The following is a 72,089-nucleotide window of genomic DNA, read 5'->3' as shown; positions in this document are numbered from 1 at the left end:
ATTCTCTTTCCAAATTGAGTTAGCTCTTCTGGGTCTTTTGCCACTCCATATAAATTTTAGAATCTGTTTGTTGATATTCACAAAATAACTTGTCAAAACTTTAATTAAGATTTTATTGAATCTATACATGAATTTGGGAAGAATTGACCTCTTGACAATATTGAGTCTTCCTATTCATAAATATAGAATTTTAGTCTTAAAAAAAAATCTTATCAGAGTTCTGTAGTTTTTCTCATATAGTTCCACTATTTGTTAGAGTTATAGCAAAATTGTTTATTTTAGGGGGTGCTAATGTAATTGGCATTGTGTTCTATTTTCAAATTCTATCTGTTCATAGATCGCATGTAAACAATGATGGGCTTTTGTATATAAAACTTGTATCCTACAACTCTGTTATAATTGCTTATTAGTTCCAGGAGGGTTTTATTTTATTTTATTTTTTTTTTTTTGTCATTTGTTTAATATTTTCTACATAGATGTTTTCTAGTTTTACTTCCTCATTTCCAATCTTCATGTCATATATATACCTAAATGCCCTGGCTAGAACCTTCAGTACAATGTTGAATACTAGTGAAGACAGCAGATATATTTATCATGATTCTGATCTTAGAAGAGAAGTAAACAGTCTTCACCATAATGTATGATGTTACTTGTGGATATTCCTTAGATGTTCTTTATCAGGTCGAGGAAATTCTCTTCTATAATTCATTTTCTGAGTGTTGTTATCTGAAATGGTGCTGGAATTTGTCAAATGCTCTTTCTGTATTTACTGATATGATTCAGGAGTTTTTGTTTTTCATCCTATTGATATTATTTCTCATATTAATAGATTATATTAATTGGTTTTCTCTTGTTGAACATTTGAATACAGTCTTTTAATATTATTTGATTTTGTTCTTATGGGCAGTTGATTGGAATCAGTTGAGTCTTTTCAAGGTTGGCTTTTACAATTTATCTGGACAGATCCAGAGCATTCCTTATTCAAGGGTTAATTTTGCCTTGCTCTCATGGCAATACGTTTCTGAAAATTCTGCTGCTATATCACATATTTTTTTTCTATCAGTCATGCAACAAATTATTCCCGCTTCTATGTGATCTACAGATGCTGTCCTTTCTATTCATTTATGCTGATTTTCGCCCCAGGCTTAAGTAGTTTCTTCCACACACGTAAAGATCAAAAATCAGAGGAAAAAAATCCAGGAGCTCCTCTGTCGAATTTCAAAGCACTCTTTTTGTATTGCTCCCTCCATCCAGTACTTTGTTTAGTAGACTTTATCTGCCTTTGCTTCTCTAGACTCCAACAATACCTACAAATTAGGCATAGTATCACACTCTCTGGGTTCCGCTTCCCTGTGCCGCAGTCTTCAAACTGCCTCCACAGAAGATAGACAATTACAAGGCAACCATTCTCCATCCTCGCTCTCTGTTTTTTGCATGTCCTTTGATTCCTGGAATTCAAAGTCTGAAAACTATTTTTTCATAAAATTTTCCAGTTTTCTAGTTGTTTAAGACTGGCAGGTAAATATGATTGCCATGGCTCCGTCTTGGATGAGAATGACATTTCTCGTCTTATACGACGATTTATTCATTTATGTAAATCCATGTGACATATGGATAACTTATAATGGGTTCTTATTTTATACAGTGGGTCATATCATTATTTATAACCACACACAGATTGTTGTGTATTTATCCAATTGGAGAATCTTCAAGCTGGAGTCTGTGTTTTTTTGACATGACCCCATCGTTCTTTGCACATTTGTTGTCTTGCACAAAAAGATGTCCTGGCTCATCTTGCACCTTTATTTTTTAATACTATTTTATTTCTTTATGCCTTCCTGGAGTCAGAAGTCACATTTCTCTGAAGAACCCTGGCTGTATTTAGTGAAGAACAGTATTTCAAAACCAAAATCTGGGTGCTAATCTGTGTTCATTGATCCCCATACCGTATTGTGCCAGCACTATATGGCTTTTGATTATTCAAAAGTATTTCTTACATTAATGTTTCATAGTTTCATTAAACTTAACTTTAGCATTTCATGCAAAAGCTATCCCAAGCTTTGTAGGTTTCTTTCTTATCATTAATGAAATGTCTTCTTTATGTTTAGTTTGGGGTATGTAAATAAGTTGCTATAATATATTTAGATTGTATTCAAGTACTTTACTAAAGTCGTAATTTTCTTATTTTCTTAGATATGCTGGGTGTTAATTGAAAATAGGAACTTTTGTGCCTGTTCCATGAGTTAAAACTCATAATTCTATTTCATGTCTTAATAATTTTATAACTAAACTGGAAATTAAAAATTAAATGTATTAGTCATCCACTAAACATTTAAAATGGATAAGTTGAATAATATTATGCTTGAAAATAAATTTAATAAGATCTCTTTATAGACTTCTGCTCCTAAAGACAATATTTCATCATCCTCGTGTGTCCTGAAATTTTCTATAGCAAATTGTCCCAGTCTGGTTCTCTGTTACACATAACACAATTCTTAAGAATATTAGTAATTACGCAAGCCCACTAAAAGAAAATCTGCATTAAGCAGAGTCAGGTAATCTCTTTATTTCAGGGCTCATCAGAGCCATTGCAAATCTAATGTGCCCTATGATCCTATGGGTTTTGTGTTGAAAATAAGGATAACTGTTGACCTTGAAATATTTTGTTCTGCTTTTCTACTCTTAACAGCTCCCTGAACTGAGATCTGTGGAAAATCCTTTAGAAAATAGTATTCTCTGACTTGGCTGTTCTTTCTTGTTCTGATACAAAATTTTGTGCAAACCTGTTTTTCATTCCTCTTTTAAGGATTTGTTTTCATAATCGAAAAAACTTATGTTTTCACTGGTTTTACTTATATAATAATTTAAGATATGCACATATTGGTTATTTGCCTACAACTACTCCCTCACAAGATGCACATATATTAATAATGATCTAGAGTCACAGTTAAACATGCTAAAGTTATGTCGTTTAACATACAGAACAGGTTAGGTGTAGGATGTAACATGTATGAAGAATACTGAAATCTGACTAGTGCAACATACTGAAGCTGATCTTTAAAGCACTTTTATATATTCATAATATTACACTTTTATGCATATAGGTAATATTCAACTTAAGTTGACATTTAATATTTAATGTCCTCGAAAAAAGGACATTATGCCTCGTTTTAACAAAATTAAAGTGCCTTAAGATATAATTTTTGTATATCCAAAAGGTCTGCAATAACTACATAACGGTTTTTACCAATGAAAGAACATTAATGGTTAATGTGGCCACTTCCTGAATTAGTTTGATGAATTTTACGGACTGTGTCTTGTCATCTATGCAGTCTGTGATTTGACTTATGTGTTCTCTAAATCCTTTCTGTTTCTGTAAATTCCTATGAATTATTCTTAAATTAAATCTTAAAAGTAATTTGCCTTTCACCATGTACCAAATCGAACTGCATGACAATGTGAGAATTTGCTTCAAAACAAATAGGCTCTATTCCCCTTTGAACTGTCTGTGATCTTAGAAGTTTGACACTGGCTGTATTGGGATAACGCAAACAGCAAAGTCATCTCCTGCTTCTGTGACTATTTCTGTGACTCTTTTGGTAGAAAAAGAAAGGGAAAATAACTTTCCCTCACTAAATATCACATTTTATATCTAACCACATAGGGCATTCAGTCTTGTTGCTATGGGAGCATCTGGCATTTGCTCTGCTTGGATGATCTTGGGAATTGAAACTTTCAGCAGCCAAATGAGTTCCCAAGAACTTCTAGGGCCTTGGTGGATAGGATTCTAATGAAGATCAGTTTACATTTTTACATGACTTTCATTAAATAAACACACAGAAAGCTAAAACAAACCTGGAGGTCTTTAAAGCACTGATATCTTGGATTTTGTGGCAATAGTTGCATGCTGCTAAGTCAATCATTTCAAAATGATAAAAATTATTTTCAGCGTTGGTTTTCAGTTTATTGCAGTCAGTCAGCCTAGTTAAAATGCACTTCGTTATTTAGAACTATCCTGAATGATTCATTAAGAACAATTTTTTTAACGTTTTATTTATTTTTGAGACAGGGAGAGACAGAGCATGAACGGGGGAGGGGCAGAGAGAGAGGGAGACACAGAATCTGAAGCAGGATCCAGGCTCTGAGATGTCAGCACAGAGCCTGACGCAGGGCTTGAACTCACAGACCACGAGATCGTGACCTGAGCCGAAGTTGGACGCTCAACCGACTAAGCCACCCAGGCACCCCTGAATGATTCATTTTAAATAAATGATAACTGTTCAACTTTTACTTTGGCTCTTTTCTGCCTCACATTATAATGTATCAACAGTGGGGAAATTCTTTTGAAAAAGATTTTCTTCAGTAATGATTTTGAGGTTGGTTTGTTCCTATCTTTGCATTTTCCCAAAATATTAATGTTTAGAAGATCCTGAAAAATCTTCTAGTAGCTCATAAAATTTTTGGTAAAATGAATAGCATATATTGATCTCTTTAGCATTATCTGTTAGATAGGAAAATTTACATTTTCTGTGTGTAGTGATTGAGAAGTTATAAGTAATTTAATTTTTTTTTTAGCATTTATTTATTTTTGAGAGACAGAGACAGAGTGTGAGCAGGGGAGGAGCAGAGAGAGGCACACACAGAATCTGAAGCAGGCTCTAAGTTCTGAGCTGTCAGCACAGAGCCCAACATGGGGCTCGAACTCACAAACCAGGAGATCATGAAGTCAGACGCTTCATGAGTCTGAGCCAAAGTCAGGCTGACTTTGATGGCTGAATCGACTAAGCCATCCAGGTGCCCCTTGAGAAGTTATAAATAATTTACATTTATAATCATAATTTGGTTGCCATTCTTGCTCTTAAGTTTATATTTCTGATTTTCACAAACTTACAGGTAGTAAGTTACACTTCTGTTTTGTTTTTCACTGGCTATTAATTTATTCCTTAAAATCATTTTATATATTGCCACATAAAGAAACATTTTATACTCCTTTTCTTTCCTCATGTGAACAATTTATTTAAAAATACAGAATATGGAACAGTTGCTAGCATGTTCATTTATTTGTTCAATGCCTCTGGTTCAGCAAATTATCAAAACTTGCTTGAATTATAATGTCAAGATTTATTAAACATTTGCTTATTTTACCCTAACCTAAATTAAACTAAAACAGTATTTTAATTTACATGTGCCTAGAAAACGAAGCACTTTGTGTTTTTTGTTTTGTTTTGTTTTGTTTGTTTTTTGTTTCTTTTCACAGAGAGAGAGCACAAGGGAGATGGAGGGGTAGGAAGAGAGAAAATCCCAAGCAGGCTCCATGCGGTCAACACAGAGTCCGGTATGGGGCTTGATCTCTTGTTCTTTTCAACTGCGAGATCATGATCTGAGCTGAAACCAAGAATTGGACATTTTACCGACAGAGTCACCTAGGTGTCCCAACAGAGCACTTTTTTTTTTATTAATTTTTTTTTAACGTTTATTTATTTTTGAGACAGAGAGAGACAGAGCATGAACCGGGGAGGGGCAGAGAGAGAGGGAGACACAGAATCGGAAACGGGCTCCAGGCTCTGAGCGGTCAGCACAGAGCCCGACGCGGGGCTCGAACTCACGGACCGCGAGATCGTGACCTGAGCCGAAGTCAGACGTTTAACCGACTGAGCCGCGCCCCACCAACAAAGCACTTTTAAAAGAGCTTCTTATAAACTAGAGTTAGGTTTTAAATCTAGATTTAAATATTAAATTAGATTTAGATTTCAAATGGTGAAATATTATATGTATATATATATATATATATATATTTTTTTTTTCTTTTTACTACCTCCAGCTTAAGTTCTGAACCAAACTCAACTTGAGTAGGCTACTTTGTCTCACTCTTCTCCTCCCACTCCTTTTTTTTCTTTGAGTCAAGAATTAAAAAAATATAAAAGCTTGAAGTGATATGGCAAATTATACAATTTAAAGCCATAATAACACATCCAACCAAATGAAGGCTTTATACTTCTATATACTCATAAATGTTTATAGATATTATACATAGTACATATATATTCTATAGATAACGTATACTGTACGTATTTCAATTTCTACTCTACCTCAGACAAGTTTTAGCCACCCTAGGTGTTATGCAGTATAATGGACAATTACCATTTTACTTGTTCCTTAATACCATCATCAGTCTGCTGGACCTGTGATTTCATGGTTACCTCCTTTTTTGTTTGTTTGTTTCCATCTTGGGACAAAGGCAGTATGTAATAGAAACTGCAAAGAACTTTACAATTGATTAAAAAAAAAAAAAGAGAGAGAGAAAGAGAATCCCATTTACAATGACACCAAAATCCATACACTACCTAAGAATAAACCTAACCAAAGAGGTAAAAGATCTGAAAACTATAGAATACTTATGAAAGAAATTGAACATGAGACAAAGAAATGAAAAAACATTCCATGCTTATGAATTGGAAGAGCAAATATTGCTAAAATGCCTACACTACCCAAAGCCATCTATACATTTAATTCAATATTTATAAAACTACCACATGCAATTTTCATAGAGCTAGAACAAACAATCCTGAGATTTGTATGGGGTGACAAAAGATCTGAAATAGCCAAAGGAATCTTGAAAAAGCAAGGAAAAACTGGAGACATCACAATTTCAGACTTCAAGCAATATTACAAAGCTGTAATCATCAAGACAGTGGGGTATTGACATAGACATAGACTGATGGGTTAGCACAGAAAACCCAGAAATAGACCCACAATTGGACGGTCAACTAATCTTCAACAACACAGAAAAGAATATCCAATGGGAAAAAGTCTCTTCAACAAATGGTGCTGGGAAAACTGGACAACGACATGAAGAAGAGTGAAACTGGCCCATTTTCTTACACCATACACAACAATAAATTAAAAAAAGATGAATGAGCTAACTAAATGTGAGATAGGAAACCTTCAAAATCCTAGAGAAGAACACAGGCAGAAACCTCTTTGACACAGGCCTTAGCAATTTCTTACTAGACACATATCCAGAGGCAGGGGAAACAAAAGCAAAAATGAACTATGGGGACCTCATTAAGATAAAACAAACAAGCAAACAAACAAACAAACAAAAAACCACAACTTCTTAACAGCGAAGTAAACAATCAGCAAATCTAAAAAGGCAGGCTACAGAATGGGAGAAGATATTTGCAAATGACATATGAGATAAAGGGTTAGTATCTAAAATCTATAACGAACCTATCAAACTTAACACCCCCAAACAAATAATCCAGTTAAGAAATGGACATAAAACATGAACATACATTTTCCAAAGAAGACATTCAGAATGGCTAAAATTAACAGCACAGGAAACAACAGATGTTGGCAAGGATGCAGAGAAAGGAGACCCTTTTTACACTGTTGATAGGAATACTAACTGGTGCAACCACTCTGGAAAACAGAATGGAAGTTCCTCAAAAATTTAAAAATAAAACTACCCTACACCCAGCCATTACACTACTAGGTATTTAACCAAAGGGTACACAAATGTAGATTAGAAGGGTACATGTTCCCTGATGTTTATTGCAGTATTATCAACAGTAGCCAAACTACGGAGAGAGCCCAAATGTCCATTGATTAATGAATGGTTAAAGAAGATATGATATCAATATATACAATGCAGTATACTCAGTCATACAAAAGAACAAAAATTTGCTATTTACAACGACATGGATGGAGCTAGAGAGTAATACGCTACGTGAAATAAGTTAGTCATAGAAAGACAAATAAATGATTTCATTTATATGTGGAATTGACGAAACAAAACAAATGAACAAAGGGGAAAAGAATAGAGAGTGAGGCCAACCAGGAAACAGACTCTTAACTATAGAGAAAAAACTGATGGTTATCAGAGACGAGGTGTGAGGGGGGATAGGTTAAATAGGTGATGGGTATTAAGGAGGGCAATTGTGATGAACACTGGGTGTTATATGTAAGTGATGAATCACCAAATTCTACTCCTGAAATCAGTATTAGTCTATATTTTAACTAACTAGAATTTAAATAAAAGCTTAAAAAAAAAGAAAAAAGGAAAACAAGGAGAATGAAGGTAGTAAAAGTGCAAATGCCCTTTTGGTCCATGTATTACACATACCTGCACACATTGTAGAGCTAATTTCTTAGGAACATTCTGGCCAAAATTTCAGTTTTATGTATTTATATTTATTATTATTGTTAACATACCTAACTCAATGTATACATACATGTATAGTATATATTTATAAATATATATATATATAGATAGATAAAGTATATACCCACTTTTGTATATACATACTGTTTAATGTATTATGTATTTTGTACATGTAAGTTTTGTACATTTATATGTAAGAATATATGCAATATATATAGATATATGCATATATATGTGTGTGTGTATATATGTATATATATATGTGTATATATATATGTAACTTTACTTGAATTTGGAAATATTTAAACCTGTAATTGGTAAGATGTGTTATTATGGCTATACATTGTATAATTTTTCAATATCTCTTCTAGCTTTTATATTTTTAAATTCTTGACCAAGATAAAAATAGATGGGAGGAGGAGAGTGAGACAAAGTATCCTACTCAAACTGAATTTGGCTCAGAACTTAAGCTGGGGATAGTTAAAAAAAATCTAATATTTCACCAGTTGAAATCTAAATCTAACTTAAATTTAAATCTAGATTTAAAATCTAAATATAGTTTATAAGAGGGCTATTTTAAAAGTGCTGTTGTTTTTTAAGCACATGTCCTTTCTGTATCCTTTCTACTTGAGACTTGCTTAGCCATGACTTAAAGAATAGAAGCACTAGGGGCACCTGGGTGGCTCAGTCAGTTAAGCCTCCGACTGTAGCTCAGGTCATGATCTCACAGTTTATGAGTTCGAGCCCTACGTCGGGCTCTGTGCTGACAGCTTGGAGCCTGGAGCCTGCTTTGGATCCTATGTCTCCCTCTTTCTCTGCCCCTTCTCTGCTCACATTCTGTCTCTCTCTCTCAAAAATAAATAAACATTAAAAAATATTAAAAAAATAGAAGCACCAGGAGGTAGGATATATATCCTCTGATTCTCATATTTTCAAATGATTTGCCTACACTTTAATTTTGAGGAGATATCAAAGTATACATATGTGTATTGCAACTCTACATTATTCCAGGAATTTGATGAGTTTGTGTAGCACACATCCACATTGTCTCTCAGCTCTGTGTTGGATAGCTTTGTATACGTTATATTTTTATTAGTTTTTATTTTTGTCTGTTCTCTTGTTCAGACACCACGTTATTGGGACATGTGTCACCTAAGTTGTCTGAGTCCCACTTTACCAAGTTTTCTCTCACTGTACTATCTCGCTATTTCTTTCTGTAGCCTTTTTTATTGCTTCCATTTAGATTTTGTACCATCTTTCGACAACTCATTCAGATTTATCATTCCCATTTTCCTCTCAGCATTTTATTTTCTTTTTCCCATCTTTTACTCTTTTATACTAGGATTTGTAAAGTTTTTATTGTAAGTGGTTTGTACATCTATTCTATACTCAATCATGGTTATTCCCAAAAGGTAAGATTGCTTTATCCTAATTTAATTCTTTGGTTCAATTAATTTGATTGGTTTTTCTCACCATTGTAATTAGAATGGTCATATGCGCAAAATACGGGACCACACACGAAGACATGCACTCTGCTTGGTTTCTCTGCTCTACGCTTATTTTACATTAGGATCATTTTTAAAAATATATTAAGCTGAAGCACTTACTAATAATCACAGTTAACTTTTAGGCAGTGGTTTAGCGTATTTAGGAGCTGTGATGCGATGGCTTTCTGTGCTAGGTCTCTAGAGGACCTTCACACATACATATGTATCCCTTTTGACTGAATAAATTATGAATCATCACTCCTTTTGCATTAAGGCAATTCCGACTAGGTGTCATAATTAGCAAGAGGAATTTCAGACCTTATTTCCTCCCTCTGGTGAGATTATAAGTATAGTGTGTAAACTACCCAGCTACATTCAGCTCTCCTGCTTATAGTCTTGCTGCCTAAGTTACCTTAATGTATGTTTTTTTTCCTGGATAACCTGAAGCACTCAGTAATTTATCCTTTATCATTGATTGTGAATGGCTACCTTACTCTCAATAGCACTATATATAGATATAGATACAGATATAGATATAGATATAGATATAGATATAGATATAGATACAGATACAGATATAGATATAGATATAGATAGACATATGTGTGTGTTATACATATATATATATGTATTATACCTTACACTTTGAACTAAGTATATACTGTACATATACTTTCATGTAAACAGTAGAAAGAACCTTAAGAATAGTTCTTTTTTTTTTAATTTTTTTTTGTTAACGTTTATTTATTTTTGAGACAGAGACAGAGCACGAACGGGGGAGGGTCAGAGAGAGGGAGACACAGAATCTGAAACAGGCTCCAGGCTCTGAGCTGTCAGCACAGAGCCCGACGCGGGGCTCGAACTCGCAGACTGCAAAATCATGACCCGAGCTGAAGTCAGCTGCTTAACCGACTGAGCCACCCAGGCGCCCCAAGAGTAGTTCTATTATAACACATATACATATTATATAATATATATATATAATAATAAATGTATAATAATGTGATATGTATATAATATATGTAACATGTAAATATATACACTTTACTAGTACCTATACTAGTAAATACACAGCACATATGTAAATATATAGAATTTATGGTATTTATATTTTCATATATATATTGCTATCTAAATTATTATTTCATATATAAAAAAAGGTAGATGAAACAACTTGATAAACTACTGCCTAAATCCATGCTTTACAGTCTTTTCTTTTGGGGAGCCTGTGTGGCTCTTGGTTGAGTGTCCGACTCTTGATTTCGTCTGGGGTCATGATCCCAGAGTCATGGAAATGAGCCCCATATCAGGTTCCATGCTGTGTGGAGTCTGTTTAAGATTCTCTCTTAGGGCACCTGGGTGGCTCAATTGGTTGTCAGACTCTTGGTTTTGGCATAGGTCACGATCTCCCAGTTCATGGGATTGAGCCTTGCTTGAGAGCCGGCTTGGGATTCTCTCTCTGCCCCTCCCCTGCTCATGTGCACTCTCTGTCTCTCTCAAAATAAATAAAGTATAAAAGAAAAAGATTGTCTGTCTCTCTCCCTCTGCCCCTCTCCCCAATTCATTTTCTCTTTCGCTCTTTTTCTCTCTCTCCCCCCAAAATAAAAAAATAAATTCTTTTCCTTTCTTTCTTTTTCTCTTTCTTTCTCTTTCTTTCTTTCTTTCTTTGTTTCTTTCTTTCCTTCTTTCTTTCTTTCTTTTCTTTTTCTTTTTTTCCTCTTAGGGTCACTTTTATTAAAAGCTAAGTGCCATTCTTCTCATGTTCATTTGGTATCACAATGTGTGCTTGGGTTTTGACATTTCAGAAGGTGCTTAAACCAGCAAATATAACCTCAAACTTTAGATTGAAAAAGCACAGTGATATGGGACAAGAAAAAAAAAAAATCTCTGTTTCTTTAATTCTTCAAAATGTCTTTCTTTTAAGAAGTTATTCAAAATGAATTTCTACTCTTTCATCTGATATGCTAATCTGAGTGTTCATTACAGAATATTGTTTATGTACTTTGAAAACTACTTGGGAAGCATTACATGACAGCTGTCTTCTTAATACCCTCGCAGAAATTAGTTCTTCTATTTTGGGAAACTATCCCAGTGATCCCAATACAGCTCCATAAATAAATATGTAAATCTATTTCAGAATTATCCACAGACTGTATATTATATATGTCTGTGACTCAAAGTACTTGCTTACTAAAATATATACCTATACACAATGATAGTATGTAAATGGATTTAACTTGATATAATTAAAGCAATTAAAACTAATGATGCAATAAAAATAAAAGACAGGTAGATAGACATACATGCAAAACTTATTCACAGTAATATCTACTCTGCAATTAAATTTTCCTCAATAAAGTTAACACTTTCCATTAAAGAACTCCATGTAATTCACTAATTTAAATATTTACGTTATAAAATAAACATCTGCTTGTAATAAAGTTCATTTTTACATTTTAACACTAGTCTACTGAGAAAATTCATTCCTGAAATGAATGAAATCAAAATATGGACAAAAACTGAGAATGCCAAAATTACCATTTTGAATAATGGTTGAGAAAATTATTATGTATAAGAATCAGTTTTGTAAAATAAAATATTGCAATAAAGACATAAATGTTCTGTTGCAAATATAATTTTAAAGTATTAAGTGATACAATGTAACTCGTAAAACATTATTTAAAATAGTTAATTGACAATTCCTATTTAGGCAGAGAAAGAAATATCTTCTAAATCATTGCTTTTATGGCTTTCTATTGTAATTGGTCAGAATACATCCTGCTAACATTTTGTAGACTGCATATTGTGTATATTGATAAATTCATTTGTTGGGAAATGCCTATATCTGATTATAAATGCATATAAGTTGCAGTAAAACTTTTGTCTTTTTTTAATTTCTTTTTTTTAATGTATATTTATTGTTTAGAGAGATAGACAGAATGTGAGCAAGGGAGGGACAGAGAGAGAGGCAGACACAGAATCTGATTCAGGCCCTAGGCTCCCAGCTGTCAGCACAGAGCCTGACGCGGGGTTCGAACCCATGGACTGGGAGATCACTGAAGTCAAGTGCTCAACCGACTGAGCCACCCAGGCACCCCGTTGTCTTTCGGTGAAATGTTCTTTTAGAAATCCAGTAATTTGCAAACTTCTGAAGATCATTTAATAATCATCATTCTGATATTACTTTAATGTTGTTATATTTTATGTTTTTGCTGTGATTTGTAAATTTAGTTTCTTATAATAGCAACAATAATGTTGCCAAAATGAAATGATTCAAACTGCACGGTGTAGTCTGTGTTGTCGTTTTATTGTATTATACACTTTAGTGACATGAGTGCTTTAAAACTACATTTTGTATATTGAAGTATGATTGATTAATGCATAATAATTATACAGGTGGTATTTTAAATAAATTCATACTGTTAAAAATGCATACTATCAGTTACATACAGTAAACAAAATTCATAAATGAAAAGTGTGTCTATTAGATGGAAAGCATGACTGATAATTGTATGCAAATGTCACTTCTGATAGCTAAATTCAGTTACGAGTTATATGAAATTATCAAGAATGAGGTCGCAGAACTGTTTTAGAAGCACAAGTATTATAATAGCATGAGTATCTGTGAAGCATTCCTTTGACTTCCGGGTAAAAAAGCTAGCAGATTTTCAGTGGCATTTTAGAAAACAACTCTTCTATATCACTATTGGAAAGAAACAGTCCCAATTTCTAGATATGTAAGGTATTAAACCATTCAGAAACGGGAGAGAGAATTTTGATATAAATTTCAGTGCCCAATTAACTTTGCAAATCCAATTATTTCATTGGTTTTTAAAGCCATTAAAGAACAAATAGATGTTTTTGTATTCAAATGTGCTCATGCAACATAAGGAAATAGTAATATCATTGATATATTATATGAAAGGTCAATTATGAGTTAAGTAGAAATGTATCCACACTTCCACAATAATTAGCCAATAGAATTAGAAAAAAAAGAAAATTTTTTTGTAAACATATTGGGATATCATCCACACATTTGACCTTAAATAATGCATTTATTTCCAAAGGAAGCTGAAATATTTCACATAAAATGAGTTCTCATGTGTTTCTTATGGATGTTTTAATCAAAACATATTTGCATAAATATATTCTTTCAATTTCTCAAAGTTTATATTGTAATAAGAGAAGAAAAGATATAAGAGACGATGAAATTATTATATACATACATTTTTGTACCCTGTAATTGGTTGAACTGTCTAATATTAATGTGACTTTCTTTAATATATTAAAACTTTGTCAGATGCCGGGGTGCCTGGGTGACTCAGTCGGTTAAGCGTCTGACTTTGGCGCAGGTCATGATCTCATGATCTCATGGCTCGTGGTTCGAGCCCCATGTCCGGCTCTGTGCTGACAGCTCAGAGCCTGGAGCCTGCTTCTGATTCTGTGTCTCCCTCTCTTTGGCCCTCCCCTGCTCATGCTGTGTCTCACTCTCTCTCTCAAAACTAAGTAAACATTAAAAAAAAAATTTTGTCAGTACCAATGTAGATATTATTTATGATTTTAGAATTTGTTCTAATTAAAAATACACTCTCTCTCTAGAAGAGAAATCAAAATTAGAGGTATGAATAAAATATCAGTAGTAATAGCATCACAAAATAACCACTGTCAATATTCTTCTGGCTTTCCTTTGATGTTTTATTTTCTCTGGATTTATTCTACTCATTTATATGAAAAGTAGGATCTTAGTATGACTTGTTCCCTCAGAAAAAATGATTATAAAATATTTTAATATTAATCTCAATGATTTTATTAAGTGCCAACCTGTTATTTCAAGATCTATTTAGCCTCTTTATTTCAAGGTTTCTTTATTTGAATAAATAATTCAAGGCAAAACATTTTAGTGAGAGTAAAAAATATTTTTGAGCCTTTCAAAACTAGTTATTTTTATATCACTTCTTGCTTGATTATATACACAAAATTATTTTTATATTTGTTATATAAAACAGCCTGGGTGGCTGTTGCTTAAGTGTCTGACTTCAGCTCAGTTCATGATCTTGCGGTTCACAAGTTCGAGTCCTGCATCAGGCTCTGTGTTGACAGCTCAGAGCCTGGAGCCTGCTTTGGATTCTGTGTCTCCCTCTCTCTGCCCCTCCCCCGCTCATGCTCTGCCTCTCTCTTTCTCTCAAAAATAAATAAACATTTAAAATTTTTAAAAAAGATATAAGTATGGAACATGTATTATAAACTCTGATATACTCAATTATTTCCTCATCAGTGGGAAATACATTATACAATGTAGAGTGATACCATAATGTGCAAAGCAAAAAAAAAAAAAAAAAAGGAAATCTCTTAATCTCTTAAATCTACTATGAAGATATAATTAATTCAGTGTCTTTCCTTGATAAGGTGGTGGCTTTTTCAAAAGCTTTTAAGGTATCATTTATATGTCATCTTGCATTTGCTATTTCAAAGGCAAACTCACATTAAATGTATCATAAAATTATAACCTCTTTTATCTTAGGCCTATACAAATTTTAGGGAAACCACTTAGATATTGCAACATTTTCTAAATTTGATACGGAACGTCAGATGATTTCTTATTGTCTCAAGTTCCAGAAAAATTACATACGGTAATTTTGGTAATGTAATTGTGATAAAAATCTGATTTATTCCCAGAAAAATGATATGAATATTAGGGGGGAAAATGGTAAAATGGTGTTTATCTGCACTTATTCTGAATTAGGTGACTTTTTCCTTCCATTGCTACAATTGTAACTATAGAAAGCATTTAAAACATTTTCATCTGCCAAAGGTAATTTGTGTGTATCAAAGCATCAATTGTAATGTGCATATAAATCACCCAAGGATCTTGTTCAGATCTAGTCTCAGATTTGACACTTCTAACAAGCGCCCAGGTAACGTTAATGGTACCTGAACAACTTTGACTGCCAGTATCCTCAGGAAATATTTCTTCACCGCCACTCTTGATGTTTATATCTTTCACGATAGATGTGTCTATAGCCATTCTGTTTATGTCCTACGGAGAATTTGAAAATAAAATCCAAGTCAATTTAAGTATTTGCTTCTATAAATATTGTAATTTTACTGTCTGTAGATAGTACGGCATAATCCAGTTGGCTTCTACCCATTTTAACAGGTTGACAAATGCCGTCTTCACTACAGGGTCTGCTATTTCTTTCACTCTTCTGCAATGCCCTTCAGCTAAATGCAAAATTAAAATTGAGGTGAAGTCTTTGAATTCGAATTTCAGTGTCTCTACGTTTCACTTTTATGTTGGAGTAGATTTATGAGTTATAGTTTCACTTCTGCTGCGTTAGTTAAGTATCCTGCTTTGCTGCATTTAATATTTTCAGTTTTCTTTCAAAACTTGTCTGTCTTCAGTTCATACATCTTAGATTTGTTCAGTAAAGAGTTTGTCAACATGACATTGACCCCAAATAACTATTGCTTCAGAGACACTATTTCATTTGAGGATATTTTACAGCATGTACTATCTGGGAAGGTTGCTTATACATTTCTTTCTTGCAATTTTTGAATTAGTTCATCTCTCACATGGAATGTGTTAACACAGTGCCTTAACTGGTCTGTCAACCTCAAATCTCTATCCTGCCTTATCCTCTTAAAAAGTGCCATTGATTTAATTTTTTAATGAGTTAGTAACACATCCTATCAAAAATTTTGCCTTGTTTATAATCCCGACAACATATACTTGAGGCCAAAGTATATGACAGTAAACATAATGTAATATTTTTATAGATAAATGTCTTTTTTTGCACAAATTGATTTCACACCTACCTACAATAAGCACTATTCCATAATTGTTTACTCTTTAAAATGAAACATGATGTTGCTTTTTTCTTATATTAACATTCCCTTACCTTTAACTTAGAGCAGGTATAATCAAAACATACTTGAAAGAACATGATTTCATGGTAATATGAAGCATGTTGTGGAGAAAAAACCTTGTTATCTGAGAAGCACATGAGCAGGCCTAAGTTAAAATGATAAAGAAAATTTATTCCCAGGGTGGTCACACTTTCTCCATCTGCTGCATTATATTGTAAACCTGCTTAATTTGGTTTTCAAATGTTAGCTAACAGCTTGTCTAAAGGTTTTCATATTTTCTTTTCATGGTTCAAAATTTGTATGTTGCATTTTAAAACACATTCTCTGTTTGAAATAATAAAAATAAAGCCATTCGATGCTCATCTATATTATAGGTTACGTATGTCATATTGTAAACAGGTGTTAAATTTTATGGCTTTATCAGATTAATATTAGAAAAAGTAAACATATTGTTGTATTTTCATGCAGGCTTTCAATAAAACTAGAACATGAAAGCATACAAAATTACCATATCATGCATAATATATTTAAAAAATTGTCCCCATCAGCTAGTATTAATGATATTTCAAATTTCATAAAGATTTGACTAAGATTACTTTGTAAGTTTGAGAACTGTTTTTAGAATTTTTTCCTTTAACGATAAGACATAAAAGAAAATAACTGGGTTTTTTTAAATATGTGTTTACTTTTTTAAAAAAATTCTGACTTAAGGCAAAGAGATTAAAAGATTTCCATATTTGTCATGCATTAGACAATGGTTAGATATTTCTTTGTTAGATTTTATAACATACATAAACTATAATTAAAAAAAAATACGATAGGGTGCCTGAGCAGCTCAGTCCATTAAGTGTCTGACTCTTGGTTTCCACTCAGGTCGTGATCTCACAGTTCATGAGGTTGAGCTCCACATAGAGCTTCATGCTGGTAGTGCAGAGCCTGCTGGGGTTCTCTCTCTGCCTCTCTCTGCCCCTCCCCTACTAATGTGCACCCCGCACCCGCTAATCTCTCTCTTGAAAATAAACCTAAAAAAAAAATTAAAAAGTGATAGTGATTTGCCAGCTAAGCAGATGTTCTGCTTCTGGGACCTCTGGAGGTTACATAAGTAGAATCCACAACTGTTACATGTTCCCAATATCAATAACCGATATCAAGAAGTTTGTATCATATACTAATAATGTTTACGAGACTTATCACTTTTTCTTGCAAACAGTACTTTTGAATAAGCATCAGTAAATACAAGATTGGACAATATAAATTTAACTTCCTGAAGTTGTAAAAGTGTCTGGTGTTGGGACCCGAATTCACAGAGAGTCAAGTTTTGAACAGTTCACTTTTAGAATCACTAGCCCAGAAAATGGCCCTTGAGTCCTTACCAAGTGAGGTCATAGGCTATTGCTCTACCTCTGGGGATTGTATTTATCTGCATTTGAGAGGATCTATCTCAAGGGGCAACACAGATTAACCCAACATACAGATTAAGGTGGGTACAGAAACTTTTTTGTTGTTAGGACATGCTTGGATAAGCTTAAGCACAATTTCTCTATTTGGTTTTCATACAATATGGATATATATATATATATATACATTTTTTCATCCCACAGTTTCCACTGCCCTACATTATTCTTGTCCCACAACCTGGGCAGGGGAGGCCCTTCTTCTTTAGCATGCCATTATAATAACTGAAAAATTTTCCATTTCTCAAAGCTATTGCTTTGCATACAGAGATTCAACAGTTCAAATAAAATTGTTTTTTCTCCAATGCCCTCTGTTTAATGACTTCTACCAGTTACTTATCAATTCAGGAATAGATTTTTTCCTATTTCCCTGGGCTACAATTTTAACCTGCATGGTTGGGTATTTTAATCAACCGTTTCTCCGTGCTTTATATTTGCATTTCCCAGTCTTGGCATTTCAGAGAAGAGATTTAGCCTCAGTCAATATGCTTTAATAGTAGATATCTGTAAGTCTTAAACTGGTATAGGATTTTTAACTCAGCTATCATAGGATTCTTTTTTTATTCAATTGTTATGACAGATAAGAGAAATACATTGGGAAGACATGCTAAGAAGCTGGGACCAGCAAGAGCTGCTGTAAAAAGGTATTTAAAACATCTGGATTATCTGGCTGTCTGGATTTCAAGGAAGAACTCACAAAGATAGTGGTACACCGGGGAAGAGAAAAATAAATTTAAAAAATTCAGTAAGGTTAAGAGCTTAAAAAGGAGAAGGAGTCATTTCTATGGTCAAGGTAAAAGTTTAGAGTATTACAAAATGATATTTTAATTCCCCAAAGAGCTAACGTGAGCTTAGACTTAGGTGAAAATAGTCATATCGGCTGCAGATTTTACTTTTTCAATTTAGGGAGAGTATGTCCTGAACCGGAGGTTATAATTCCCACAAATCATGTAGGATCCAGCTAAAGTGTCATGCACTTCCAACAAAATTTACGTATCTCAAAAGATGAGGTTAGGTTTGTTTGTGATTTGTTTTCATAGCCCACTGTTTATTATTGCAACTATCCCCAATTTGTCTATTGCCCGGCATAGTAGGCACCCGATAGATCTCACCAAATATTGGTTAAATGAATTCATAAATGAATACACTGGTTTCATTAGCGTCAAGGAAGAAAGAGTTGAAGAAATAAAAATCAATGCTTAGAAGTGTAATATGTTCCCCCCAAAATCTGATTGGATTAGTTAGTTAAGAGGCTCTAGCTAATCTTAGTAAAAATCATTTTAATGAAGTGGTGAAGAAACAACCTAAATTTTAATGGGTTGAAAGTAGAGAAGAGATGATAAACTAGAGAAATTATCACAGACTATTCTTTCCGGAAAATTAAATATTAGGATTAAAAAAATGTTTATGTATTTTGAGAGATGGAGAGAGAGAGAGAGAGAGAGAGAGAGGAAGAGGGAGAAAGAGAATCCCAAGAAAGCTCCATGCTATCAGCAGAGAGCCGTATGCACGGCTCAAATTCACAAACCGTGAGATCATGGCCTGAGCTGAAATCAAGAGTCAGATGCTTAACTGGCCAACCCAGGTGCCCCAGTTAAATACTAAGGGGTTTAAAAAAAGTTTGGTAATTATCAGAAAAGTGTTTTGGATGGATCAAAAAAAAGTCAGAGAAAGGGAAATGTTTAATGAAATCAGCATAAAAGGAGATAGATTAATTTCCTATAAAATGCAAGAGAAGATGTGGTACCAAATGCAGGTTATAATTAATTTTTGTCTCTGGTCAGATTCCTTAGAAGTGGAACCTAAGACACAGATTTATGTACAAGTGATTCATTTGGGAAACATAAAAGAGAGTAAACAAAGCAAAGATTTACAAAAAGTCAAACAAAGCTGAGATATCAAAATTGATCTCAAGTGAAATTCAGTAGTGTCCTAACTCTGCAGGAACCTCTAGAAGGAAAGTGGCAACTCAGAATTTCTCCCTACTCCAGGAAGGAAAGCTGGGCTTCCACACTCCTGCCTCAGTAAGTCATTGCCTGAGAGTTACCCTAAAGATACAGAAACTGTGGAAGGAAAACATTTCTATTAGTCCAAGATTTCAGAGGCTCGTGTGAAGAGTAAAGCTCCCAGAAGCTATGGGAACACATAAAGGTAAGAGGAACCTGGCAGGACCTTGTTTGGAAAACTGACAGTGACAACCACAGATTTGAATAGGGGTTTTATAGTTTTTCCTTTGATATGAGAGTCAGCTTGGGATACATAAGTTTCTTGGGGTGCAAGAACCTAACACCGTTTCTGACAGTTTCTGTTCTCTCAAGGAGATTAGGTATCACTTCTTCATCTGTTAGTGTAAGAATAGCTTACGTGTTTCTAGAAGATCAGATGAAAGACTCAGATATTAGTAAAATATAAAAGAAATGTGGCCTTTGACATAAAAAAGTATATATGTCACTGGTATACACACACACACACACACACACACACACACACACACAGAAAGAGATTCTTTAGTAAAATCACAAAAATCCAGTGCTGAGGTCTTGCAATAGATCATTCAAAAATAAGACTTCAGCAATACAATAAGGCAGGATTCCTTCCAGAGCAATACCACACTGAATAGAATTAGGAGATTCATTTATGTAGGTACAAAATTCTAATCTGTTATTTGCAATTAAAAAAATGGAAGTGTCACCTGAATAACACATTTGTTTTTTGTCAGCAGGTGTATTGTACTTTTTCCTTGCTTTCATCTATTTGAAGAGACTGAGTCATAATTCGAAGGGCTTAGAGTGGTCAGATGGCCTTGCAGATGGCTTTAGAATACTTGAAGTACTTGGTCGGATATTGCTCATGATGATGCCTGAACTTCTCTTTTTACTCTTCTTCCATGGGTAACGGACCTTTCCTAAACTTTTGGGTGTCGCTCTTTACTGACATTTATTAATACATTCAATTAGGTTTCACTCAGGTCCAACCCAGCAGGTAACATTCAGTCTCTTTGTGAGGACATTGAATAACTGTGTTCCTACTTAATAATGCAGATTTGAAAGTTTAATTCTGATGACTGTAATCAAAATAAGAGACAATGAAGAGAAAGGAAACCACTAGTAAAGTGAGAAAGGACTGATATAATACATTTTTAGAGGTGATAACTGGAGAAGGAACACAAGATTAGATAGCTCATCATCTCTTCCCAATTTCAGGGTATTTGACAGGAATTTGAAAGATGTCTTACATGATGAACACCATTTTCACATGAAAATCAGAGGCAGTGTCATGTTATAAGTATAACAGAAATTCGTGAAAGATTGGGACGGTCTTTGTGAGGAATGTAAACACCAGGCTAGAAAAAATGTGCAAGGGCTGAGTAAAGTTAACGATTTTACTCAGGAGCATCCCTGGAGACATGACTGGGCAAGTTTTTGGCTGTTAGACAAGGGCAAGGAAAATAAGGTCATAGGTCATAGGTAATCTGAAGTGTGAAAAGTAGTTGGAGAGGCAAATTTGTGACTCCAAGAAAATGCAAATTGACACAGAGAAAAATAACTTTTATGAGACTAGAATTTGCAGTACAAGAGAAGTTTCTGCAGAGCTGATGAATAGAGGATAATGATAAGAGAGAAGGGTATTGGAATTTAAGATTTCCAAGCCATTCAAAGTATGACCAATGCTGCGTATTAACAATGACTGCTTGAATTGATTAGGGGGGAAAATAATTGGTTTTTAAAAGTAAATATTAGCATAAATATCGTGGAATGTTACTCAATAATAAAAAGGAAAACACTGTTGACGTATGCAACCAGTTGGATGAATCATTAACAATTATTCTGAGTGAAGAAAACTCAATACCGTAAGGTTACATAATGAATGATTCCATTTATAAGATATTCTTGAAATCACATAATTATAGAAATAGAGAATAGGATCCTTGTTGCCAGAGAGGGCAGGAATAAGAAGCGAGGAGGCTGGGAAGGGAGAGGATCTGGCTAAAATAGGGAAACAGGAAAGATCCTCGTAGTGATGGAAATGCTCTGTATCCTGATTGTATCAATGTTAATATCCAGTTTGTGATATTAGACTATAATTTTGCAAGACATTACCAGTGGGGGTAAACGACTAAAGAGTATGAGAGATTGTTCTCTATTATTCTTACAGTTGCATATAATTCTACGTAATCCAAAAAATAATTAATAAAAAGTTCAATGTTAGCCTTTTTAATTTTACAAACACATGCATAATAATTGAAAATGGTTAGTGAAAAAGATGTTAGTGTTAGGTTAGCAATACTTTAAATAAACATAGGCAAGCGATCCAGATTTGACAGATCAGAACAAATAGAGCATCATTGCTTGAATATATTTGAAAGTAGGTGAAAAACAATTAGTTTTCAATGCCCATAGGTAAGCTAGAAGCATAATACCGTTTTGTTGGTCTTACTACCTGGGTGGAGAAATTATAGAAAAAGGAATATTCTTTACTTATGAATGCCTTAAGGAAATTCATATTATGCTAAAAGAGCTAGGAGTCAATAAAGAAACCATTCAAAGCAATACTTCCAGATGAAATGAAGGAGTTGATTTATTTTAAGGAGGTCGAAATGGCACAGTGGAAAAATTTGAGAAATGAACCAGTGATGGAAGTTTCATTTCAGAGAGTGAAGGTAAGGCATGAGAGAGAACTGTAGGAGGCTGACTGTATATAAAAAAATATATATATATGGGCATTTCATCAAAAACATCTGATTACATCAGTCCTAAAGCCTACAGAAATTTCCAGCTTCTGCCAAACTTGCAATGATGAAGAAAACTGACTGATTGAGATAAGTGAGAATTACAGTAACAACAGTATTATAATCAGGGATTAGTAAAGCGTTTCTTATGATGTAAAATGAGTCATCGAAATGCAAGAAAATTAGAGGACTGGTATGTAGATTATAGGGCCATCTGCTGAAAAGTATAGATTTATTTTCTTTATTATGGATTCATGTGCTTTTTAAAATTTGCCATTGCTATACATCTGAAATGTTTATATGACTTCATGCACGTACATACATGAACGTGTACACGCACACACACGCTTCCATATAATAAAAATGTCTTTGCACTGGAAATGAAGTACTTCCCCCTTTAAAAATCAATGATTGACTGATTTGGTCTTTTTGTAAAACAGTACATTTGAGACAGTTTCTATCATTAAGATGACCAGAATGGAAAGTTCGATGACAATAGTTGCATAACGTTAAAAGAACAAACATTTTAATAGTGGGTGTATTAAACTGTAATTCATAATATAAAGATTCTTGTACGAGCTTCTTGTATAAAGACCTCACGTATGAGCTGTCTGCATGATACACATCAGACACCGTTCACATTTGATCTAGATACATGGACACACCCGTGAGTTACTATCTTTCCATTTCGATCTTTCAACCAGCCATTACTGTGCCAAAGTGAAAACAAAAACTTTACCATGCATGAGAATCAGGAAGGTCAGCTTTTCTATCATAGATTCCGACAACTCCCTTCACCATATGTTCAGTATTTACACAGAATGATTTTTCTGGTTCTAGAGACTGGTCTGGTGTGCTTTCTTCCTGTTGCTGAAGTGGGAATTCAAGTGTGGTCCCTTTGAGGCTCAACAAGTTCCCTATTGTGACGATAAGTGACCATGTAATAATACACAGTGCTGCTTCCCGCAATGCTGGAAATCTAGTGGAGATACAGAGACCAGGATAACCTGAAGTTTTCCCCTGCTTTCTGCTGCTGCCATTTCTGGTGCTTGAAAATTCTCTTATTGCCCACCCTTCCTCTGATGACAGCTGTAGAACAAGGCTTCCTCGTCAAAATTATCCTCTGAAGTCACAGCATTTTCAATTCAGTTCTATGACATCTGGAGGTTTAAGTACATTTTTGTCAAGAAAGACACTGAATTTTAAAAGAGGTGAGCGCAAGCCTGTTTTCTGTGCTTAGAAGTGGTAAACAATCTTTCCTGTCAACATGTTTCTTTGTTGTTAAACAAGTTTTTCTCAAAAGTATTTAAAGTTGCAGACCTGTTATTTCATGAGAGATATGCATATGGTTATCTTGTTCAAAGGGGATAAACATCTGCTATTCCACAGAGTCATAAATATGTCAGAAAGTACCACAGAATTTGGGACAGTTTGATAAGGAACAATTTCTAAACCACCGATATCACTGCATTTGAAAGAATAATTGTAGTGATTGGACAGGTCTGCAAATCACTGAGGTTTGGTTGCTGTTAGGTCTTTTTTCCCTAAAAAAATAAAATTAGTTTAATACTTTAATACGATGTATATTAATTAAGGTGGGGAAAACTATAAGAACAGAGATTTGAAATTTTGCAAGGAAAGCAACTTTGGCAATGTATCGATTTGGTGGAGTATGTTTATAGAACACAAAGCAGAAATGCACGTTTGTCTTTCCTTGTCATTTCCATCCCATCTTGTATGTCACCTTTATTTTATCACGTTTGCCATCACTTTTGCATTCAATCTCTCGAGAAGTATACTTAGTATACAATAACAATCATTTTTATCCTTCTGTCGTGCATCCGACTTTCCCTGACCCTTTGCATTTTGGCAGCCTAATATCTAATCACAAATATTATTTGGTGAATATTTTGGTCACCTGATGAGGGTAATGTTGAATATAACATTTAATGAATAATTTTTCATAGAAAAGCTAAACATTTGCTTTAGATCCTGTTTTAAGAACCATTTATACTTATTTTATTGCAAGTTCTTCAAGTCCAAATTTTAACTTTCCCATGCAAATAAATTAAGAAAACTAAAAAAATATGGTGTAATGCTTATACCTGTTCAATAGTGCTGTGCTAAATGTTTAAAATCCCAAGTCAGAAGTAAAATTTGCATGGCTGTAATTCTGGTACTTTATCTTAGGGTATTAAGTATAATTATAAAAGACTTGAACTGTGCACCCACAATAGCCAGTAATCATTTCATATGAATTAGGTTTTTCTCACCATATTGTTATGCCACTGATTGTTTTTATTTCTTAAATTAAGATGTGCGATTTTTGTTCTGTTGTACAATATGCTCCTGAAGGAGATATAAAGTCCATTCAAAGAAATATGTACGAATACGTCATAGGACACATACATTTAAAAATGTTTAAAAAGAACAGTAAGATATATGTATATGAGAGCTAGTCGATCATTATTAGTTGTCACTTTCTTGTGTTGTCATTTATCCAACTGTTCAGTCACCTTTCAGGCATGTAAACCAGTTTTAATTCCTACTTGCTGAACACCATTTAATTTTAGATAAATCAGGTATAAAGGAAAAATCCATGAAAATCAATGTTGACTTAAAATTGTTTCCAGTAATGTAATAAGAAATCCATAAAATAAAAGGTTAGTTTTTATTAGTGTCTTTAAGTGTATGTGTTTCAATCCTGAATCGACCACAAATCAGCAATAGGGCTCCAAGAGGTCACACGTTCTGCCTTAGATAGTTTCCCCATTTGTACAATAAGGATAGAGCACTATTATGAATTACAGTATTGTGCATAATTTATATGAAGCCCTTAATATAGTTCTTAGTACCTATTTTATTTTTTTTAGTTTTTTTTTAGTGTTTATTTATTTTTGAGAGACAGAGAGAGACAGGGTGAGCGGGAGAGGGCAGAGAGAGAGAGAGAGAGAGAGAGAGACCCAGAATATGAAGCAGGCTCCAGGCTCTGAGCTGTCAGCACAGAGCCCGACGTGGGGCTCGAACTCACGGACCGCGAGATCATGACCTGAGCCGAAGTCGGACACTCAACTGACTGAGCCACCCAGGCACCCCTCTTAGTACATATTTTAAAAATAATGAAGGATAGCTATTTGTATAACCAACTTAATTACTATAAGTATTATGTATATTAAAAATAAACTGTATTAAACTATATTTTTAAATATGTAAAAATTGATGTTGACAGATACTGTATGGTAAGTTACTAGTTATCTGCTACACCCATATTAAGCGGTAGAATCACATTGCCCAATAGTTAAGAGGATGCGCCTGAAAAATGACTGAATAAGTTTAAAATTATGGCCATGACAACTCACTTAACCTCCTTTCCTTAGTCTCTTGACCTTTATAAAATTAGAATAGTAATTATATCTATGTTTTTTGTTTCTGAGGATTACCTTAGAGTAATCAGATACATAAATAATAAAAGTAATCAGGTATGTAATTAATAATTTATGATATGACTTTTGTCCTCTATGTTATTTCTCAAGATTTTACTATTCTAGACCAATCAAAAGGATCTTTACTAGAGAAATTTGAAATGAAACTATGAGTTACTGCCTTTTAAAACCTGAAGTCACTATTCTTGATCAATATAAGTGTTGAGAATAGACGTTGAAATAGCAAATGGATATACTGCTGTTTGCACTACAAATGGATCATAGAAAAGATTTTTCCAGAGTAACAGCAGACGAGATCCTAGCAAGTATATATAAATTCCCTTCAGCATTTCTGTTGTCAGTGTGAAGTCTGCTTAAGTGCACAATTTCATGGTTGACTAGTCATTGTCCTTGGTTGAATTTATTTTCAGCGATGGTTAAAAGATCATTGGTTTTCCAGTTGCTGCTCAGCGGTCATAAATCTATATGGAAAATACCTATTCTAGTGAGGTCTTAAACTTTAGATTACATATGTATCTTTAAGTCAAGAGCTCAGCAATCGTAAAGGCGTCAATACTGCATAATTGAACTTGAAATTTTTCATCTCAGTCGCTAACAAAAGACTGATTCTCAAATAACTTCTCAAATAAATAATATATTGTGTCTACACACCACAGAAATGAACAATATAAGATGAAAATTAACTTCTTCCCAATGAAGATACATAATGTGTTACACAAGGTTGTTTTAAATAAGTAGTCTTAAGTAATCTGTCAATTCTCTTTATTGTTTTCAAAGTCTGTTGACAAGAGACGTTAATATTCTCAGTTTTGTTATACATCGTGATTTTGGGATGGTACTAGGAGTGCAAGAATATTCAAGAAATATTGATATTAGAATAAATCAAAATGGTTGATTTTCATCTCTATGTCAAAGAAACCATATTTTTGACACATAAATTTAAAAAAAGGACTTATTTGTATCATGCTATGAACTGTATTTCCTCCTAAAATTTGTATGCTTAACTCCACTAAGAAAAGTTTACTTCTTGCATGTTTATGCAAATAACTAATTTCTTTTATTGTTTACCTCTAAAAGATGTACAGACAAGTAGTTGATGTGGAAATTTAATCTTTTAGGTTTTCTTCTTTGTCAGCAAATGAGTCAGTCAGTAAGAATCATGAATATTTCTCAACATATGTAAGATAAATGATTTGAAATAAAGCATTCATCACTTTAAAAGGTACAAATCCATTGTAAAGAATCTTCTTTAGATAATAGTATTTTCCAGCACACAGGATAAAGCAGCTTGTTAATTGCTATTCCATGGTGTTTAGAAAACCCAGCTGAGATTTATGTCTGAGTTGATGTATTAGTTATCCACTACTGCATAACAAATTACCCCAACCGTGGTAGCTAAAACCAAACATATACTTTTTATCATAGTTTCAGTGGATCAGAAATTTGGATGTGGCTGAAATTGGTGGTTCTAGCACAAAATATTTTATATGTTAGAGTTACGATGTTGGCAGGAGCTACAGTTATCTGAAGATATAAAGATAGCTCCCAAACTTGGCTCTTGGTAGGAAGACACAGTGCCTTCCTTACTATTGGTCAGTGTCCTTCTCAAAGCTCTGCTATGTGGGCCTCTTCATAGGCAGCTTAAATGTATTCATGTCACGATAAGTGCTGTCTCCAGAGCCAGTAATGTAAATAGAAAGAAAAGAGAAGCTATAATGGTTCATGTGACCCAGTATTCTAAGTTGCAAACCATCATGTCTGCTTTGTATCAGTTATTAGAAGCAAGTAATCGTGTTAGGTCCACACTGAAGGAGAGGGAATTAGTCTCTGCTTGTTAAGAGCTAGAGTATTAGTAGACATATTAAACATATGTAGACATATGTAAACATATGTAGACATTTGTAGACATATTAAAACAAACAGTCTCCTTTCTAGTCATAGGTTCTTTTTTTTTAATTTCAGTGCAGTTGACACATAATGTTATGCTAGTTGCAGGTGTAGAACATAATGATTCAACGAGTTTAAGTGTTATGCTGTGCTCACATATGTAGCTACCATCTGTCAGCACACAATGCTTTTACAATATCATTGACTTTATTTCTAATGCTAGCCATAGATTATTTCTATTTATTTCGCATACAAAAGATATTTACCCACTCAAAAAGCCTCTACCATTTCCATCCTAGGGTAAAACCAATTCGAACCTCAGAATCTTAACATCTATGTATAGATAGAGCTCATGACATGTTGTTCCCTAAGTATATCTCCTTGATTGCAGCTCCTCTTGATTTAAAGACCAGTGAAATAAAGATACACATCACTGTGCCCTCAGAGTCCCAACATACAATGGTGGGGCAGACATAGCATAAATGACGCAGAAAATTCTGTTCAAAAAGGGGAAAAACCGGAGGCACACAGCAGTCATGCCATATTGTGTGTGTGTGTGTGTGTGTGTGTGTGTGTGTGAGAGAGAGAGAGAGAGAGAGAGAGAGAGAGAGAGAGAGAGAAAGAGTGAGAGAGAGAGAAAGGAGGAGGAGATCACAGACCTAAACGCTAAACCTAAAGGTATAAAACTTCTGGAAGAAAGCATAGAATAAAATATTTGAAACTTGAAATCTTGGTTAGGTAAAATTGTATTTGATGATGTCAAGAGCATGACATATCTCTAAGGTAGAAATGTGATAAATGTGCTTCATCAATATTAAAAACTTTATAAGTCCTTGGCTAGGAGAAAATATTTGCAAGCCATAAATCTAAAAAAGAACTTGCTTTCAGAATACACCAAACCCTAATAACTAAATAGTAGGAAAATAAGCAACTCAATAGAAAAATATGTAAAGATTCTAACGTTTAACTAAAAAAGTAGTATAAATAGTAAGCAGATGAAAAGCTATTTGATATCAACATTCATAGTCATATATTGAATTCATAAACCAAATCAAAATGCTGTATCATCATACTCCTACTAGCATGGACAAATTGAAAATAGAACAAAACAAAACAGAAACAAACATGGTAGCATTAAGGGCTCCCAGGATTTAGGGCAACTGAATCTTTCATTCATAAGTGGTAGGAATGTAAAATGGTATAGCCACAGGGAAAAACATAGAGCATTTTTTTCTTAGTATTAAGCATTCACCATCACAAGATTCAGCAATTCTAATTTGGTAGAATTTCTATTGAAAAAAAAAACTCTGATCACGCAAAAACCTGTGTATGAATGCTTATATCAGCTTTACTTATAATTCCTTCAAACTGAAAAGAACCCAATGTCTATTAGCTGATGAATGAATGGATAACCTATGGTATATCCATAGTGTTCGCAATAGAAATGAATGAAATATTGATACAAACAAGACCATGAGTTAAGTTCAAGTACATTATACTAAATGAACAAAACAGGATGCCCAGTACCATACACTCTGTGATCAAGTGTAGATGACATTCCAGAAAAGGCAAAATGGTAGCAAAAGGTCATGGTTATGGGAGTTGTCTATAGAGTTGCCTTTTCAAAGGGACATTAAGGAGTGCACTTGTGAAGAACATCGGGCTTTGTATGGAAGTGTTCAATCACCAAATTGTACACCTGAAACTAGTATTACACTGACTGTTAACTAACTGGAATTTAAATAAACACTAAATGTAAATAAATAAATAAATAATATTGCCTAAGGGGATTTTTTTTTGGAAGGATGGAACTTTACTATATTTAATTTGGGTTTTGCCTACATTAACATGTATTTCTTCCAAAACCCACAGAACTGTAGCTTGAAAAGAGTCAATTTTACATTATGTAAATGATTCATCAATAATTGAGAAAAGAAACTAAAGAAAGAATGAAGAGTGGAAAATTGCCGAATAAAAATGTTCTCTGTTTCTAAATCAGGTCACAGTTAATGGGAGACTGTAGACTTTAGTTTACCTTCAGTGAATTAAAGAATGGCAAATGTGAAAGCTAAGAAAGGGTCAGCAATAGTTTATTTAAAAAATTAATAAGGCTACAATACTACAGTCTTATCAAGTATGCATCTTTATATGGAATTCCTAATTATGCTTGTCCAGAGGCCTGAATGGAGTTAACTTAACCTTAGCACTTATGCATACTTTTCTGGTCATCTGTACTCTCCTGCATTCTCATCCTCAAACATTCTGGGTCATTTTTCAGCTAGCCTTCCACCAACTATTATTCTACCTCTTTCCATCCTCAGAATGTCCCTTGAAATTCCCATTTAAAATAAATCACTGTGTAAGTGTAAGTGATACTTAGCTTTACGTTGAGAATACCTCTTATGTGGAGAATTCTCGTTATTTCACAAAAGCTCAGAACCGTGACCAGGGATATCTCGATCTTGTAGCTCATCTCTGATTTTAGATGTCTTCTTATACAAAATACCTATTTCAAAACCACATCCCCCCTCCTTTTTCCTCTCTTCTGATGTTCATGACCCTGTAATTATTTTGAAGCCACAATGTAGCTTCTCTGAAATAAAGGAAATAGTGTCAAGCAGTTGAACTCCGACCTTGAGAATAAATGTTTTAAAACTATCAAAAAAAAAAAAAAAAGAAAAAGAAAAAGAAAAATCTGCCTACTCTTCTTTGGTCATAGATCCAGGAAGTAAACAAGTAACCACAGAAGAGGTTTCATGTCCAACAATCAGTTTGCCTGCAACTAACTTTTGAAGTCCATCCAGATCAGTATTCATTCTGTTCCAGGACTAATGCCGAAAGTCAGCCAGTCCCTTAATTTTATCTTAAAAATCTGCCAAAATCCTTAGTCTTTCTGAGTTGTGGAAGTCATTCAATTTCTTAACGATTTAGTCTCATTGTTTTCTACAGGTGCTGTTCTTGCTAATACATACAGATTTGTTTCAGATATGTGTAAGTGGTGATCTCTCCTCTCAGCCTCAACTTAGAGAGTTTGAAGAGAATCTTCACCAAATAAGTAACCCCAACTACAAAGTGGGTAGCTGAGGAATAACTACAAATCAACTAATCATAGTGTAGTTCCAAATTAAAGTTTTTGCATAGACCATGGATTTAGCACATCTACAGAGAATATAGGTAAAATAATTAACTTATGAAAACAGCTTGACAGAGAGGAAACTAGACAATAGATAAGTGGCTAAGAAGCAAGTGTTTGGCCAAAAGACTATTGAGGTCATGTAAAGGGTATTTTAGGGGCACCTAGGTAACTCAGTTAGTTAAGCATCTGACTTTTGCTCAGGTCAGGATCTCATGATTCATAAGTTCTAGCCCTTGTCTCTCTGCCCCTCCCCACCCCCTTCTCAAAGTAAATAAAAAAAAATAAACAAGTAAATAAAGGCTATTTTAATCATCTTCATTTTGAATATTTTAATCCCCAGGCCAGATCTGGAACCTGTGAAAATCTTCTGTGCACTTTATTTGCAGAAAGTATGAGTCAGAGCCTGATAACTTTAGGCAAAGACCAAAGCAAGTGTTCAGAGTCCATCAACATAATAAGGGTACCATCTGGTCATGTCCTGCCTGACTTCTAGGCATGTTCTTGAAATTATATTTATACAATTTTGAGTTAAAAATTATCATACGTCATGTGGTTCTAGAAACACGACTGTGCTTTGCCACTGACCCAACATGTGCCATTATCACTGATTAGGTCATTGAAGTTGTCAAGACCTTTTATAATTTTATTCATGTCAATGAAACTTTTTTTTTCAAATTTAAATATTCAATGCTCAAACATTCTTCATCTATTCTTGTTTGCTCTTCTCCTTTTATGCGTCTGATAAAACTTCTTTACTTTTGTTTCTGGATTTCTCTTCATTTGTTTTACTAATACATTATTTAATGCTTGAGGAATACGGGTAGAGGGTATACATTCTTTAATGCTTGAAATGAGTTTTGTACAATACTACTTATGTTTTCCCCAATTGTCAATTGTATGTAATTTATAAATTATTGTTTTCATAAATAATAAAAGTTAAACAATGCAAAGCTTGTGAATTAAAAAGCATACTAGTCACTGCGAAATCATTCTATAAACACTGTTAAATGTTTAATAAAATATACAAATCTGATATATCAGATTGGAAAACATGTTTTAAATACTCTATAGATATATAAATGTGATATCACAGACATAATTTGATCTTGGTTCCTGGCTCCTAAAAAACCTTGAAATTTCATAAGTGCTAAGGGTGATAGGAGCATCTTTTGTTCTAATGAGGTGACTCTTGGAGGGCCCCTAGATACATGGTTTCAAGATGGAGACTGGTTGCCAAAAAGATCAAGCTTCCATTAGAAGCTTGGGACTTTTGGCCCAACTCCTCAGTCTCTGGGGAGGCGAGAGAGTCTGGAGATTGAGTTAATAATTGGTTGAACATGTCTATGCAATGAAGTCTCCATAAAGATGCCTAACAATGAGGTTTGGAGAGCTTACAAGTTGGTAAACATATCCACATGCTAGGAGGACAATGTGCCCCAAGTCCATGTGATAGAACCTCCTCTGTTTGACATCCTTCTAGATCTCACCCTATGTGCCTCTTCATCTTCATCTGCCTATTCATTTGTATTCTTTACAACATCCTTTATAATAAACCAGTAAATGTAAGTAAAGTGTGTTCCTGAGTTCTGTGAACTATTCTAGCAAATTATTGAATGCAAGGGTGGGCAGTGCAACCCCTGACTTATAGCTAGTTGGTCAAAAGTACAGGAGGCCTGGGACTTAGACTTCCCTCTAAAGTGAGAAGTGGTCTTGTGGCCTGTAATCTGTAGGGTCTGCACTCTCAATAGTGTCAGAATTGAATTAAATTGTTGAAAACCCACTTGGTGTCTGAGGAATCAGAAAGTTTGTTGATGGTGTTGGAAAACACCATAGAATAAAGTACACATAAACCATTGCCATGATTACAAAATTGGAATTATAAACCATTTTTAAACATGAAAAATACCATGGGTTTAATTTTATTCTATACTCTCCATTCTAATTTTATTTCTCAACTTCCAAGAGTTTCCTATGCCTGATCTTCCTAAGGTTGCTATTGTCTTCATATACCTAGGCTAAAACAGGGAAAAAGTGAAATTCTGGGTTGCTGCAGGATTCTGGTGTTGAACAATTGATTCTTGTCAAACACGGAGACTAGTTTCACAGTTCAATGTATATACTTGATGCATTACGTTGAGAACATTTTCTTATTAAATTTATCATGTGTTATGTCTCATAATTTTGTGCCCTTGATTATTACATAGATTGCCATTTTTTGACATTTTATATATTTTTCAGGACTGACATGTAATTTATTTTCTTACAGTTGGCATTCACCCATTGTTCTGTCATTTTGCATATTGACGTGGTACACTGATGTCATATGAATGCTGATAAGTAGAAATGTACATAATGTAAGAAAAAAATATGTGCGTAGGTACATGTATATCATGTTTGTTATATTTACTTAAGTTTTATTTATTCACCATTAACTCTTATTACATCTTTCTTTCTTTACATGTCATATTATTTTTGCTGAATAATTTTCAACGGGAAAATCTCGTTAATAAATCCTCATTTACAAATATCAACACAGTGTCAACTTGTCCCAACTAAGAACAATTACCAATAGTTCTTAGTTACTATTCTCCTGACCTTAGCTACGGCAGTTTCTCATCTTAAGAATTAATTTAGGAATTCCATTGGGAAAAATCAGAGTCAAAAGACACCTATTTTATGTAAATTCTCTTGCATATTTCTAAGAACCATTTTAATTCAATTAAAACACACATATATTTGTTTTAAATCTAGTTTTTCTCACTGCCCCGTTTTTTTTCCTTTTCAGTTTACCAGCATTACTATTGATTTATTGTTATTAATGTATTTCTTCTATCATTTAAACAAGCTCTAAAGAGGGAGAATTAGAAATTGCTTCTTTGGCCTAATAGTTGGGCACCAGCAGTTTCAAAATTACTCTTAAAAAAAAATAATGCAGGTGTGCACCTCCAAGAACTATTTGGAAACTCTTTCTGAACTATGAAAGTTCTTAAAGATATAGTGTGCAGAATTTGGGTGTGTATGACAGAAAACTTTGTAGACATAATTTCTGGGGTTATTTGTGTTACACATGATTTATCATTAAAGAATAAATTCCCCAAATGATGGCACCCTACAAATGAGATCTAATACTAGCATAACGGTTGCCTGATTTTGGAGGAATATTACTCTATCTCTCTACATCCCCATTTCATAGTTTGTAAATTGGTTTGACATTGACATATTCTAGACTTAAGTAAATTTTGGCTATAAATAAGTTGCACATGTGTGGTACTTGCTCTGCATTGGGAGATTTTTTGTGGCTGATGTAAACTCAAATCATTAGCATAAAATAAGGAAAAACTGCCTCATATTATGCAAATTAGGACGTCAAGGACGGGTGAATAAGCTACCTACCACATTCAGCAACATAATTGTGAAAGTTCTGCATTTTTTAGAATACAACTTAGTGACAATAGCTTTCTTTTTTATAGAGGATTTAGAAAAATATTCACATTTCAGCTCTTTGGACTGTCAGTCTGAACTTGCAAATCAAAAGAAATTCTGAAAGAAGAGTTTGATTGTCTAAAACCAAGTATTCTAAATTATGGAAATACACCTCAAAGAAATGAGGGAGAAATCATAATGAAGCTGCCTTCTCTTTGGAATATATTCTCCTAAAATGTTGCAAAATAGAAGTTATTAATGTCTTAAAATATTCTTTTTTAAGTTGAAAAATTCTGCCATCTCAAGCAATCAGAAAACTTTACATGAACTTTCCACATAGTAGACTATTCAATACAAATCTTTAAAGTTTATCTTGACCAAAGTTGTAAGATATGACAAAGCACTTTATGAGCAGAGGTAATTGTATGTTTTTTCTCAAAACAAGTGAACCATATTTTGATGCTCATGTCGAATATGTGCAAGGTCTGTGTCCACTTCTGATGGACTGGTCATTCAATTCTATAACTCCTTCGCAGAAGCCAATGGTTAGAGACTGAGATTACCTGGTAGCAACCAGCAATCACTGCTTTATTTTACTCAAATCATCTTAAAGAAAAAGGTGTAAAAATAAGAATATTAGAAACTAATGATGGGAGATAGCCATCTACCAAAATATGAAGGAAACAGGAGACTTTCTCCTGACTGCAGTGTCACTGGGTGACATTAGTCCTGGGCTATTCATGCTGTGCTGTTTATTGTGCAGATGTATAAAGATATAGGGTGGGGATAACATGTTTGGCTCACACTCAAATTCTTCCATACATTGAAGACATGGGGGCTAACTTAATGAGAAAAAAGGATAGTCCTTTTTCATGATGCTATGGAAAATGAATTCTGACTTTTGTAGAATTTCCCAGCTTTGCTCCCTAACCCATGCCCCAGCTACAGTATATCTCATTCAGTTCTAACCTTCACATTTGGCTTTGGAAGACATAACTTCCATGATTCAAGGCAAGCATGCTTAAATATAATGATACACTGTGTCTGAGGACAAATTATCTCCAGCAAATTATTTAATAGGCCAAAAAGAGCCATTAGAATAGAAAATTGGTTGGGGCACCTGAGTGGCTCAGTCGATTAAGCATCTGACTCTTGATCTCAGCTCAGGTAATGGTATAGCAGTTCAAGAGATAGAGCCCCATGTAGGGCTCTGTGCTGACAGTATGGAGTCTGCTTGGGATTCTCTCTCTCCCCCTTTCTCTGCCCCTCCCCTCCCTGTTCTCCCTCTCTCTCTCTCTCTCTTTCCCTCACTCTCTCTGTCTCTGTCAAAATAAATAAATACACTTAAAAGAAAATTGGTAATTTTATTGAATCATAATTATACAACCTACTATAGACCATATATAATAGTGTTTGGTCTTTAAAATAATCTGGAAGATAGCTCTCACACGTGGAAGAGAGACTGAGACTATTTGAATCATGTTCTAATATAATTAGAGGTTTTTAAAGTATTCCTAAATTTAAGCCTTACCATGAAAAATATAAAAGTAATGAGTCACTTATACATTGTTTGAGAGTTTTGGTAAAAAATAAAATCTTAAAAACGGAAGACCCGACAGGTTATATTTTCTTTCTACAAAGTAAAAGCTATTTTAATTGTAAGTATTAAAAAATATATTGTATGTTACTTTACCAATGCCTGTCATTCATCTGACATACCTTAGAATAATTGCACACACACACACACACATACACACACACACATGCAAATGTGCTCATGCACACAAAGACATATTTATTATATTCCAATGAATTGATGGAAGTATTTATAAGTTTTGGATGCTTGTTTGGGAGAGCAATAAAGAAGGAGGTGGAGGAGAATAATCCCATTTTATTCACAATACAAATGAAACTATTTATTGATGTCTAACATAATCTTCAATTGTGATTGTTGCTTGTTATGCTTTTTTACCTCAGCAATTAATTATGAAAATTATCAAGCATACAGTAAAGTTGAAATAAACTTATAAATACTTTATTATATTAAATAAATATATTACTAAATTTTCTCACATATCTATCCATTTACCACACTACATATCCATCATTTATCTTACTATGCTATGCATTTCAAAACAAATGGCAGATATCAAGACACTTAACCCAAAATATTTCACTACACATATAATTAAGTAAAGTTCATTCTTGTATATAGATTTAATTTTTTTTAGCTAAAATTAAATACAATGGCATGCAAAAACTTAAGTGTTTCATTAGGTAAATTCTCATAAATACATACACTTGCCTAACCCAAAACACTATCAAGGCAAAGCCAATTATCAACACCCCAGAAAATTCCCTCAGGCTCATTCCTCACTCCCAAACACAGAAACAACCACTGTTGGGATTTTTCCACCATAGATTAGTTCTGCTTCTTTTAGAATTTAATATAAATAGGTTCATACATTATATGCTCTTTGCATAAATGTTTGTTTATTAGCTTTCTTTTGAGATTTATATCTTGTGTGAATTGAAAGTTATTTTTTTAAATGATTAACAGTGTTCCATTATATAAAATGTCAGATTTTGCTTACCAATTCCATACATCCAGTTGTGACTGATATTAACAAAGCTATTATTAAAAATTATTTACTTAGGGTGAGAGTTAAGAGAGGAATTGTGGAGTCAAAGGATGGTTTGTTTTTCCCTAGTTTATAAGAAACTGGCAGAGATTTTTACATGGAAGTGAAGAGTAAACACATTGTTCCAAATTCTTGCTAACATTTTGTATTGTCAGACTCCATAATTTTAATTATTTCGTGGATATACACTGGCATCTCATTATTACCTAATTTACTGTTCCAATAAGATAAATGGTGCTGAATATTTTTGTACGCTTATGCTTTGCTGTCCATTCATAGATCTTCTTTGTGAAGTGTCTCCAGTCTCTGGCTTGTTTTATTAGGCTGTTGGGGTTTTTTGTTAAGTATATCTGAAGTAATAATCTTTTGTCAGATGTATATTTTTAAAATATTTTCCTTAGTCTGTGGCTGACTTTTTAATTGGGTTAACAATATTTTTGGATTTTGTTTTCTTTTGATGTGGTCTATTTTTTATCTCACTTATGAATAAAAACAAAACTTTTGTGATGGCCAATTTGCAAAGATCTTCTACGGTTTTAAAATTACAATTTTAGTTCACATTTTAATTTAAGATCTTCATCAAATTAACTTTTATGTATGATGTAAAGCAGAATTCAAAGTTCATTTTTGTCGTATATGGCTATCCAACTGTTCCAATACCATTTTTTAAACACATGTATTTCCTCATTGGATTGCTTGGAGAAAATTAAAAAAAAACAACTTTATTTATGTCACAAATCAAATAGAGAAGTGTGGGACTATTTGTGGTCTCTTTATTCTACTTCATTCTTCAGTTTGTCAATTTTTATGCCAATATCACTCTAATTTTCTGTATCTTTATGTAAGGCTAGAAATCAGTTAGTCAGTCTGCCTTACTCAAATATGTCCTTTTGGAACATCATGTTGTATGTTTTATCTTTGAATTTCCACATATATTTCAGAATCAGCTGGTCAATGCCTACCAAAAAATATCTGCTGGGAATGGTATTGGGATTACAATAATCTATATAGTAAATTAGGAAACAATGACATAATACTGAGCCTTCCATATACATGCAAATTTACCTCTCAACTTATTTGGCTTTATTTTTTGTCAGTAATATTTTGTGCTATTTAAGCATAAGCATTTTGCATACATTTGTTAAAATTTTCCTAATTACTTTACGTTTTTTGATGTTCATTAGACTTTTTAATTTTTCATTTTACAGTGGGTTGCTGCTGGTATTTCCAATGTAGTTCAAGTTCCGATTCTGACCAAAATAGAGTTATAAGTTTGGATTTACCCTCCCACCTGAAACATTTATGTTTAATTTGACAATACACATGGAACAATAGTTTTCAAGTAAAGACACATCGGTCTACGAAGGGCATCAATCCCTGGGAGGTGAGAAGGAAAATAAAACCCCGCAAAACAAAGTGAGCCTCAATGGTCCTCAGAGTTTCCAGGTCTTAACATAAGGAAGGGGAGAAGAAACAAACACTAATTCTCCCAGAATTTAGGCGGTGGAGTTGAAGTTTCAGGTGGATTAAGGAAGGAGTTTGTAGGACATAGGACTGGAGAGAAGACAGCTGCATTTATTTAGCGGTCTAGAAAACTATCACGAGTTTACTTGTGAATGTTTTTCCAACCTCACCTCACATAGCACTCCCCTTGTTTACAGTGCTCTGTTTGGCTTCCTTCTCACACTCGCGTGCTTGGAAGTGTGCAGCCTCAGACATTCACGGTTGTCAATCCTTCCTCTGAAGACCTCCTGCTGGACACTCATGTAGGTTACTTTTTAACTATCTCTGTTTTATCTCTACTCAAGGTTCCCCTCATCAAATGTCTCTTTTGTGACCATCTGTCAAAAGAAAGCCCTACTTTCTGCCATTGCTCTTGCTTCTCTCATTCTTGTTTACTTTCTTTGCATCTTTTATCATTACCTCATGTTGTGCTAAATATTTATTTCCTGTTTTTCTTCACTGAAACAACCATGGAAACTGTATTCCTGGAACCCACAATACTGCCTGACATTTAGAAGGCAATCAATAGATATTTTTGAAAAACGAATGAAGGAATTACATATATATTATATATCAATATTAGTACAACTAAGGCATATTTATGCTGATATATTTGTACTTACCCATATGCTGTATGCATATACACATACACATATAGGTGTATATAATTATCATGAAAATGATTTGAAAACATGCTGAAATTCTGAGTTGTGTAACAAGTCTTATAAAAACAGTAGCATAACTGAGGCAAATTACTAGTGTTCTAAAATCTAGAAAGATGAAAATATTATTTCAGACTATAGCATAGTCTTATTAGCCTGCAATTTGTCCAACACTGCAAGAAATTAATTCACTTTTTGGGGTGCCTGGGTGTCTCAGTCCTTTAAGCGTCTGATTTCAGCTCAGGTCATGATCTCATGGTTTGTGAGTTCAGGCTCCACATCGGGCTCTGTGTCGGAGCCTGGATGGGATTCTCTCTCCTTCTCTCTCTCTGCCCCTTCCCCACTCATGTGCATACGTTCTCTCTCAATATAAATAAACTTTAAAAAATTAATGCATTTTTATTTTGTTGGATTAGCACTGCAATTCCAATATAGAAAAATATTTTTGTTATAATAGAACATATACAATATATAAAGATTTTTCATAATATAAATATCCCTTTGTTCTCTTTACTTCAATATTATCCTTGCTTGCTATTTCCCTTTAAGAAGAGAAATGTTAATATGTTGACATTTAATTAAATATTTTAAAAGCAAACAAGTATATCTAAATGTACCTGTGGTTAGTGATTACAGATATTTCAGCGAGGAAGCTGATACTCATATCAAATGATGCATTATGTCTTCGAAATTTCTCAGGTACTATAAAGTTTGTGATAGTTGACCACAACTGGGACTCTCATTTGTACTTCTTGTACTTACGATCATTTAGCAACATAAAGAAAAAGTTTGTAACTGGGCTCTACTCACCACTAAGTTTTAGTAATCTGTTTGTGTTTGTACGTTTGTTTTTGAAAAGTGCTATGGGATACATTTGAATAACCTTGTTCTGTGAGGATTATTGCAATCAATGGCCACTTTTCAAGTGTTATGAATCTTTTTTTTTTCAAGTGTTATAAATCTTGACAAACACTTTGTTCATCTTTTCAATCAGGTGCAAAACTCAGCTGTACCAATATTTTTTAATTGCTTGGCAAAAAGTAGCAAACATCTGTTCATACACAAGGTGGTTTTGAATTAGTAATCAAAATAAATAATGCTGTGTATTTTCAGATGGTACACGATTTAGTAGGTTGAATACATCTGTGTTATATATCAAAAAGACCACCATTTCAATAAAAATTGACATCGTGCTCTAAGTGATATTTCTATTCTTAAAGAAAACTTTAAAAAATTCTCAATCTTTATATATATACAAATACACATACAGATATATATGGGGGACATTGTAATCTTGCTAAAAACTGGTTGTGAAAATTAAGACTATAGTATGTAAGTTTAGATGTCAAAATGTTTTCTAGACAAGTTTTGAAAATGCAACTGGAAAGTGCACAAGTTATTTTACTTTGCTTAGCATTATGGATTTGTTTGATAGCAGCTGTGATCATGGAAAAGGAAAGACTTTAATTTAGCTATACACATTTTCTATCGACTTGTATATTATCCATAATAATGAATGTTCTTCAAAAGAAGTGATTTAGCTTTGCCCTATCATAGAATAAGAATTATTAGAAAGCCATGTTGCATTCTTGTGGATATTTTTCATGAAGAACAATGGGAAAATGCTACTTCGGCATGAAGTTTAGCTTAATAGTAAGAATTAAAGTCTTTGGTAAAGACGATATTGACACTTTTTGCCTAGAATTTACTACAACTGTGAAAGTCAGATACTAAGATATCCTTGTGTTCTTATTATGTAAGATAACATTCCAGCTAGAGATGGAAAAGCATTAGCTTAAAAAATGGGTGTAAAGTAAGAAACAAACTGCCCAGAAGGTACATCTATTGCCAGCCATATTTTCAGGACCATTTGTCCAAAGAATACTTTTTCTTTGGTTGAGACTCAGATTATTATTTCTTTATTTTGACCATGCCAGCCTTGTTCTATATGGTAAAATTCTCTTCAATTCAAATTATTTATTCTTGAGTAAATAAAAAAAATCTGCTTATAATTGTAAATGGCATACATGTTAATACAAAAGACAGCATTTTATATCTATTACAAACCAGTAATAATATTAATGTTAAAGAGTTGAAGGTACATTATATGTATTCTCAACATGCTATTTTATAAAATATAACAAAAGAACAAGTATGAAAGTCATAAAAAAATTTGCCCTTTGGAAATATTATGAAAAATATAGAAGTATGGGTATGTCACTTGGGTTTACCACACCATTATTTAAGATTATATTGATTTTAAAACTCTAATTAATCAATATGAAAGGCATGGTTAAATCTCTTTACCGTCTGCTATTCCATGTGCATTAAAAATTAAACTACAAAATATTTTTGTGTAGGAAAGTGGAAATATATAAAAGTATATGATACAAAATAAAACAAAAGAATAGCAAACAATATTTTCTTAATTAGCTTTCTTTACCTTATCTACTCAATCTTTATGACCTAGGCCTTCACCTTAGGAAAATGGCTGTGTAACAGTAGCTTTCATATGCATATCGGCAGTTGATCTTAAATATGCTTATTCTTAGTTAAACTCAACAACATCTAGAGATGTTATGTGGTATTTTTTCTTGTTTATTTTACTTTTGAGTGGACAAGTTTCTCTATTCTCAAGAATAGGAAATATGATATTTGGCATAATGTGATGCATTCCAAAATATCCTCATAAATCATTTTTGTGGTGAAATCAGTCACCAGAGTAACAACTTTTTACAGTCTGCATTGGACAATTATTCACAATGGCCCCTTTAACATTCCTTACACCAAATGATACTCCACTTTTATGGCTAAGCCACTACCTTTTCCTGTTATGACTGTATTAGTTTCCTGTGGTTGTTATAGCAAAATACATTTAGTGGTTAATCAACAGAAATATATTCTCTCACACAAGCTAGAAGTCCCAAACCCAGCAGGGCTATGCTCCCTTTGTGGACTCTGGGAGAGAATATATTAATTGTCTTAATTGTCTCTTCCACCTTTTGATTGCTAACAGCAATCAAGAAGTGCCTTCTTGACTTGTGGCTGAATCGTTCCAATCTCTGCCTCCATGTTCACATTGCCTTCTCTCTGTGCCTGTCTTCAAATTCTGTCTCTCTCTTACAAGGGTATAGGTGATTGCATTTAGGGCCCTCCCCAATAATCCAGAATAATACTTTTCTTAATCTTTAATTTAATCACATATTTTGTCTTGTAAGGTAATATTCACTCTTTTGCCATGTAAATGATATTTTCAGGTTTTTGGGATTAGAACATAGATGTACTTTGGGTGGGGGGATAATTTAGCCTACTACAATGACCAATTTTATTTTCCAACAAGTTTGGGAGCATTACACACACCAGTCCTTATCAGGATCTACCTACCTTTGTGCACTGATGGAATTAGTCAAATGTACTAAAATAGTATATTAAACAACTAATGCACAATTGGATTTGTAGTCAACAAAGTACATCTATAACTAAAAACATAAAACTCACTCTATTAACATAATGCTAACATAATGCAAAATGACACCATTTTGCAATGCCTTCTCTCCTTCCACTGTCACTACATTCTGCACTGTAGGAAGATGCCATCTCCTCAAGGACCAAGTGCAGTGTCTAAAGAACATGACGAGGAATGTATTAGTTTTCTGTGGCTAACAAATTATCATAGAATTGATGGCTTAACAAATAGAAATTTATTTTCTCACATTTCTGGAGGCCAGCTGCTCAAAATCAAGGTGTGGGCAGGGCCATGCTTCCTCCATATGCTGTCGGGGAGAATCTGTTTCTTGCCTCTTCTAGCTTCTGGTGCCTGCTAGTGGGTATTGGCTTACCTTAGCTTGCGGCTGCATCTCTCCAAAGTCTGACTTCATGGTCACTTTGCCTCTTCCTCTTCTGTGTGGATCAAACATTTGTCTGCTTCTCTTTTATAAGATTATGTGTGATTAGATAGAGAGGTCACCAGGATAATCCAAGATAATCTCATGTCAAAATCCTTAATTTAGGCACATTTCTCAAAAGTGTACTGTGTAAGATAAAAACCATAGTTTTCAGGTGTTAGACTACAGATATATCTTTGGGAGGTGTTATCACACGACATTGTACATCAAAGAACATGCTGATAAGCATTAACTATTAAATGAGGCAACTTCTGCTGAAATCCATCTTCTGAAACCTGATCTACCATTTTGCTAGTCCTCACTTTCAAATGTTCAGAGCATACTTTCACATCAGTTTCATCGCTGGTCTTTGATTTTACCACTTTTTCAATTCTGCCTTGAGCTCCTCAGAGAGTTGACTCTCAACTTTCCCAGACATATCTTGAATCAGTTCACTCTTTGTGTCTAATGTAGAAATTTCTACAAATATAGTCCTGGCTCTATATAAACCAATCATTGAGGTAGAACGTGTAGGCAGTATTCTGGTTTTGGTGTGTGCCTAGTGACAGGGTATAAGAGGAGAGTTAGAGGTTTTGACATTATTTGGATAATTAAAAATATGAACCACACTGCAGGCTAAAGAAACTTGCATCTGTGGGCATAATGATTGAGTTAGAAATTCTATAATTATACTGGGCTTGGACCAGTTACATCTTGGGCTTTAGCCCAATTACCTCTTAGGCTAAAATCTTCCTATTTGTCTTTGAAAACTAAATTTTACTATTATAAGGCTCTTACTTTCATCATCTGCACAATGTGTTGATGTCTGTTATACCTATAGAAAAGGGATTATTATGAGGATTGGGTGAATGAGCGAAGGCAATAGATGAGAAAATACACATACTAGATGGACCGCATCAATGTTTTTTGAAAGATAAGAGCAGTGGCCCATTGCACTGTGAGGCTTCAAACACAGATGCAGTGGAAGTAGACACTAGGATTGATGAGGGTGTCCTGGCCATTTTCAGAAAAAAGAATAAATATCCATACCATAAAATTACATAATCTGTATTTCTCCATGCACATACATGTGTATATGTACACATATTTGTACATTTCGTATTTAAATGAAATAGTGTTACATCAGAGTTTTAAAACTAAAGATAACTTTATAATTTATCAAATTCCTTATTATGAGCACAAATTAAATGTCCATATTTAATTATGTATTCCATTGGTTTTATGAATGTAAGAAAAGGCTTCCTTTAGCCACAGCAAATAAACCAAGGTCAGCTTGACTTAAAGTGCCTCCATGCCAGTTTTTATGGTATCCAAGTTTCAGTCAAATGATTTAACATGTTTCCTTCTGGCTACATCCTATGCCAAGTCATTCTTGGACTCCAAAATAATTCAATGCCTGCCTGTTTCTTCTTTGATATGATTGAGATACTATGGCATCTACTATATTATTAATAACATCATATTCTGTTGATAGGAAAGGTAAAATTGAGAGTTTATCACAAGCAGAGGAAATATGATCCAAGATTTTCCAAAGCAGGAAATACAGTTCACTTTTACAGAAATGGCCAGGAATCACAGGTAAAATATTTGTAGTATATAAGAAGAGGTATGATATACTTTGAAATAGATTTATACCATAATGAGATTGAATTTAACACCTTTGCAAAATTAGGAGAAATAGATCCCTAGCTGGGGGAAAAGGTAAATGGTTCAATGTTAAGATGAAATCCTCTTCTTGCCTCTCAACCATGCCAAAGCTCTCAAACCCATTCTAAGATTTGGTTCTGTCACTTCATAGAATACCTGATTGACCTAGCGGGTTGCAGTAGGATTGCTCGCAAGAAGAAAAACTCTGAAGCATTTACTCCCAACTTAAGATCCAAACACGTGGTGCTCATCTCTAAGGTAGCTAAACATTTCACAGGTTTTCCAGCAAGTTTGGGCCTATTCATTGAACTTTGTATGTATTTAAAGGAAGAAAACAAATGGCTGTCCCTCACATTTTATTTTATTTTTTAACGTCTTTTTATTTTTGAGAGAGAGAGAGAGTATGCGAACAGGGGAGGGTCAGGGAGAGAGGGAGACAGAGAATCCCAAGTAGGCTCTGAACTGTCTGCACAAAGCCTGATGTGGGGCTCACACTCACAAACCATAAAATCACTACCTGAGCTGAAGTCAGATGTTGAACAGACTGAGCCACCCAGCCATCCCCGGTCACTTTTTAAAATTGAGTAAAATTACATAGCTATTCAATGGTCAGGTTTCTACAGATAGGAAGTATACTTGATTTTCATTTGGGCTACTTCAGCTCATTTTACTAACAAATAAGATCAAGAATAATTTTGCATAACTTTAGTAGAATGACAGGGAGTAGGATAATCAGCCATTCAACATTTGATGCTTTCCTTAGCCCTTTGGAAATTCTCTTACCTGATTCAACAGTTTTTTGAAAGGGTACCAATAGACTTGCTCGTAAAGATCAGAGCCCTGCTACTTAAGGAAAAATATACTCATTTTATAACCCACGAATCTTGGGCCCCTTTTAAGCTTTTACTTTTATATTTCTTACAATTGTAATGTAGATTTAATGACTTGTTTTCCTACCAAATGTCTTTTATATGCCATCAACCCCCTCCAGTTCATTCTAGTACAGTGTTGGCTGGCTTCTTCCACTGCAACCTGACCATTTTTCCCTCTGAAACTAACAAGTATTCTGGAGGAAACAATTTGAGATGATGCACATAGCTTTCAGTCTCTTCATGTTTTGGTCTTGCAACAACTATGATCGTGGTGCCTGATGGCAGAATTCTGCTTTCCACATTCCTTTCACGTTGAGTGGAATTCTTCCACAAGGGAGAGCTGTCACTTCCCTGTGCCTGTATTCATTCATTTATTTATAGATATCAGTATGGTTTTATGGGTATTTATTTTATTTGATGGGTTATAATCCAATGCTATTGCTATTTATATTTCTGTTGAAATCATTTTAGCTTTGACCTCTGGGAGTTCTTTTATCTTGGTTCTTTTGCACTTACAACATGCCGTGTTCTGTTTTGAATGTTTCCTAATTTTCTGCGGCTGTTCTATTCTTCAGGCGTGTCTTCTATTTTCCTAGCCTGTTATCAATCCCTTCTCTAAAGAGTTCTGTGAGCAATGTTTCTAGGATCTCTGCATTTAGTAAGCACACAGAAGTACATTTAAACGTGAAGTTTTTCCTTTTGCTATGAAGGAATATATGAGCCTTCATCATTGGAGATTAAGAAACTCTTTAGTACAGGGATTCCCCCCCTCCCCCACCATTTATCTCCTTTCCCTCTTTGTGTAAAGTCCTATTGCAATGGATCAATTATTCATGCTCTTTATATATATATATATATTTTATTTTTTTCAAATCTGTTAGATTTTCTGCACTAATATTTGATAATATGCCAGTGTTAGATTTTTCTGTCTCAAAAATGTGTTTGTTAGGGTATACAATTTTCATTTCATTTTGTCTTCTGCATTTTTTTCTTAATGGTCATAAATTTTAGTTTTAAGTCTTCCTCTACTTTCTGACAACAACCTAATTTTGACTTACGTGAGATACTATCATTAGTCGCTTCAAGGGTATTAATTTTATTTTTATAAAATTCATGCTGCTGAGACAGGGAAATCCAAGGGACTCCACAAGAGAAAAAGCTGTTTTTTTTTTTTCTTCTTATCCAGCTTCTATTCTGGCTAGGACCTGCAGCCTCAACCCACTCTATACATGTCTCAGAATACAAATAGCATATATCCTCCTTGTAAGGGACAAGGAATTAATTATTTCTCTAGAATCGATAACATCCATGGAAGGACCAGGTGAGAGTGACCAGACAAAGCTATCATACATGTATTCCAGACCACTGGCTCTAGACCTTTTCCAAGACCCCTGACTTCAGGCAGTAAGTGATTTATGATGGGCACATGGACTTTCTCCTCATTCTGACCAGTTCCTGTATGCCCAAGAGGACACATAGACCAGAGCACAATTGTCATAAAAAACCCAAACCCCGAACAAAGACAAGACTCCCTCCTTTCCTTTCTGAACACCCAGTCCATCTGAATTTGCTTTTTCTTCAATAAACTCTGCTTTCACCCCCTTCTGGCTGACATTTGATTTCCATCCTGTGTGAACACAAGGACCCTCTTGGCTGGTCCTGCGGGGGGTAGGGGTGGGGTGGCCCTCTGGGTCCTCAGACCAACCTGCCTGCATCACTACTTTTCTAGCAATCTTTGGTGTTTTGTTTTTCCTTGAAAGTTTGTTATATTTATTTTTCTCCATAGTATTGACTTCCCTAAGGTGTCCAACAATTTTATCTATAATTGCCTTCTGATATTTATAAGTAGGGGGTGTCTACTGAGATATATTGTTCACTAACATATATTTCCTTAGTATGAGTACTACTTTCCACTCCTCTGGCCATGGTTAAAGGAGTTTGACTAAAAGTGAGTTAGTGGTGTGCATGCATAGGTTGCTGGTAAGGAAATGTGGAGAAAATACCACTCTGGAGTGAAGATGGCCGTTTCTTAGGAAAACGGGAAGATATCCAAGGATTTTTGCTTAGTTCTGTTCTGGGTGTCCCATATGCATATTTCTCCAATTTAGGTTGTTGTGGACATAATATGGGAGGAAAATGCAGAAAACAGCTGCTAAGTGAAACAGGTGACAGATACAGCTGTTCCACAGCTCCTTAAACATTTACCCTGTCAAGAATGTCAGGGCCACTTCCAAAAGACAAAAATAAAAGAAGAAACAGAAACAAGAAAAATCCTTCTGTTTTTCTTCCTCTTATCTTGAAGCTAATCCTAGCATGATCTGAAAGTGGAAGGATTCACTCCCCCCCTCCCCAAACTGAGTGCTAAAGGGCAAGGTCAAGTGACATTGTCTTTCTGTTTGCATAGAATAGCAGGTTCCTGCCCCCTTGAGGTTAACTAGCTCTGTAATCATCACATGCATTATATTTCAGGAAATACCTGCTCAGGTAGGGAGGATATACCCTTTATGGTTTTTCAATAATGAAATTTGTGCTGATTTTAATAAGTATTTATTATGTAATTTTAACAAGTTTCTAGTAGGAGGAATGTTAATCATCTGTGTTCAGGTAACCATCTTAAAAATTTTTTTTGAAGTTTTTTGACAGAGAGAGAGAGAGAGGGAGCGTGCGAGTATGAGTGGGGGAGGGGCAGAAAGAGAGGGAGACGCAGAATCTGCAGCAGGCCCCAGGTTCTAAGCTGGGCACAGAGCCCAACACGGGGCGCGAACTCATGAACCATGAGACCATGACCTGAGCCCTAGTAGGACAATTAACCGACTGCCTGAGCCACCCAGGTGCCCCAAGTCAACCATCTTTGAACGAGGAATAAGCACTGAATTTTAAAGCAAGTCAAAATCAGAAACAACAGTTTACCATAACGATAAAGGAAGTTATACTACTTTTTAGAAATTGTCTGAATGAACCTTGTTAGCTTTTAATAAGATTTTGTAATGCAAAATTACTTTCCGTTTTACTGGACCGTTTCCTTAACCTCTTATGTTTTGTTTTGCTTAAGGAAAAACAGCTACTTTCATTGCCTAGAGTTTCCGATAATTCTGATTTTATTGCTTGCATAAGCAAGCAGGGAAATAATGGTTCTTGTTCAATGTTAGCAACCTTTTTGGTGTCATCAAGTCAGAATGCTTGAAAAAGAAAAAAAGAAAACAGGCAGTTCATGAACCATATTTAGCCCGCAGACATGTTTGTTTGGGTCATAAATTGTTTAATTCTTTTCATATTTTAAAATTTCAATATTTTATTTCACATCTAGATTTTCAGCTTCTTAAAAAAAAATTCACCATATCTTGCAATAGTGGACAAAATCCATTTGCCACATGGGAAAATTAGCTGCAGCTAACGTAAGACCATACTTTTAAAATGGTATCCACTTTCCAATTTGCCACAGACTTTAGTATTCCCTAATGATATCCAACAATATTTGCACAGTGAAATATAGCCCATTTCTATCCACTATATTGAATATCTGACTTTATTAAAGATTTGACTTTGCAATGCTTTTCCAATGGAACAAGATGAAGGAAATAACTACAATGCCATCAATATTTGTTACAGGCAAGGGAGAAGGAAGACAAGACCTCTAAGTAGAATAAATACTTTGGTTTTAGAACACTAGGGGTAATTCACATTATATTCAAATATTGCTGTATAAAGCGGCAATGAAACTAGCAAAGTGACATTGTTCTCTGCCTGCTATTTTTCAGTATTACTGAAAATTACTTTTCTTGTGGCATTGACTGCCAATTAGTAACCACCAGGAGGTAGCCATCTTCTTAGTTTTCAATTTTTACTAGAAATAATTCTCATATAGTGCTGCTCCTTTAACAAGCACCTTTACCATGCGAGACACATATAAAAGTGATTAAATTTAATAGTCTCATTGCTTTTAAGCAAAGCCATATGGTGTACTTAGATTGCAAATTCTAATTGAAGTCAATGAGATTTTATGTACAAAATACTTTTGAAAATGTAGCTATATAATCAAATATATATACAATGTACCCCTTTTATCTTGACAGAAGCATAGCCCAGTACCTTTTTTCATTGTCTTTTTCATGCATACTCAAGAGCATTATAGCTGAACTATGTCTTGCCATGAAAAAAAGAACTTTAAAAGTAATAATAACAGTTGCTTGTGTATGTCCAATGCATCTTTTTCATTACCTTTCTATCTAAATTTTAATATTACAATAATCCCTGAAACTGTGCCTTGGTTTACAAGAGCAGTATGTAACTGAGACATGACCCAATCCATTCACATTTATTTGTTCTATTACACGCCATGAATTGAAAGCCCCATTAAAAACAAAACAAAACAAAACAAAACAAAACAAAACAAAAAACTACAAATGCAGTGGCAACACGAAACAAAACGTGGAAATAGCCATAGCCTTACCACTTTCCCTTATTTAGAAAATGTTCATGGAGTTTTACGTTCCGAATGTACATGTAAAAAAGGGAGAGTGTTATTCACCAGGGAATGGAACCTAATGGGACTGCAGAAGGAGGAAAATAATGTTATCTTGCCAACCTCTGGACTCTGATCGTACTCTTCTGGTTATTTGGAAAACACAGGGCTTGGATGATGTTTTGGAACTGCTTCTGGCGAACAGCAACTGTGCAAAGACAGATTAGATTGCAAGGTGGAGGAAGAAGCATAGAGAAGGGGGGCAAAGTGGTATCTATTCAGTGAAGGCTCCGCAAACGAGCTGTGGGAGAAGATTCTGGTAATCAGGAAGAGCAAAGCAGTCCTCATATGGCTAAAAATCACAGAACCTTATTATTGAGCTCTGCACTCTGCTAAAAGACATAATTAATGATAAGCTCTCGGGATGAAGAAAATAACTGCAGTCACCCAGAAGAGTTGCTTCCCAAATTCTAATTGCTAGATGGCCTAAGGACGGCCATGTGTGCTGAATATCTCTGCAAAAGACAATTTAAAATAAACCAATTCCTCATTACCTGTAAAAAATAGGTTACTTCCAAAAGTGTAGTGATATTGAATTTACTAGAATAAAAATTTGCATTTACTTGTTTATTTCTCGTAAAAATAATATCGTTGTGTTAAAAAGGGAATGGTCAAAGTTGTAAAACTTTACACTCTACTACTAATAAAACTAATTTCCCAAATACATTTGGCAATTGTGATGTGTATGAAGCTATGGTGTTGTATGCACAGGCATGGATACACACATGAAGCATACTGGTTATAGTAAGATAAGTTATTTTATATATTTTATACAGGGTTACATGTAGCCTTACATACAGTGTTATAGTGTTTTATAGTGTTATATACTTATACAAATATGGGGATTATTGCAATAAAGTTTCAAATATGAAAATGCTAAATGACTGCATAATAATCCATCAAATGGATGCTGATTGAATTATTAAATCTCTCCATTTACTATGTCTCCAAGTGGGGCAACTGGGTGGCCCTCAGTTGGTTAAGTGTCCAACTCTTGATTTCGCTCAAGTCATGGTCTCAAGGTTGTGAGATTGAGCCCCACGTCAGGCTCCACGCTGACAGTGCAGAGCCTGCTTGGGATTCTCTCTCTCCCTCTCTCTCTGCCCCTCCCCTGCTCACATTCTCTCTGTCTCTCTCTCAAAATAAATACATAAACTGGGGTCCCTAGGTGGCTCAGTTACTTAGCTCAGGTTGTGATCTCACAGTTCACGAGTTTGAGCCCCACATTGGGCTCGGTGCTGACAGCTCAGAGCCTGGAGCCTGCTTCGAATTCTGTGTCTCCCTCTCTCTCTGGCCCTGCCCCATTCACACTCTGTCTCTTTCTCTCAAAAATAATACACATTTAAAAAATAATAATAAATAAACAAACTAAAAACATCTCCTTGAGTTTTTATATGTGTTTCAAAGTAAACTTTTAATTTTATAATTGTTTTAAATTTATAGAAGAGTTTCAAAAGCAATACAGACTCCATCAAACCCACACCCAGTTGCTTCCATTGCCTATAACTTCCATTAGTATGATACATTTGTCACAACTAATGAAAAACTATTGATACATTATTATTAACTAAACCTCATTCTTACTTTATATTTCCTTAGTTTTTACCTAATGTATTTGTTTGTTTGTTTTTGCTTTTGTTTTTTTAGTTCCATGATCTCATCTAAGATACTGTATTACATTTAGCCATCATGTCTCCTTAGCCTTCTCTTGACTGTGACAATTTCTCAGGTTTTCTTCATTTTCATGACCTTGATAGATTCAAGGAATACTGGTCAGGTATTTTGTAGAATGCTCTTCAATTGGGTATATGTCCTGAGGTTTTTTTCTCATTATTAGATATGGTCTATGTGCTCTTGAGAGGAAAATCCTCTCAGAAATAAAGTGTCATCCTTATAACTTCATATCAAGGGCATATGTCATCAATATGACTTAACAATATTGTTAAATTTGATCACCTGACTAAGATAATATTTGTCAGACTTCTCTATTACCAAGTGCTCTCCCCATTCCGTTTTCCATAATGTACCTTTTAGAAAATCACTATGTGCAACACATGCTTATTCTCCACCTCTGTGAGAACAGAGTTTTTATATAAATTATCTGGAATTCTGCAAGGAAGATTGCAAAATTTTTCCCATTTGTGTATGTATGTATGTAGATATGTATATACGTGTTCGGTATGGACATATGAGCATTTCGTTCTTTGGCTTATAATCGAACACTTCATTTTGCTGCTCATATTGTTCCAGTTTGTCCTTTGGAAGCTCATTCAGTTGGTTCCTTTGTCTCTTTGATATAATTCATTGTTGTGTGTGTATTTTTTGAGCAGTTCCTTACTTTCTAGCCTTGTAAGATGCTCTAGGCTTATGTTACATACACTTTGTCCCAACTCTAGAATCCCTGTTTCTCCAAGGAGAGTTAGTTCCCTCTAAAACTAGAAAGTATTAGTTCTGGGTGTCCTTACTGCTACCTCGATGTCCCTGCCTCTAGACCACAGAGCTGACAGACAAGGGAATAAAGGTGCCTATAATAACCCTTGTAGGGCCTCATATTTATGCACATATAAGAATTTCTAGATGTAACTATCTGTATCTATATTAAATTAAACGTTCACACTGATGTCTCTAGCTCTACTCTATTACCACATGTATCACTCCAGCTTTCTCCTCTTGCTTATCTGTAACCTTTCTCTGAAATAATAAGAAACCTGGCTCCCACCATTTCTCATCTATGTATTTAATTGTTCAATTCTAGTATACATGCACAATGGTAGAGGAAATGTTAATCCATTTCCCCGATTATGTGTATTTCTAAAAAATTACTAGATCAAAGTATTTTTATGTATTTATTTATTTGTTTGTTTGTTTATTTATTTATTTTGTTAACGTTTATTTATTTTTGAGACAGAGAGAGAGACAGAGCATGAACGGGGGAGGGTCAGAGAGAGGGAGACACAGAATCTGAAACAGGCTCCAGGCTCTGAGCTGTCAGCACAGAGCCCGACGCGGGGCTCGAACTCACAGACCGCGAAATCATGACCTGAGCCAAAGTCTGCTGCTTAACCGACTGAGCCACCTAGGCGCCCCAAGATCAAAGTATTTTTAAAACATGCTTTGTTTTGTTTGTTTGTTTGTTTGGATGGGGACGCTTACAAAAGTTATTTATTCATTCATTCATTTATTTATAGTTTCAAGTTTTTATTTAAATTCCAGTTAGTTTAGTTAACATATAGTGTATTATTAGTTTCAAGAGTAGAATTTAGTGATTCATCACTTATATACAACACCTAGTGTTCATCACAAGTGCCGTCCTTATTGGCCATTACCCTTTTAACCCATCCCTGCCCAACTCCCTTCCAACAACCCTCAGTTTGCTCTCTATAATTAAGTATCTATTTTATGGTTTGCATCACTCTCTTTTCCACCCTACTAAGTTCATCTGTTTTGTTTCTTAAGTTACACATATGAGTGAAATCATGGTATTTGTCTTTCTCTCATTGATTTCTCTTAACATACTACACTCTAGTTCCATCCACATCATAGCAAATGACAAGATTTTATTCCTTTTGATGGCCATGTGATATTCCATTATGTGTGTGTGTGTGTGTATACATTCACAGTAAAACCTTGGATTGCAATTAACTTGTTCTGTGAGTGTTCCACAAGATGAGAAAACATTTCTAATAAATTTTAACTTGCTAAATTAGTGACAGCTTACAATATGAGTTGTATGCGACTCCAAATGTCACATGATCACAACTGAGCCAATTGTTCTACTCTCTGTTTCTCTCTCTCTCCTTCGCTGTGGGACTGGGTGATCATCTCCTATGCTTGGATGCTCAGTCTCAGGCAACCATATTTGGCAAAAATCAGTGATTTTTCAGAACGTTGGAAGGTGCCCACAAACATCACTAGTGTATTTTTGTCATATCAAACCACCTACGGACAGTCCTTTGCTTTTCCATACAAAAGTGAGATTAGGAATGTTTTGCTTCATTCTAGGTTTTCTGCCTTCAGATATAGACCCTTTCCTCTGCTGCCTTATTGCCAGTTACATTAAATACAGTATATGACGAGAGTGCATTAATAATGTACTGTAGTCAACATCCATTAGTGATAGTGAGCATCTTCCTACATAATAACCCTCCTCTCTTGTCACCCTCACTCCAACCATGAAGGTTTTCAAAGGTAAGTGCAGGTTAATTTGTTTATTTTTCTTTATATTTTGTATTTCCTTTATCATTTTATACTATATACAGTATTGTAATCATTTGTATATGAATATTTGGGGTTGTGGAATGAATCATCTGAATTTCCATTATTTCTTATGGGGAAATTCACTTTGATATACCAGTGCTTTGGATTGCAAGCATGTTTCCAGACCAAATTATGCTTGCAAACCAAGGTTTTACTGTTTATATATGTTAAGAAACAAGAGAGATGAAGATATATATGGGAAGGAGGAAAAAAAAGAGAAAGAGGGAACCAAACTATAAGAGACTCTTTATCATAGCGAACAGGCTGAGGGTTGATGGAGGAAGATGGGTGGGGGGATGGGCTAGATGGGTGATGTATTAAGGAAGGTACTTATTATGTTGAGCACTGGGTGTTATATGTAAGTGATAAATCACTAAATTCTACTCCTGAAAACAATCTTGCACTGTATGCTAAATAACTAGAATTTAACTAAAAATTGGAAGGGGGGACAAAAAGACACTGCTGGAACTTTTGCAAAAGTTCCTCTGAAACTAAGATTTTTTTTGTGTGCATATCTTGATGGCTATAAACTGGATAAGTGCATGCTGAGGAGCTGTGCCTGGAATTCTTAGTCCTCATTGTTTAGCTGTTAAGCTGTTGCTTGGCTATTTTTCTCTCCTCCTGTGCTGTATCCTTTGCCTTTAGAAAAACCTTATATAGGCTATGCTTTGTAGAGTCTTGATGCGCAATCATGACACTGTGACAAAGACTTACTGGGCTATCTGAGGAGGGACTTACAATAACTCCAGGTTCCTACAGAATTCAGACATGATAATACAACTGGGACCCAGGAGAAAATGGAACTGAGAGAGTGATAACCACGATGACTTTTTACCTCTCTTCTCTTCTCAGTTATGCATCTAATTTATCTTACTGTTTTTTAACAGTGAGCATTAGCACCAAAGCTAGACAAAAGACTTGAAGTTCCCTTGCTTGAGGTGGATGTGGTTGAGATGTATGGCTTTTGAATTATGGAGAGAAGATAGAAAGAAAGTGTCATGGATTTAACATGGTGATGCTGTTTGGGGATGGTGTCTTCGGGATGTAATTAGATTTAGATGAGGTCATGAGGTTAGGTCCTCGTGTTGGGACTAGCACCCATGTAAGTAGAGACCAGAGAGATTGCTCTGTTTGTTTGTCGTGTAAAGACACAGAAAAGAAAGAAAGAAAAAAAAAAAAAAAAAACAAAGGCCAACTACAAACCAGGAAGAGGGTCCATAGGTTGACATCCTAATCTCAGACTTCTGTTGCTGAGTGGACTGGTAACACTGAGCCCTGAAGCCTTGACCCAGCCCATCCAAAAGATGTCACTGGAAGCTCTTGGTCTCCCCATGAGAAAGAAGTCAAGGGCAGACATAACACAGTGGATGGGCAGTACAAACAGGAAAGTTTATTTATTTATAATTTTTAAAGTTTATTTTTATTATTTTTGAGAGAGAAAGAGAGAGCAAGTGGAGGAGGGGCACAGAAAGAGGGAGGGAGAGAATCCAAACTGGCTTCGCACTGTCCCATGCAGACTCAAACTCACAGACGGTGAAGTGAGATCATGACCTAGCCGAAGTCAAGAGTTGGACGCTTAACCAACTGAGCCACCCAAGTGCCCTCAAATAGGAAAGTTTCTTAAAGTGGAGCGCAGATCTCAAGGTCTGAGAACAGGTGAGCCCAAGGGAGAGCTGTGCCCCTGGAGTCTGGGTTTCTCTCTTTTATTGACAGCTGTTAACAAGGGGGCGGAATATTCATTACTCGAGGCAGGGATTTTTTGGAAACAAGGTTACATGTTTTTTCTTCCTTGTTTGGTCATGGGTTTCCTGTCTTGGCACCCTTAGGGAGGAGGTTTTCGTATGGTAATAAAGTATAATGAAAGAATAATGTGAATTTTGGCCTATTGTGTCATCCACCTTGGGCCTGTCTGGTTTAATCCTGCTTCCGGTGGTTTTGTTTTGGAGAGCTGCCTGACAGGCGTCTGATTCCCTCAGAGCCGGCCATGAGTTCATCTTTGCTAGCCTACAGGCATCCTTTTAGCATTAACTAACTGCCTACACTAACACTTCCAGCCTTCATAATTGTGAGCAATCGCTATCTGTGGTTTAAGCTACCTAGTATGTGGCATTTTGTTATGGCAACCTGAGCCACGACAAGAAATGGCACCGCAGGGGGAGTGCTGCTGTGACAATTACCTGAACGTGTGGAAGTGTCTTTGGAACTGCGGAACGGGTAGAGGCTGGAACTGTTCTGAGGTGCATGTCAGAAAAGCTGAGATTGACATGAAGGGACTTATTTAAAGGTGATTTTGATGACAGCTCAGGAAAAAAAAAAAAAAAAAACCAAAAGAGGAGAGCCGCACAGAAATCTACCACCTTCTGAGAGAATACATAAATAATCATGAACAGAACGTTGGTAAAAATAGGGGCAGTAAAGGCCATTCACACAGAAATGTGGGGGATGCTATTGGAAACAGGAGGAAAGGGATTTTCTTGTTACAAAGAACCTGGCTGAACTGTGTCCTAGTTTTTGTGTAAGGTACAACTTGGAAGAGATGAAACTGGATAATTTGAGGACATCTCTAAGCAAAACGATGACAGAGAACCTTGGTTTGTCCTGAGTGCTTACAGTAAAACGTGACAGGAGAGAGAGAAAATTGAAGATGGGTTTGTTAAGCCAAAAGGAAGAGCCTATTTATACTGCAAAAAGGGAGAAGGCTTAATCGGAAGAAATGCTAAAGGGATGCCTCAGCAATCATTTGATAGAGATTATGGGTGTGATTTGTAAACCTAAGTGGCTATGCTAGGAATAGAGACAGGATTATACCAGCAGAGACACTGCCAGTTTGATCTAAAAGGGGCAGATCAAACAGGAAAGGGATGAAGGAATGCCATTGGAATTCTTGGACTCTAAAAGAAAGCACAAAGAGCTATTCTGCTGTGAATAGGCATTATTCCCCAAGAAAATGAAGGAATGAGGACAAAGGCAATGCGAAGATCATCAGGGCTGCTACTCCCATCACAGGCTGGGGGGCAAGACTAGCTCCTCTTCAGTTTTCGTTTCAAAGAATAGGGCTGACTCTCTGACTCCAGTCGCCACCCTGGTGGGCTTGCAGGGCAGAATAATAAACCAAGAAGTATTATTCTCGTGTGTTGAGATCTAATAGAATTTTCTTTGCTAGGTTTTGAACTTGCTTAAGACCCGTCACCCCTTCTTTCTTTCCTATTTCTCCCTTTTAGACTGGAATGTCTGTCCTCTGCCTGTCTCACCGTTGTATTTTGAGAGCACAAAAATGGTGAAATGCTATGGACTGAATTGTGTTCCTCCAAATTTCGTGGGTTAACGCGCTAACCCCCCACCACAGTGGTATTTGGAGGTGGGGCCTTTGAGAGTTAATTAAGGTTTGGGGCGTCTGGGTGGCTCAGTCGGTTAAGTGTCCGACTTTGGCTCAGGTCATGATCTCGTGGTCCGTGAGTTCGAGCCCGCGTCGGGCTCTGTGCTGACAGCTCAGAGCCTGGAGCCTGTTTCAGATTCTGTGTCTCCCTCTCTTGACTCTCCCCCGTTCATGCTCTGTCTCTCTGTGTCTCAAAAATAAATAAACGTTAAAAAAAATTTAAAAAGAAAGTTAATTAAGGTTATATGATGTCATAAAGGTGGGGTCTTAATGATGGGATTAGTGTCCTTATAGGAAGAGACCACATAACTTCCTCTCCCTCTGTCTCTGACACGTAAGGATACAGCAAGAAGGGAGTCTTCTGTAAGCCAGGAAGAAGGTTCTCACCAGAACTCAAGCATGCTGGCATCCTGAGTCTCTAAAACTGTGAGAAGTTTATTTCTGTTAAGCTACCATTCTATGGGATTTTGTTTTAGCAGCCTGAGCAAACTAATACAAGACATCATCATGATCCGCATGAAATTTTGTGACGTCAGGGAGGATCGATGACTGTGGTTCACTTTCCTATTTCTTCTTTGCCCCGATTTAAAACATCAATCTAGGGGCGCCTAGGGGGCGCAGTCGGTTAAGCGTCCGACGTCAGCCAGGTCACGATCTCGCGGTCCGTGGGTTCGAGCCCCGCGTCAGGCTCTGGGCTGATGGCTCGGAGCCTGGAGCCTGTTTCCGATTCTGTGTCTCCCTCTCTCTCTGCCCCTCCCCCGTTCATGCTCTGTCCCAAAAATAAATAAACGTTGAAAAAAAATTAAAAAAACAATAAAACATCAATCTAATGTTTGATGTGCTTGCTTCCTCCATGGAGGAAGAAGTTACCCTTATGCCCAAATAAAACCAAATACCATGATGTGGCATTTTGCAGTGCTAGTGTTATAGCCATTACTTTCAGTTCACTGCATTTTTTTTTCAATCCTATTTAAAGCAGATCATAACTATGCTAACTTGATATATTGATATATTAAGCGTTTGTTTCTGCCACTCTTCCCTCAATGTCTATGAGCAATGTAAACTCCTTTATGCCTGTTGTTCTTTTTTTTTCAAAATGTTTTATTAACTTCTGTATAGTATTTATGGCCCCTCTTATTTAGTCACTACTTAGTTCTTGTATCCCGGAGGCGTTGTCATATTTGGGACGCTTCACCAAATACATTCGTCAAAAAAATTGCATAAATTTGGGGGGAAAGCACCATGCCCTCTTCTAGGAGAGTGCAAATATTTAAACAGGATATGAAAAAAAAGAGATGCAATGTTTGTATTTTATGTTTTTCTCTGTGAATCTCTATGTTTAGTCAGATGGAAGGTTTTTATATTGAATTCACATTCATTGGTAGCTCGAAGCATAGTGAACTCCTGAAAAATTACATTTTTGTTCTTATACACCGCTTATAGTGTAAATTTTGTTCTATACACTGCTTACAGTGTATATTTTGTTCTTATACACTGCTTACTGATGCATTGATGCATTGTAAAAAGTATTATGTTAAGATAAGAAGGAAATAGCTACGTTGTATGGGCAATTTTTATAAAAACTATCTTTCTAATCAATCATGTCTCTATTTTTTAAAATATTTTTTAATGTTTATTTATTTTTGAGAGAGAGAGAGAGTGAGTAGGGGAGGGGCGGAAAGAGAGGGAGATACAGAATCTGAAGCAGGCTTCAGACTCCAAGCTGTCAGCACAGAGCCTGATGTGGGGCTTGAACCCATTAACTGTGAGATCGTGACCTGAGCCGAAGTCAGAAGCTTAGCCACTGAGCCACACAGGCGGTCCATGTCTCTATTTGTTTTAACAAGAGAAAAAGAAATGAATAAAACCCTCAAATCAATACTGTCATAATATTTTAATTTAAAAATATTTTATTTGGTTATGATCCTTCATTACAGTAAAATAGTATATTTATTAATAATAATTGTAGTTATTTGACTATATAATTTACATTATAATAATGCATGTATCTAATATGTATGCTCTACACTTTATATGCAACCCTGTAGGGCACTCTAGACTAAGACTCAAGGAATGATCCATCTACAAAAGTTCACCTTAATTTAAAGTATTTGTAGAGATAATTAGAATACTGGATCTGTTCATTAACATTTCAAATCTCATTTAAATGTAAATTGTAATATTCTCTTTTTCTGCAACACTAGGTAGTTAGTGTCTTTCATGAGTAATAAGTAATTTGTTCCCCATTAGCTACAAGAATGGATAAAGAGATAAATCAAAATCTGATAAGAGTCACGGTTAAAATGGTAACCTATGAGGAAAAGAGTATACAAAACATTTGTTTCACTATTATTTCATTATTAAAAATACAACCAATTTACATTTCAACAGCTTTGGTATTAATTGGTCTCTTGTGGTATTTGTAATAAATGTATGTAACTATGAAAATATTTTTGTAAGATTATAGAAAAAATTAGACTTAATTTTGCAATATCTTTGTTTCACAAACGCTCAGATTTAAAAAATCTAAAACACACTTTGCTTAAAAATAGAATGTAAAAAGAGGAAAAGTAATAAAATATTAACATAAACCGCATACAAAGTATTCCTATAATGATTCACACCAATGTAGAAATAGATTTTTTGGAACCACACAGATAAAAAACTTGTTAATGTCCAGTGAACTGATCTCTGTTCATCAGCCTTATTTCACTCTTATTTCTCCATTTTGTCAAGTAACTTGTAATTGTTATTCCAACACTCTTTAAAAAATAATGTTTCTTGGGGCGCCTGGGTGGCTCAGTAAGTTAAACATCTGAATCTTGACCTTGGCTCAGCTCATGAGTTCAAGCTCTGTGACAGGCTGTGCACTGACAGTTCAGAGCTTGCTTGGGATTCTCTCTCTCTCTCTCTCTCTCTCTCTCTCTCTGCCTTTTCCCCATTCATGCTTTCTTTCTGTCTCATAATCAATTAATAAACTTTAAAAAGTATGTTTCTTAATTAAAACAATGTTCCTGCCAATTTTTCATAAAATTACTTTCTCTCTGTGTGTGTGTGTATGTTAGAAGTGTGTACACTTAATATAGTGTGAAACAAATAATAAAATATCAGTATTTTATCAATATTTCCCTTGGTATAGAAATACTGCCATGTCTCCAATATCTAATTCTCAATCAGTGAGCACTGTTCTACCCACTAAGTGTTTGGAAAAGGCAACATAATAATGTCATGGTTGAAGGTATGAACTCAAGAATTAGATTGTTCAAATCTTTGGTGAGTGACATTGTTTATGTTATTTATCCTCCCTGTGCTTTATTTCTCTCATCAAGGAAATGGGAATACTGATCTACCTGCCTCAGAAGTTGTTGTGGTGATTAATTTAATACATGTAAAATACCTATAACATATTAAGTGCGTAGTACAAGTTATCTCATGATGTTTTAATAAGAATATTATGTAAATTATGCAAACTCATGCATGATATGTAAATATTCTCTCTAGTTTCCTTTCAAGTGTAAGGAATCCCTATCTGGGGTTTTAGAATTATTTATTGCTTTCATGAGAGGCCTGGATCTTAGGATGGGCTGTTATCAACTTCATATCACCTTGCTGCTAGTATGATTCCCAGCTCTGATTCACTTTTCAAACACAGGGGCTCCAGAAATGCATGTTGGCCAGCGATTACAAACTTGAAGTTAAAACACAGGTTCTGGATATCTAATGCATAGCATTGTGGTTATAGTCAAAGCTGCTATAAGACTAGATCTTAAATATTTTCACTACAAAACAGAAATTACAATTATGCCACTAATAGAAGTGTTAGTTAACACAATAGTGGTGATCATATTGCAATATACATAAATGTATCAAATCAGCAGGTTGTACCCTTAAACAATGTTATATGTAAATTATATTTTAATTAGAAAAAGAAGCGTAACCAGGGTGAGGAGATTTTTCACTGTCAAATAGAAAAAAATACAAATGATAATACACAGTGTTGTTGAAGATATGGGCAAACAAGCAGTTTCTAACGCAACTCATAGGTATATATATGTTTTAAATGTTTATCTATTTATTTTGAGAGAGAGAAAGAGAGAGAACATGAGCAGATGAGGGGCAGGGGGGAGGGAGAGAACCCCAAGCAGTCTCTGTCCTGCTAGTCCAGAGCCCAACACGGGGCTCAATCCCACGGACAGGGAGATCACGACCTGAGCTGAAATCAAGTCAGTTGCTTAACCAACTGAGTCACTGAGGTGCCCCTAGGTATAATTTGATATAATTTTTCTGGAGGACTATTTAGTATTGCATATACAAGTCTAAACTATGTACTTTTTGAGCAATCTTGCTTTCAGACCTTTATCATTAGGTTTCACTTCTGAAATTTGCTTCATGATTTTGTTTTTAATAGGGAAATTTGGAAACAATCTACGTATATTGCTAAAAATTCTGACAGTAGGCCTTTGTTAAATACAGTATGGTTTATCCCTACTGAAATGTCTGGAAGCTCTTAAAATTAATGAGTGAATGTTTATGATGTGAGAAAAAAATTCAATAATGTATCAAGTGGATAAATAGCCATAGAGCTATATGTTGCATATAATCTCATTTATTTACCTAGTTGTTAATAGATGTTGATTAAAAGTCGACAAGAACTACGAAACAGTACCAATAGGAGTTCCTCTGGGTGATAGATGGAGAGGTGTCTGTGGGTGGTGAATCAGCTTCTATGTGGTCTCTGATGATGCCTTCAGGTCATGCCCATCAGATGGTACCAAACTCCCCTTATCCCCTTTTAAAGTACCTTCCTTATTCCAGAAGATGAAGAATCCAAAGAAAAGGCACTATATTTTCTAGACTCCCTTGCACCTCGGTAATTTCAGTCATCTTGCAATTTAAAAAATACTGCTGTGGACTGAATGTGCCTCCTCCAAATTACTATGTTGAAGCCCTAATCCCTAGTATTATGGTAGTTGGGAAAGAAGCCTTTGAGAGACAGGTTTGTATGAGATCATGAAGATGGGGCCCTCATAATGAGATCTTATAAGTGTCTGTATAAGAAGAGACAACAGAGAGCTTGCTGCAAAGATCTCTCTCAACCATGGGAGCCAGAGAAGAACTTCTGCAGGCCAGAAAAGAAAATCTCACCAAGAACTCACTTAGCACCTTGATATTGGACTCCAGCCTCCAGAACTGCAAGAAAGCTGTTGGTTGTTTTAAGCAAAACAAGCAAACAGACAGACAGAAATTCCTCCTGTTCAATGATGTTGGTAGCTAGCAACAACATCAGCCCAGGGCTAAAACAGAGAGCTAGCAAAGCTTGTTATGGGAAAATAATCATGTGTTCTCCTTACCCAAAGCTCTACCTTTAGGATGGCGATAAATAGGCTGAATCTATAGATAATGCCATTGGTATTTTAGACATATAAGGCTTCCCCTTCTAAAGATGAAGTATTACCTGGAAAAGCCATTAGCTTGAAAATATATTTTATTGTTTGTTCTGTTGCTATGTTTTATGTGCTTACTTTTGAAGGATTTCAATTATGCCAATGCTTTTATGGTATGACTCTATTTCTTCTTATAAAGTGCTTTGACAAAAAGAGTCTAACTTCTATAATCATGAATAAGCATAAATATAAATTTTATAATCTTAGTATTGAGAGAGTATCTTTCAAAGTTAAATTTTTCATATTTTCCACCTAATTTATAAAAATAATGGGCTAACAATAGACAACGAATATACATTGACCTCTTGACATAACTTGTTATTTCTATTAGTTCCTAGTCCTACCTGCTAGAGATGTTTCCATTTGAAAACATCTGTAGATAATGTACTTTATTTATTTATTTATTTATTTTTATATTTCATAGTCATGGTTCCATTCAATTTTGTTTCTTTGTTCTTGTTCCCTTTTCCATTTTTAGAAGAATATCAGGGAGACTTGATATTATGACATTGATCTATCTTGCAATATTGCTTGGCAAAATAAATAAGTTAACACAAAGATGGAGCATTCGGACTGTACTTGGTGTTTGGGATTTATTATTCTGCATACTTTGATAATACAAAGTTGCTCAAGAAGAGTGAACCTTAATAAGTGCTCTCAGAGGAGCTACAGAATAAGCATGACAAAAAAGAGGGGTAGAGGGCCGCCCAGATGGCTCAGTTGGTTGAGATTCCAACTCCTGATTTCAGCTCAAGTCATGATCTTGCAGTTTGTGAGTTCAAGCATGTTGGCCAAAGTGAATGCAGTGCAGAGCCTGATAGGGATTCTCTCTCTCTCCTTTTCTCTCTACTCCTCTCTCTCTCTCTCTCTCAAAATAAATAAATAAACTTTATTTTTTTTTTAAAAGATAGGTAGAGAATTGAAGATATAGCTTGTATAATCTGAAACTGTTCCTATCTTCTTCAGCTCATCCTGAGAATCAAATGTCCACCATGTCGTCGAGAAGCCTGGAAGTTGCACTCGGAATACTGTGAAAATCCTTGTTACTTGCTGTGTAAGCATTTTAGTTAAGTGTTCTCTTGGATACTTTTGTGAATTCTGAACATAAAACCAACTAATACTGAGTTCCTGACTATGTAGCATGCAGATTAATAACAATAGTGAGATTCATGCAAAGACATCCCCCTCCCCATAAATACAGGGATAAAAGGTTTATTGGATTTAAAATATGACAAGGAGAGAAGTACTTTCAATATTTTTATGTTTGAATGGTTGCCAACTGATCCAAGTTTGAGCTAATGAAAATTCAGTGGCATGTGACAGGCAATATCAATGGAATTTAGATTATTCATAAAATCCTTTTGTAAATGGCAAAATTAGTAGAAAAAGAAAGCCAAAGTGACAGGAAAGTTATAAATGCTCTTAATCCTGGCAGCTACAGAAAGCATTGGCAAAAGTGAATCCAATAACCAGGGAAGAGGGAGACCCTAATCATATTACTTTAAGATTAGTATTGGAAATAAGAGCCGGCTCATATTGCCATCCAAAGCTTCTATGAGACTTAAAAATATCATAATTATAGTGCTATCCATGAGACATTTAATAACAAAATTTACAGCTGTCCAGAGACAGTGTAAGAATAAAGAATTATCTACTGAAACTACAGTGTAAAATAATTAACATATATACATCAAAATAAAGGATGCCTGAAGAGTCTTTACTATTTTGAATTCTCAGGATAAATGAGTAGGAGTCTAATAACTTCATAAGAGATATACCATTATCAAGGGTTTACTTGAGAAGTACTAACTGATCAGTAATCAGATGTGATAGTCAACGTTTATTAAAAGTGAGTTATATATTCTTACCTAACAAATTGCCACAAACTTAGTGTTTGAAACACAGCGTGTTTGTTAAGTCATACTTTCTGTAAGTCAGGAATTTGGAAAATGTCTTAATGAGGTTCTCTACCTTTGCGTTTCTCACAAGCTTGAATCCAGATATTAGCTATGGATAGAGACTTATTTGAATGCTTACCTAGGGAAGGATTTGCTTCTAAGCTTTTGAGGCTGTTGGCAAAATTCAGTCAGTAACAACCGTGGAACAGAATTCCTGGGTTCTTTGCTGAGAAGCTGAAGTTTTAAGTTTTTTTATTTATTATTTGGTAGAGAGAATGCACCTGAGTGCAAGCATGCAAAGGAGGGGCAGAAAGAGAGGAAGAGAGAGAATCCCAGGCAGGCTCCACACTGTCAGCCGCTTGATGAGCGGCTCGATCTCACAAACCATGAGATCATGATCTGAGCTGAGATCAAGAGTTGCACACTTACCTGACTGGCCACCCAGGTGCCCCCGAGGACCTGAATTTTTATTTTGTGCTGGTCTTCACGAGTTATGTAGCTAGCCTTAACTAGGTGGCTTACCAAGAATAATTGTTGACACAACATATAGAAGTCGGTTGACACATTCTGCAGCCAGCTAAATTCAAAGGCCAGTCATCAGTATGAAATTTTAGGAAATTGCTGTATGATTTCCCCAAGCATTGGAAGACAAAACACTGTGTTTGAAGGATGATCCCACAAATAAGAAGGAAGCATAACATTCAGTGGATTTATTTGCATCTTGATGGGTCCACCTTTTTCATTTGGTGTGAACAGGTTACACTCATATCAAGTGACCAGTAAAGAAACAGAATCCAAATGGAGTCTTTTGTCACACTTACAAAAGGCTGTTGTCCAGACTGGGCAACTGACCAACATAGTCTCAGTGTCTTATGACAAACACAAACTGATACGTGTTGAGTAGCAGGACAGGCATGATTTTTATGACTTCACCCAATTGCAGTGAAATATAACCTGCGATAGTATATGTGGGAAGGAAATCAGGAGAGTAGGTATGTTCTAATAAGTAGATGTCTCAGCTGCCTGCACCACACAAATTCTTCACACTTGAGTGATTTTCTTCACACTCTTTCTTAGGCTTATAGATTTTGTTCAGTTTATTGAACTGCATAATGTCAACTAGCTCAGCTGAAGATGATCACTTTTTTCAATATTGTATTAATTTGTCAATAATCAGGTCTCAGTTTTGTTTATAACAGGTAACACATATTTTGCCATTTATCATGTATTTAGTAATGTGCCCCCTATTGATATTCTGTGTTTGTTAACGTGTTTCTCAGAATAACAGTGTAATTGGTGGAATCTTTCTTCTAACTCACATTTTTGGAAATAATCTCTTATGCTTATGTAATTTAAAAATATTTTAGGTCTTTAGTTCCTAAAGCGGAATATAAACTATGGAAAATAAGTGCATTCTAAAGACATATAAATTTTGGAAAATGTCACATAAATTATTAGCAGTGGAAAGAAAAAAATCCTTAACTGTGATTCAAGACATTGTACTTTTTTTTTTAGTTTTATTGGGAGTATAATTGTCAAATAAAAACTGTCTCTATTTAAGGTATACAACCTGATATTTTGATATATAAATGCATTGAAATTTTTTAAGTTTATTTATTTATTTTGAGAGAGAGAGAGAGAGCATGAGTGGGGAGTGGCAGAGACAGGGGGAGAGAGAGAGAATAGCAGAGCTCGATGAGGGTTTCTAACTCACAAACTGGGAGATCATGACCTGAGCCAAAGTCAAGAGTTGGACACTTAACCAATTAAGCCACCAAGCCACCCTAGTATATGGATACATTTTGAAATGATCAGCTCAATCAAGCTAATTAATATATCCAATCACCTCAAATAGTTATCATTTTCTTTTTTATGTGGTCAGAAACACTTAAGATCTACCTTCTTAGAACATTTCAGGTATACGATACTATATTGTTAACTCATATCACCATATCCTTTGACCAACATCACTTTTTCCCCCCATCCTCCGAAAACCACCCTTCCACTTTCTGCTTCATGAGTTTGGCTATTTTAGATTCCACATGTATGGAGGATCATGGAATATTTGCCTTCATGCATCTGGCTTATTTCATTTAATATAATGTCCTTCGGGTTCATCACGAATGTTGTTGTAAATGTCAGAATTTCCTTTTTTTTTTTTATAAGGCTGAATACTCACTGTACATATTCACCACATTTTCTTTACCCATTCATCTGTTGACAGACGTTTAAGTTATTTTCATATATGGCTGTTGTGAATAACCCTGCAATAAGCACTGGGATGAAGATAATTCTTCAAGATCCCGATACCATGTTTTTGAATATATATCCAGAAGAGGGATTACTGGATCATTTGGTAGTTTTGTTTGGAATTCTTTTCACTAATCATCAAGGAAACGCAAATCACAACCACTATGAAATGTAACCTCACCTCTGTTGTAACGGCTATCATCGAAAAGACAAAAAAATCATTGTTAATGAGGGTATGGAGAAAAGGGAACACTTACACATTTCTGGTGGGAATGTAGAATTGGTGGAGGCATTTTGGAAACAGGATGTTGAACTCTAGTGATGTTCTGTCATTAGTTAGCCTTGTGCCCTTTCACATGTCACTTAAGCTATCTGACTGTCAGTTTTCACATTTAGAGAATAAATGTAATAGCCTGGGTTGTCTCTATTGTCTTTTACAAATACCCTATGCCTATGTGAACAGTCTAGATATAAAATTGGACGTGTTGATTGAAATAATATCAGGTATTTTTCACTTCTGACTCTTAACTACATTTTAAAAGAATGGAAAAAAGTCCCCTTAGGCTTCAAGCACACACCTACATAAACATTAAGACTGCTAACAGTGTTTTACAAAAGAAAAAAAGAAATTGTGCTTACCATTTTAAGTGGATAATTTAAACTCAAATAAATGTTTATGCGTGAAAAGAAGCTTGCCAGTTTGTATTTCTTTTAACAATGCACTATTGTTCTTTACAGACTCAGATGTGTAGCAGTGGGAGGATAGCATTATCTGTTCCACCATCTGCCAGGGAGTGGACTGTAGGTATAACACTGGTTATTAGTGGAAACAACAATATGCAATCATACCTGTGAGTTTGTAAGGTGTAATAACCATTAAAGTATACTGAATCTTTGACTTTTATTCTCAAAACTTATCACATAAAATGCTGGTTTTGCCTTTGGATACAAATTTCCACACTTACATTCGCTGCAATATTATTATTTTGGGGGGGAGGAGGAATGCTCAAAAAATGAACATAATGTTCCAACAAACCAAGGGTCATTACATATCGATATAATAAATAACTTAGGCTATACTTTTAAGATTGCTGTTGCACATTTGGCAAGGTTATGTTACCAAATATAAAATTTAGCCTTTTAAGGGATAACCATTTTGTAGTTACTATTCAATATCCATGAAGGCATAATGAAAGCATGCTATATGGCCAGGGGGAAAAGAGATTTATACATTTGCCCATGAAATGATCTGTAAATTGAGCGTAGAAGGATCTCTGAACTGACACTTTTCATATAAGGGAATGTATTTTTTTCCTCCATTTTATTGAATAAACTCACTGGTGAAAGGTATTAATTCTCTGGTGAAAGACTGTTTTCATAAAACAAGTCTTTCTAGATCAGTGGTTTTTGTTGAGCTCTACAAACGGGGACACTGCTTCTTGGATTCTATATCCCTATCTGTTCCAAATGTTAATAGAGTCTAGCCACATCACTGAACTTTGCTCTCACTACTTGCCAGAAGTTTTATTCTAAACTTTCCAAAAAATCTTGTGAACCATCACATTTATTGATTTTGAAATTACTCTTATGATAATAGTGTTTGAATTAAAAAAGGAACCATCTTTCCTTTAGAAACATTCCAGAAATAGTGACTGATTTCACTGCACCTTTGTGTTTCCATCTTGGTGTTTATTTAGGGTTCAGATTTTGTACTTTCTAAACTAAAACTTCCATAATATGATGCTGTTTCTTTTTCTATTCATGTTTTGTTGACAGTTACAGTTAAACATCTGCTTCTTGCTTGGCAAAGTGCCATTAGTTACTAAATTTCTCCTAAAATGACACTTTTTTTCTTTGCCTGATTCTCTTGTACATTAATAGTCTTTTGGTAGACAATTCTGCCTATCAATATATACTAATAGTTTTAGGTGTCAAGTGAAATTAATTTATGACAATGTAAAGAAAATCCCAACTGTTTTTTCAAGGTTGTTTGAGATGTTAGTTGACTTTATGTGGGCATACCCATACGAAACTAATTATATTTATAAAATCTCTGTTAATATCCTATTTTATTCCTAATATCTGAATCAGTCACATGAACCAATAAACCATGCTAACTTTAAAAGAGTTGAACATATGGCCTAATGATGACTGTGTGAACAGGGTAGTTTCCTACAACTACTAACAGTGGGGAACTTGAACCACCAGGGATTTGAAGCAGCAGGAAAAAGGAGGGGAAGAGGTGTTATCAGAACACAGAGAAAGGACTGTTTAAAGAGAGCTACCTTATATAAGCACTGACTTTTGATAAGAGGAGAGCATCATAATGAAATAAACCCTCATAGATGGAGCTGAGACAATAAATATCCCAACCTCACTCACCTTCGTCCCTGCTGGCACCCATCTTTGGTCGTTGGTCACCAGAGCACAGAGAGCAAGAAAGACTTTTGACTTAATCAAGGTCTGTCCGTCTTCACCACAAAAGTGGAGTTGAATGAATGGAAAACATCCTGTACATTACATCCCTTCTGCTTCACTACATCCACTATTGTCATCTCTCAGTTGAAAAACTGTGTATCAGAGAACACAAAAAAGCCTATCAGCTATCAGATGTGACAATTAAGTCACATGTTCACCTGCAACTTAAAATATTAGGTACCACTGGGCTTTTCATATAAAACAGCAAAGAGGTTAACATTACGGATAGCTTCTGCTGGCTCACTTCCACAACTGTTCCTGAGTCTAAGTTGATAATCGTTGCTGTCTCCTTCTACCAGGCTTTCTATATTCCATTTCTCTTCTCCCAGCACATCACCTAACAGGGCCCCTATCTGGTGGAATGATTCAAAACTTTAGTCTTATAGGGGTTGAGGCTCTGCTGATCTGATCTTTATTGTCTAATTATCTATTGACTAGGATGATTGGACATGAAGGTACCAGAAGTAATTTTAGTAACTCCTTTAGAGTTCAGATATGATCTTCCATTCCTGCAATGTCTAGCAGCAATCCACTGTACCTATGGCAGTTAGGATTCCCTAGTCGATGTCGCCATATCTGCTTATTCAGTAGTAAATCAATAGCCCTAGGACAGTCTCGATGTCAGATTCAGTGAAAGAATGAAGAGGTTCCTTATTAAAAGCCTTCTTTTAGGTCGCTGATGCTTTCAAATCAACTGAATTCAAAATCATGGTGCAGGAAGAAAACAAAATCTCTGAAGGGTTATGATAATGTGACTTAAGAAAACCAAAACAACTGCTAGTTTTATCCTTTGTTTCCTTGCTATGACAAAAATGTCACCAAATACTGGATTCTGGTTTAAGTCGTGTCTAAAACTATCTTCCGAGATAACTGTTCACTTTTTTAGGGCTCTATTTCCCAGTTGGTGTGGTACCTGACTTTTCAGCAAGTTATTTCACTATCCTATCAAATAAACTGAATCCAGGATAAATTATTTCTTGTCTTTTTTTAAAAGTTTATTTATTTTGAAAGAGAGAGAAGAGAGGAGGGGTAGAGAGAGAGGGGAAGACAGAATCCCAAGCAGGCTCCGCACGGTCGGGGGTTGATCTCACAAACATTGAGAATCACGACCTGCACTGAAACCGAGAGTTGGATGCTTACATGATTGAAGCAGCCAGGTACCACAGGATAAATTATTTCTTTAGACAGGAATCCATAATCACAAAATGGATTGTCTACATAGAAAAGATCTTGTATGAGATCTATCCCACATCTATCCATGTGGGATAGATAAGATATTCTGTATGTCCATGAATGTTAGTGCCAGCAGAAGTGTTGCACCCAAAGAGTGCAAGTCTATTCCCTGACATGTGTCTCTGTTCACATGATGAGAAAGCACCAGCCTTCCATGACAAACAGTGTTTAGTGTTATTCTTCTGCTCCCAGAGAACTATCTGATTGCTCTCCACTGAACAATGTCCATGAAATGGCACCACTTCTGGAGTTATGTGTTAGCCTCTGCAACGGTGGGCACTGATCAGTGGAGATAATCGAATTTAAGTTGGTGGGTGGAAGTTCATACTGCTGAACCCAGCATTGGCCTTGGTCTTTGCCATCGTAACTGCTAGGTGCACAGGTTCACTAAACAGAGGAAGGGGCTGAATGTCATTGACAAAGATGGGTCTTAACATTTGCATTTTGATTTAAATCCTCTTCCACTGGGATAAATATTTTCGTGGGCATTAAAGAAAGAAACAACATCTTCACATTATATTGCTAAATTTGAATTTTTTTCCAGGTCTTTAAACAGCAAGACAAGATATTAGCCTCTGTCTATGAACTACTACATATAGAATACTACATATAAACAGCATTCTGTGATGATTAAGCAGAAGACTAGACTATGTTTATTTCTCATTTCAATCAATAGATATAGGTACCATTCCATGAAGCCACAGAATGATTCTAGGGTGTGCTGACAAAACAATAGTGTCGTAGGCTGAATCATGTCCCTGTAAAATTCACGTGTTGAAACCCCAACCTGTAGTGCCTCAGAATGTGATT

The sequence above is a fragment of the Acinonyx jubatus genome, chromosome A1 (assembly GCF_027475565.1).
Source record: "Acinonyx jubatus isolate Ajub_Pintada_27869175 chromosome A1, VMU_Ajub_asm_v1.0, whole genome shotgun sequence".
Lineage (NCBI taxonomy): Eukaryota > Metazoa > Chordata > Mammalia > Carnivora > Felidae > Acinonyx > Acinonyx jubatus.
The sequence above is the reverse complement of the archived record's forward strand: the minus strand, read 5'-3'. Positions refer to the sequence as shown.